At 43.5% G+C, this 72,089-nt stretch overlaps 1 long non-coding RNA gene across 1 annotated transcript; it reads left to right on the forward strand.

The window, feature by feature from the left end:
• Nucleotides 1–2,450: 2,450 nt before the first annotated feature.
• LOC123025517 lies at nucleotides 2,451–27,641 on the forward strand. Its single transcript, XR_006415130.1, has 3 exons — nucleotides 2,451–2,593; nucleotides 12,506–12,508; nucleotides 27,616–27,641. It is a non-coding gene; the product is annotated as an uncharacterized LOC123025517 (long non-coding RNA).
• Nucleotides 27,642–72,089: the final 44,448 nt, after the last annotated feature.

Below are 72,089 nucleotides of genomic sequence, written 5' to 3' on the forward strand. Positions count from 1 at the left end.
CATACTCGCATTGTTTCAGGGAGCAATGGCAGCTGCTACAAGTATTTGAGGAAAGCTCTGCAAAGTGACCTTCTTTATCTGAAGTTGGGGAAAAGGCAAACATCCAGACTTCTTCTGAGAAAGTATATTCTAAGAAATCTTCTCATCAGGGCATTTGCATCCCTGCTGTGATCCTGTTCCCTGTTAGTTATGCTCCTAAGGCTCGGGCTGTTCTCAGTTAGGGGAGCATCATGAATTGTTCAGGTTTATTTGTTAAGGACCTCCCCAGTAGTTTATGGATGAGAAGCAACAAGATCTTGGGTTTCAAAATACATTTGTGGTGCGATCTTTTCCATAGCTGGTAGAATAAAGTTGCATATAACGCGCAACATGTCCTAGGATGGAGAGTGCTTGCAGCTGAAGGATATTTTCTGTGTAAACATGCATAGGATTGTACCCTTAATTTTACTTGAGAACACGTAGATCATTGGTGTTATCATGGCTTAATTTCTCAGAAAGAAATTTAAAAGGCATTATCTTTGAAAGATGCTTTCTTTTAAGTACTTTTGACAGAAATAATGTTTTGTTTCATGCATAAATCTTTTATAAATGTGCTATTCTGTTTAGACTTATGAACAAATTTATTTTTTTGAAGAACATGCTTTTTTCTGTCCTATAAAATTTCATATCTCTTTTGTTATTCTGCCTGCCAGTCCTTCTGTCTCTGATTGGCATCTTCAATAACATGTTCCTGTTAAGATTTCTCAAGTGGAAGCTTCTAAGGATCATTTGCATTGTTCAAGCAATATGGCAGTTTTGCATTGTTCAAGTAATATGGCAGCTTGAATTTTATTATTATTTTTATTTCAAATTATCTTTCCTTCAGCTTATCAAGTAAACACACACACACACACACATATGGAGAGAGTCTTCCTGTGATGTTTAACATTTTTTCTTCTATTTTCCTTCTCTGTTTTACAAAACACTTTAGTTAAAGACAACGGATTGAAATAATTTCAAATCATTTTCTTTGCACCCTATTTTGAAAAAATGGATAAGTTTGCTACTTCAGTGAAGTAAAACAATATTTCAAGTAACAAGTACTCCATAAATGTTCAATAGAAGAAAATCAAGGAAATTGCTAACTCGTAGAATTGATGCAAGCATGATAACATTCAAAGTGCTTGATGCACATTACTGATTACAATTGTTATAACAGTTCTCCAGGTAGGTTAGTATTCTTAGCCTCCTGCTGCAGAGGGTGTGACTGAGGCTGTGACTGAGTAGTTTGCTTGAACTTAGTAAGTTCATGACAGAGGGAGGTTTTCAATGAGGAATTCCTGACTTGTAGGTTTTCCTGTTAACTACATCAATTAACAATGTCCAGTGGCAACAAAGTTATACTCCAAGTCTGCCATATAAAGATCGGCAATTTCTGGGATTCATGGCCTTTTTCCTTTAAAGCTGCCTGGGATGAAATGGTCCAATTTTTATTTGAACAGTAGGAATTGGGGGAACAGGGGTTAATATTTGTACCTATGTCTTCATTCCTGTGAAAGCCACACTTTTGAACTTCTAGTAGTTCCTCTCTAGAAAAGGGCAGGCATAGTCTCTTGCCTCCACCCCCCATTTCCCCCATAGAAAACCCAATAACTCTATACAGGCATTTGTCTGCACACATGAGTCTTTAACGTCAGCCCCACATAGAATGTATTGTAGTAATCTAGTTTAGAGTTTACCAGAGCATAGATCCCTAATTTTATTTATTTGTTTGTTTATTTATTTATTTAAAGTTTTTATATGCTGTCCCCTTGCTACATAGCCTCAGAATGGGTCACAGCAATAACTAAATAAAACAAATACAATTACAATTACAATTAAAACTTGGAAACACACTGGCTGCACAATTAAAAACTATAAATATTAAAGATTATTAAAATACTGTTTGAATAAAAAGGTCTTAGCCTGGCGCTGAAAAGCAAATAACAACTGTACCAGGCGGGCCTCTCTGGGGAGCACATTCCAGAGATGGTGTGCCACTGTAGAGAAAGCCCTCCTCCGGGTACTTTGCTTCCTGATATCTCTTACAGAAGGCTCCCGGAGGAGAGCCTCTGCTGCCGATCTCAAGGGGCAGCAGGACAAATATGGCTGCAGGTGTTCCTTCAGGTATCTGGGTCCCAAGCCATTAAGGGCTTTATAAGTAATTACCAACACCTTGAATTGAGCCCGGACTTTGATGGGAAGCCAGTGAAGCTGGTAGAGGACTGGGGTTATATGAGAACAATGCCCAGTCCTCATCAGCAACCTGGCTGCTTTATTTTGTACCATCTGAAGTATCCGAACTGTCTTCAAGGGCAGCCCCATGTAGAGCACATTACAGAAGTTCAATCGGGAAGTAACCAATGCATGCATCACTGTTGCTAGGCAGTCGTCCTCCAGGTAGGGACGCAGCTGATGGATCAGCTGAAGCTGATGGAAAGCGCTCCTCGCCACTGCCAACACTTGAGCTTCCAAAGTCAGCTCCGGGTCGAGGAGCACTCCCAAGCTGTGGACCTGGTCCTTTAGAAGGAGTGCAACCCCATTCAGGACAAGATCCACGTCACCTACCCAGGAGGTGATCTAATTTGTCTAGATAGGAGCATAGCTGAGCAACCAACCAAAGCTGAAGCTGGTAGAAGGCTCTCCAAGTCACTGAAGCCACCTGGACCTCAAAGTCCCACAAGCTATGAACCTGCAATGTCAAGGGGAATGCAACAGGTTGAATTCTCTCCATCTGACCAGAAGAAGAACCTTCCAATAGCATCTCAATTTTGTCTGAATTGAGCTTCAGTTTGCTCACAGCATGAAATGGACTGGAAGCCTGTGCAGCTGTTTTAATAAGAAAGTTGCATGTTCTTTGTATGCATCCTGTAGTAACTATTTGGCCGCTTCATGCTTGGTCACCCATAGCTTCTAAGAATTCTTCAAAGCTGATCACCTTGCACTAGATATGAGGTTACTTTGAATCAACACAGCCAGATATATATTTCCAAAAGTGGTATGCACCAGTCACCCCTGGCAACAGCCGACACTTGGTCATTCAGGGTCAAGGCCAGGCTGAGCAGCCTAGGAAGAGAGCCCTCCAAGTACATGGTAAAGCAGTTGCCTTCCAGAGTGGCTATTTCTAGTGGAGAAGGGATTTACTTAATGTCATGGCATTGGGTTGCAAACAAAGAGGCAATCATACAGATGCCATCTATTTGGGAACTCCTTTGGGAAGCTCTGAGTCTCTCTAGTCATGTTCACATACACATGGATGAATGGCTGGCATGTATGTTGCCAAATCTTTAAGATGCAAGAATCACATCCTTTCTACTTGGAATTAAAAACCTATCAACTGCATGCCATTGTTTTCTTTCCCCATCCTTCCCGGTAATCATCTTCATTCTGTCTTTTAACCAAGGTGACCTTCCATGACAGTTGTTGGGGGAAATGCCAGTTTCATATTTTTCTCCTCATCTCTATTCCTCTTGAGCAGCTTTCTTTGGAGGCGTTCCAATGGAGAAAAACATTATGAAAAATAATGTTTTGTGAATTCAGAGGAAGCTATTTTCTAAGCTCCAAATCCCACTGGAGAAGCTGAGAAAGTGAAGTCAGAGTCACTGACAGTTGGAAAATTAAAATGTTTTGTAATTATTTACATTTCACATAAACTTGAACATAAGAGAAGACACCTACTTGAAAGGCAGAAGATAGAAACCAAATCCCTTTCAGATGAATGGGTCACCTACTGTGAGATTTCACTTCTGTTCCCTTTGCTGGTTCTTATGCTAATCTAGAGATCTTGAAACATTGTACTAAGCTCATACACTCACTTACTTGTTCAAAAGGCACTAGCTTCAAAAATTGCAATGGAATATAATAAAGCTGAGGCCAAAATCATACCACTTATTATGCAGATAATTATCTAGGCTCTTCAGAATTTTTCTTGAACTATATATATATATATATATATATATATATATATATATCCTGTAGATGCAAGCCAAATTATGATTACTCTGTGTGTGTGTGTGTTGTTGTTGTTTTTAGCATCTGGGCACACCAAACCTACATATATTTACTCAGAAAAAAAAAATCCACCTGAGAACTAAGTGAGAAAAACAATGCTTCATGACTGACATCTAGGAGATCCTGACCTTTTTCTGAAGGGGACAATGGCTCAATCTGGATTGGGACCATCATGTGAGAGTGTACAGGGTGTACAGGTCTCTGGAGAGTTTACAGCAATGTATAAAACAATACAATACAGTACAAATACCATAAAAGCAGCAGTGTTAAAATAATCTTTAAATTATTTTAAATGGCAGGAAAAGACCCAGCAAAGAAGAAGAATCATCTGGATGATCCCTTCAGGCCCCTGGATAACCAAGGAGGTCTTTAAAGGCCTGGTGCTGAAAAGAGGGAAAATTTGGTGCTAGGAAGACCACAGGAGGAGGCTTATTCCAAAGATGGGCCACCACTGAAAAGTGGCCCCTTCCCCCATGGTTGTCCTCTGAGCCTCCGGTGGGGTTGGCACTCAGAGGAAGGCCCCAGAAGCTGAGCACAGTGTCCAAGAAGATTACGGTTGGGAAAGGTGCTTTGAGAGGTACTGGGGTCCTAAGCCATGTTAGCCATGTTGGATTCATATGTTAAAACCATCACCTTGATTTTGCTGCAGAAGCATAGAGGCAGCTAGTGCAGGCAAGACAGAACTGGTCTTAAATGTCCAGACCTATGGGCCCCAGTTACTATTCTGGCTGCCATGTTCTGCACCAGCTGCAGCTTCAGGGACAGCCCCCTTAAAGTGAGTTGCAATAGTCTAGTTGAGAGATTACCAAAACATAGATTACTGAATCCAGGTCCTCTCTGCCTGGAGAGGGGCCAAGCTGGGCCAAGCTGGTAGAAGGCCTTTGGAGCCGCATGTCGAACCTGCTCCTCCAGGCTGAGTAAAACCCCCTCTAGATCAAAATGGACACTCACCATCCGATCTTATCTGGACTGAGCTTCCATTTGTCTGCCTTCATCCAGTCCACTGCTACAGCCAGCACTGGTTTAGCATATCCACAGCTTTACGTTGAAGATGAAAAGGAGACAAAGATAGTTTCCATTTCTCCCTCTGTTCCCCAACAAAGCCTCCAGCACGATCCTAAGTCTATTTTTCCCCTTGAAAAATTTGGTGACATAATCCCCCTTTTCTGCTTAGAAGTAAGATGAGGAAAGTAATTTGAAAAGTCAGGAGCTCAGCTGTAGAAAGTCTTACCTAACCTTCTTCCTGGTATGTTACTTTTCTGTATGTGGAAGTCTTCTCATTGTTGGCAAGGTTTTCACAGGTGAGTCTTCCAATGCTACCTGAAGTGATAGAGCCAAAATACAAATTGAAAACTTCTCCAAGGAATAGGCCATAGTGAGACTAGAAATATATCTATATTTTAAAGGACATCTGTGTCTTGTTGCTGCCCAGCACCCTATTCCAATGCACAGATACCACCTGTTATGATAGAATCAGAGCTAAGAGAGATTTCCTTTGTTGTTAGCAATATATTCTGAATGCTGCAACAAAACCTTGGATTTGTTTCTACCTGCTTGAAAACCTCTCTCCAGTTTGTTTTGTCTTACATCTTAGTACCACAGAATTGTGATATTACAGCATTTCAGACTGATCATCTGAGGTGGCCTCTAGATTTTGGAGTTTCTAATTCCCCAGCTCTTTTGCCAAAATAAAGCTGATCACACAGACCTACTTAATCTGTTGCTGTGGATATTTGCATTTTGTATTGGGCAGGAATGAGCAGTTCTGGAAGGTCTGGAGATCTTTCCCACCACCACCACTGCTGGCATGGGCTACAGTTTGTGGATGACCTGAAAGAATGAAATAAAAAGTCCCTGGAGCATTATAGCACACCAAAAACATCAAATTCAGCTTACAAAAATATATTTTTGGCTTGTTTGGAACTCTGTAGTGCTCTGCATGCTGTTTTAAACCAGTTAAAAATGTTTTGTGGTATGTTGTGGGCAATGAAAGCAAGATGCCCACCCCTCGAACTGATCATGTTCTCCACGTGGTTTTTAGGGCATGACAGTTTTCTGTTCTACGATGGCCGTGCGTGCATTGATGCAACATGGCAAAAGGTTGATGTGACTGCTCGAGAGTCTTCCTGTGTGGTATTTTGACCTGTCCATAGGTGCTGCTTCACCTTGGTAAAACACAGAAAGAACCCTGAGGCAATCATGCATACAATTGTACCATTATAGCCACTGGACCTTTCCCCTTTTTGATAAATCCAAACATCTACATGAGTAATATTGGGAAGTGTGGCTGAGGAGATGAGAAAAAAAGCTGAAGGAAATTAAAGTGATGACAAACCACATGCCTTACTTCAGAAATTCTCCAAGTTAAATTTGAAGGAAGAATACAAGACCTGGGTCCAACAAAGGCATGCATTCAAGACAACCTATTTTTCAGTATAAAATTCTGTACTTTCTAGAGGAGGAGTATAAAACTTAACTTATACTTTCTATGCTTGCAGTAACTAAAGACTTATTAGTAGGCTTATTGATACTTTTTTCAATAGCACCTTCAGTATGTAGGTCAGTGGTGGCGAACCTATGACACACTTGCCGCAGTGGGCACGCAGAGCCCTCTCTGTTGGCACGTGAGCCAAGTCACCCCAGCATCGCCCCAGCAGCCGAGCATCGGATAACAGCACACACAGGGGCCATGTGCATGCTCGGAAAGGAGTAGCAGCACCAGGCGATGAAATCATGAGCTGCAACTCATTAGCTGCGACCCGTCCGAGCTTTCGCATGGCCAGCCAGTGCACTGCCAAGGATATATGTGTTTGTGTTTGTGTGTGTGTGTGTGTGTGTGTGTGTGCGCGCGCGCGCGCTTGGACTGGCTGATTTCTAAACAAAAACCTCAGTTTTCAGCTTTTATTGCAGTGTTGGCACTTTGCGATAAATAAGTGGGTTTTGGGTTGTAGTTTGGGCACTCAGTCTCTAAAAGGTTCACCATCACTGGTCTAGGTAGTCTAGGGACTTTGGCCATGGTAAGGTGCCATGGTATATCAGAACTGCAATTTTTGCTCTGGATGTAACACCATAATTCAACTGCCCCGCTCATGACACCACCAAGTCAATGAAATGGTGTCACACAGATGAACATGGAATTATTATGGATATCTCTGCAGCAAATATGGCTGGTTTTCAATGATATGCTAAAAGATTTGCGAGAGGCTGAACAAGGTATTTATGTTACTTGATCCATTTGCAGTAGTTGTACAGATCATGATTTGGCCATAGGCTTATTTCATAATTTGAGAAGCTGCCCTGGCCACCACCACAAAATGGCTGTCATAAGGAACATGGAAAAAGACAAGTAGCTTTCCCGAAAGATCTCAGTCCAACACATTCAACAAACTCCTTTGAACCCATAGTTATAAACACTAACAGCGACCTATTTCAGTAAGAAATGCACTCATTTTTAAGCATGGGAATGATGAGACACTCCACTGTTGGTGGGGGCCAAGGGTGCACAGAGATCCCCTCCTTGACATTACAGTTAGCTTATGGGAATCCCAGGATGCATTGCGAACCACTAGTTTATCCCAGAACAAAGTGATTATTTTGCTGACAACATGGGGCAATTATTTTGCCGACACAGTGCTGCTGGAGAGTCATGCACTCGAAGTACAAGTTCCCCAAAAATGTGCAGAATGTTTTATAGGTTATGGGTCACACAGGCAGTAGAGGAGATGAGGATGAGGGAAGAATGGGTGCCTTGCACAAAACAAGGCAGGCAAACAGAGAGCACTGTGATTCAACAGCGAGAGGATAGTGCACAAGGTTGCAGTGAGAAGAGTGATCAGCGAGTATTGACAGGGCAAATAGCAGGGTGACATGAATCATAGCAGACCCCACGTGTGGGTTTTCACGTGCAGAAGGAGGTGGTTTCATCAGGACAGGAGAATCTAGTCAGGGCTGGTCTCAGCAGCCCAGGAGCTGGCTGGATACACACACAGCTGTAGCTGATAGAAAGAGGCTCAGGCACCCCTTCCAGAGAGGATTAGCTCGGCAGTAATGCAGCAGCCACCTTAGACAGGTGCAGAGCCTCAACTGCTGAAAGAAATAGGAGTAACGGGGCCTCTGGTGCTGCCACTTTTCCCAGAACTGGGAGATTGGTCTAAAAGTTCTAGTTCTTTCCAGGCAAGAGGAGCAGGGACACTGCTGTATGAACAATAAAGGTAAAGGTAAAGGTCATTAAAGTCCAGTCATGTCTGACTCTAGGGAGCAGTGCTCATCTCCGTTTCCTAGCCGAGGGAGCCAGCGTTTGTCTGCAGACAGTCTCCGTGGTCATGTGGCTGGCATGACAAAACACCGAAGTGCACAGAACGCTGCTACCTTCCCACCAAAGTGGTACCTATTTACCTACTTGCATTTATAGGCTTTCGAACTGCAAGGTTGCCAGGAGCTGGGACGGAGGAACGGGGTCTCACCCCTTTGTGCAGATTCGAACTGGCGACCTTTCAATCAACTGGCCCAGCAGGTCAGCAGTTTAAACCACTGCACCATCTGCATCCTTTGTATGAACTATAAGTACCCATAAATAATTTTTCCCTGTAAAGATTTATTCGCATTGTCCCAGGTACAATTTCTGTATTCCATTGTTTGCAAATTGTCCAGAAAGCTATTGAGCAGAATAAAAATGCAGTACATCAGTACACAGAATAATGAAGACTTGTCTTTTTGCAACACCATCATCACCACCATCTCTGTTTATTTTACAAACTGGAAGGGGGCAAGCAGGCATGCACCAACACAGGCAGCGAGAGCCTAGAAATGCTCGGTCCCACAAAGCACAACAGTACTCTGGGCCACTGCAACCTCAGGTTTCTTCCCCTTGCTCTTAGTTTGATTCATATCATCAAATCAATCTCTTCAACCTCTCCTCATCAGAGGGAGGCCTTGAGACGAATTTAAGCATCTCGGAGAAACTGCCAGCCCTCAAGGAATACAAAGATACACACCTGGAAAGTAAGTAACATCGGTGTGGAACCAAACAGAAGTCAACTCTACACTGTGCATGATAGAATAATGAGTCCAGTAGCATTATGTGCCATATGTTCCTTTTGTTAGTCCTCTGTGTGTGATGGCAGGTAAGAGAAACAGTGGAGAGCAGAAGGTGATGCTGCATTGCATCTCATGGGCCCATTTACCAAATCAAGGGCACTCACCTCTTACCATCACAAGATTCTGGGAGCTGTATATATTTTAGAAATGATTAAAAATTACTGATGAATACAGGACTTCAGCCTGGCCACTTTGACAGCGAATCCTCCACCGGAATGGCATGGCCTGTTTAGTATCATTTCAGCATTCTATAAATCTTTTTATCAGTTTTATTTAATATTTCACTAAATTGGATCTTAGCAACAGTCCCTTAAGATCTGGGAGGAATCAAATGAAATACTGTGCCTGAGAGTTATTTGATACTGCAGTGGTGGCATTTTCCTTTTGCTGTTTTAAGTTAGTCCTGACTTTCAGGATTTTCAGACTAGGAAGTTGGGAAGGAGTTCCAGGGAGGGATGGTGTGGGGGAGTAATTGTTCTATGTCCCTATTTCTTTTCTGAGATAGCCCCTAGGAATGTCTGACTGATATGGTACTCGTCATTGTATGCTTGCCTGTTTCTTGGTCCATATTAGCACTCCAAAACAGGAAATGCCTGCCTTCATTGCATGTATAATCAACACACATTAGAGAAGCAGGGTCTGCCCCACAGTTATGATAAAGAGCAACTGAAAATGTTGTAAGAAACACAACTCTGTGTGTGCATGCATGTACATGTGCATACATACATATACATACATACATCCTTCTCTTTTCTCCTCCTATATTATTTACTTATTTTATACTGATAATTTTAATTTTATATTATTATGTTTGTAACTCAGTGTATTTTTTTGTATTTTTGTATTTAATGGTAATTTATTATGTTCTATTGTATTTCAATGTATTTTATTGTGTTGTAAGCCGCCCCGAGGTTTCGGCAAGGGGCGGCATAGAAATGTTTAATAATAATAATAATAATAATAATAATAATAATAATAATATGTGTGTGTGTGTGTGTGTGTGTGTGTATATATATATATATATATGTGTGTGTGTATATATATATATATATATATATATATATATATATTGTGTGTGAAAATTCCTAAGGAGCAAAAATCCTCTTGGTCTCCATTTATCATCACAGCTACTGATGAAGGCAGAAGCTGAAATGTTTAGCTCTAAATATAGCTTGAAATTACCCTATTGTTATTCTGTCTTCCTTGTATATTTTAGCTTAAAACCGACTGCTTCTATAGTGGATCCAGAGCTGCCTTGTTGCTTTGCTATTGTGCCATGTAACACCTCCTTCCCTCCCTCTCCTTCTCTAGATATACATTTCATTATAGAAAGAATGAATGACTGACTGAATGATGTACCTTGCATATTTGCAAGTGAAAGGGAGGAGGAATAAAGAGACAGACACACTGTATTTGGTCTGCACTTGGGCCGCATTTATTTAAAAGAGATCTTCAGAGCTTGAAGGCTGCCACTTTATGGGCAACTCTCTTGTGGTATTAGCAGGGAGACACTCAGTCCATTTCAGCTGGATGGGGCCTCTCACCACCACCGGATCTGTACCGACATGCTCTATGGAGGCCTTTCCATGCTACCTCCTCCCACAGCCATAAAACTCCAAGTGGTTGAGGAGAGTTGGCCTCAGAGGCAACCCATGTTTCCATGCTAGGCCACAAAAACCTCCAAACTTGCCAGTTGCCATAAAGATGTTCTCCAAAACTAACCCCAGCTGAATTATGCTCTCCTATTCCCACCACAGGGAAGGGAGAGACTCTTCCTAAGCCCCCACTCCCCACCTGACCGATAATACTTCTGAAAGCTCCCTCTGCAGATCTACCAACAACAATGGTTCCCGAAGTCTGAAAGTGCCTTATGATGATCACAGGTGTCCATGCAAACCAGGTGAGATTGAACCAGTAACTTGCATCCTTTACTTTTGTTCTTTGCATTGGGATATCCAAAAAGGTTTTAGTGAAACTATTTGGTTAATTTGCCAGGATGTCCACATGCATTTTATGTTCCTTTCCCTCTTTCTGATGTAAAAGCACAGGTCACTCTGAAAGCCGCTAAATTTTCTGCAGCAACAATTAAAATATGTGAGGCTCTACCCTTAGGCTGCACTTGCATTCATTCAATCTATTATTTTTAATGTTTTTGTCTTAATTGTTTTGAATTCTGTTTCATGTGCCTGTTTATATGCAGGTCGATTGACAGTAATAAAGTACTTGCCTATCTGCTGATGGAAAACCTGAGCAAGTGCAACATCGGACTGCACATATAATGACTACAGGGGTGGGTAGCTGAACTGCTGAAAATTATGTTTTATTTGCATATGCCTCTTCCATGGTGGCTAGATCCGCAGGGTGCCTGATGTTGAATTAAATGGGTGGCACAGAGATGGAGGCATGGAAGGAGTCAATAGAGGGGGAAAGACAGGAGCAGCAGGACCATGAGCCCCTGAACCAGCTTGAGCATCAGCTGCAACTAGGCATGCTGCCTATGATTCCATCATGGTGGGTTCATGGTCTCCTCGCTGAAGGAGAGTTCCAGCCATAGCATTTTCCTTTGCAAATGTAATAGAGAGGCCCTTCGTAGAACAAGACCGTTCTTCTTATGCTGGCAAGCGAGGTCGGTTGTTTCCTCACTGCAGCAAAATTCTCCTCTGATGGCCTGGGAGTGAAATTCAAGCTGTTCTTTCCATTTGGAGCATTTTTTTGTGTGTGACCTGCCCTAACAGGTGCACTCACCTCTCATCAACACCCTTGGAATTGCACACACACACCAAGGAGAGGCAAGGAGGCTGGTATCAGCTCAGGTCTGCTATTTCGTAAAAGTAATGATGCTCTCAGGGCAGTTTTGCTTTTAGAACAGAGCCCATTTAATTTACTCAGACTTTGAAATCCTCTGTTCAAGAATAATTGCCTGGCATGTGGTTGCTAGCAAGAGAATTTTAATGAAAGACATTTTCCAAGCTACAATGCAAAATTATTAAATGCCTGATTAGGAGATCTGTGTCACTGTCACTGCTTTATTATGAGAAGAAGCCTCTTTCATATTTCAAATCAGCTCCTCATCCCCACACCCAGGGCTGCTGCTTATTAAGGCCTGGAATAGGTGCAGTATCACACATACTGGCTATAAGCAGGAAGAAACAGCAGCAACATAATGAACCCTTGAATCTCAGTAATGCTTGCACACTCTGAGATTCCTGGAGCTCCAGCAGTAAGACTGGGCCACCTTGCTCCCATTTCCCACTTTCTGCTTTCCTTTTTGCTTGAATGTGGCTTCACATAGTTTGGACCTGCATACCCAAAACCACACTTTCCCCCACAGGCTAAATTAAGGGAAGGCCTAAAGTGACCCATGTGTTGCCTAGGACAGCTCGTGGAGGAATGGGTACCCCCCATGCTCTGCTCCTACCACTCACCAGCCCTCTGCTGGCCTGAACAGAGGGATCGCTCATCAGAGGTAACAAGGGGGCCGTCCACATTTGTCCGTAGAGTGCAGCACTTGGGAACCACTCCTGCACCTGTCCCATTTCCCTCTTCCCCTGGAAGAAGATTCAGGGCAGATGTATCTCCCAGCTTCCCCATCTCTTTGTTCTCCAGTGAGAGACGGAGTGGCATGCAGAGAAATTCTCTTGTTATCACCAGTCACAGATCAGAGATAACTAGGAGATCCCCCCTGCCCTTGCAGAGTCTCTAGTAGCTGTTGGGCTGTGACCGTAGCTTGGAAATGAGACTTGGATGCCAGGGTGGATTCCCAGCCACCGCAGGCTCAATGGACGACCTCTGTGAACCAGATTAGACCCACGAGTTATCCTGCTCCCTCTATTTTAACTAAAAATATAACCTCCTTTTATTAAGCTGGTGACTGAAAGTGACTTGTGCATACAGAGAGACAAAACCTCATAATAACTTACCACCAAACTAAAGAACAAATTGGAAGACGGTCCAGATCCTCCTATCAAGAAAGAGGAGGGATCTCCTTTTCTCCACTACTCCTACTCAGTGTCCAGTGTCAGTTTCTCATCATGAAAATGTATAAGGAAACTGTTGCACCCGGTACCCATGTCATGTTTGGTCCCTAGAAAACCATCACAACCTCCAGGAATAAAAGGAAAATCTAGTATCAGGGAGGGGACTAATTTTGCATATGTAGTAGCTTTTGCATGTGAAGAAACATTTTAATATGAAGCCCAACTGCAGTCTGAAGTGGCAAATCCAGCAGAAGTTGAACCATGTTACTCTGCTGGCCAAGCAGTCCAGTGCATTATTCCCAACTTTTAAGAATTCCACTTTTTCCACTTTCATGTGTAAAGATTTCCATAAAGAAACTGCCATGTGTCTTTGATTAAAGACTCAACTACACCCAATTGCTTAGTTTTGTATTCAATGGCAATTGATAGACATGGATCACCAATTTAAACGGGACCTAAGTGACCCGGGTGTGGGGAGTGGTTAACCCTTTTCTGATCTGAATTGCTTTCCTTAAAGCTGTTTTTTTGCTTGACAAAGGTAAGCATGCCTAATATACTTGCTTTGTGTCCCATATTCCTAGTGGGGCAAGACATTCAGGCTGGGAAAGTAGCTCAGGAAGCAGAAGAGTTTGCACGGTTTGTGTAACATATTTCTTTGTTCAGTTTGTGTCCTGCCTTTCCAACAACATGGGATGCTCAGGGCAGTAAAGAATGGAATACTATTGTAAGTCTTTCTTAGATCTAGTATAATAGGATGGCATACAAAAGCTTTTAAATAAATAAATAAATAAATGCTAACTAAAATATTAATTTAATATGAAATAAAATATGAATTAAAAGTAAAACAGTATTAAAACCTATAAAAATAACCTGTTAAAGCTGGTTTCAACTGGGGATGTATGGATTTTGTTAAATGTGTTCCAACTGGGTTTGGGGGCATCTTTCATTCCATTGTCTGCTCATTGATGCTCTTAGAATTTTTTTTAGAGAGGTATGAGAATTTTGCGGTTCGAATGCACACTAGAACTAATGTGCAAGTGTGCATTAACCCAGAATCCCACAAAAACCTGGTCCACAAAGCCAAACTTCCTGGAAGAAGTTGGCCTGTTGCAGAAGCTGCAGGTGAGATCCATAGAAACCTGGGTCTGCTCAAATTTGTTATAGAAACATAGAAACAGAGCGAGTCAGAAGGGGTCCCCTGGGCCATCTAGTCTGACTTCCGGCACCAGCCGGCTCCACTCACGACATGCCCACCATGTGGACATCCAGTCTATCCTTGAACACCTGAACCGATGGGGCCTCAATGACCTCTCGTGGAAGCCCATTCCACACCTTTGGGGTCCTGACTGTCAGGAAGTGCTTCCTGGCATCCAAATGGAACCTTGGCTCCCTGAGCTTTGCTCTGTGGGAGCACATCCTGCCTTCCTCTGCAGGGGAGAACAGGTCTTTACCCATCTCCATGTGACATCCCCTCGCATACCTGTATGTCACCAACATATCCCCTCTGAGTCTCCTCTTCTCTAGGCTAAAGAGACCAAGTTCCCTCAGTCTCGCCTCATACAGCATTCCCTGCAAACCGGCCACCAACCTTGTGGCCCTACGCTGCACTGACTCCAACCTGGCTATATCCTTTCTGTAATGAGGGGCCCAAAACTGAACACAATACTCCAGTTGCGGGTGCACCAGAGTCGTGTAGAGTGGTAGTAATACCTCTCTTGATCTAGAAGCCACACTTCTGGCTATGCAACCAAGGGTGGTGTTCGCCCTCTTGACCACCGCATCACACTGCTGACTCATGTTTAGCCTGCAGTCAACCAGTACCCCGAGGTCCCTTTCACAAGTGCTGCTCTCCAGCCACTTGTCACCTAACCTGTGTTTATGACAGCTATTCCTATGCCCCAAGTGCAAGACCTTGCACTTATCCACATTGAACGCCATCCTGTTGTCTCCTGCCCACTTCCATAGTCTGTCCAGATCCTTTTGGATCTGGAGTACCTGCTCCTCAGTTGTGGCCACTGCTCCAGTTTTAGTGTCGTCTGCGAATTTGATCAGCAGACTGTTCGCCCCTTCTTCCATGTCGTTAATGAAAAGATTAAACAGGATCGGCCCCAGGACAGAGCCCTGGGGGACCCCACTTGTCACTGGCCACCATCCCCATGATTTCCTGCTAATGGTTACCTTCTGCTTTCGGTCAGTCAACCATGCCCTAATCTACTGGACAGTGCTTTGGTGTATCCCAAAACTCCTCCATTTCTCCACCAGGATATCATGGGGCACTTTGTCAAAGGCCTTGCTGAAGTCCAGGTATACCACATCCACTGCATCCCCTCCATCTAGCCACCTTGAAATCTTGTCACAGAATTCCACAACGTTTGTCTGGCAGAACCTGTTTTTGCGGAAGCCGTGTTGTGTGGCTGTCAGCCTCCCTTCCCTATCTAGCATCACTAGATCTCTCTCTATTATGAGCCTTTCCATTGTTTTTCCTGCAATGGAAGTAAGGCTAACCGGTCTATAATTCCCCATGTCCCTTCTACTACCCTTTTTGAAAATTGGGACCACTGATGCCACCCTCCAGTCCTCTGGGACCTCACCCGTTCTCCACAAGGTCTCAAAAATGGAGGCCAGAGGGAGTGAGAGAACCCCTGCCAACTCTCTAAGTACTCTCGGGTGTAACCCGTCAGGGTCTGGTGCCTTTGTAATGTCCAATGCCCTGAGGAGCCCCTTGACTTCAAGGGGGGTAACTCTAACCTGTGCCCCTAAGTTCCCAGCCTCATCTAATCTCCTATGCAGATATCCCCTGTCCTGCTCTGGGGAGAACACAGAGGCAAAATAGTCATTTAGCATCTGTGCCTGTTCCCTCATATCAGTCACTGGATCGCCTTCCTCCTTATTTAGTGGTCCCACTACTTGTCTCCCCTTCCTCTTCCTATTTATATGCTGAAAGAAGCCCTTTTTGTTGCTCTTGATATTCTTGGCAAGTCTCAGCTTGTAATCAACCTTAGCCTTGCGAAGAATCCTTCTGCAACGGGCCTCCTCTTCCCAGTATACCTTTTTGTCTATTTGCCCCAGTACCCATTTCCTATGGAGGTTCGTGTTTCGTCTAATCCCTCTAACCACCTCCTTTTGCATCCATGGCGCACTCTCCTCCACCTCCCCACCTTACTGACTAGAGGTATTGTCAAGGCTTGCGCCTCCAAAACCTCCCTTTTGAGTGCCATCCACCCCTCCTCAACTCGCTTACCTTCCAGTAACCCATCCCAGGAGACTTTCCCCAGTCTGGCCTTCAGTTGGCCAAAGTTGGTCCTCTTGAAGTCCCAGCTTCTAGTGCTCGGCCTGCTGCACGTCCCCAGGCCCCTGATCTCAAAGCAAGGGATGGAGTGAGCACTCGCATCCAGAGCTCCCCTAATCTGTACTTCAGTTCCTCCCTATTGGTCAAGACCAAGTCAAGGATGTCCCCCCCCCATCGCCTCTCGAACCCTCTGTATGAAAATCTCTCCCTCTATAGCTGCTAGGAAGCAATGTGACCTGGCTGTCACTGCCGAGTGAGTCTCCTAAGTAATATCCGGGAGATTGAAATCTCCCATAATTACTGTGTCTCTACCCCGAGATACCCTTAGAATCTGGTCTGTCAGGACATCATCCAGGGTCTCAAGTTCCCATCTGTGCTGCATTCTATCTCACTGCATCCTATCCCTTCCCTGATGTACAAAGGCCTTGGCAAGGGCGGCATAGAAATATTTTAATAAATAAATAAATAAAATAAAAAGCCACGCCCCCACCTCTCTTTCCCTTCCTTTCCTTTCTAAAAAGGTGATACCCTTCTATGTTCACGTTCCAGACTTGCCTTTCATCCCACCAAGTTTCTGTGATTCCCACCAGGTCATACCCTCCTATTCCCAGGAGAGCTTCAAGCTCTTCCTGCTTATTACCCATGCTCCTAGCATTGGTGCACATGCACCTCAACTCCTTCCCACCTCTTCCTTTCCTTGGAGTTCCCAGCCTCCTCCTTCCTCCCCTCCTCCCTGATACCTGGCCCCTCTCTGTGGGAGTCCTGTCAGTCCCTGCAGTATCTCTAAAACCCTGCTCCCAGAGCCCTGATCCTCGCCCCACACTTGTCCAGTGCAGACACGTCACAGGGGGCCTGAACCCCCCCCCCCCCGCCCAAGTTTAAATCTTTCGGGCGAAGTTCACTAAAGCATCTCCAAAGGACCTTTTCCCCATCCTCATGAGGTGTAACCCATCCCTTGCCAGAAGTCCATTGGCAAGAAAACGAGTGCCATGGTCGAGGAACCCAAAGCTTTCCTTCTGGCACCACATCCTAAGCCAGTCATTCACCTCGGAGGCACTCCTGTCCCTTCCTGGCCCAAATCCTTGGACAGGTAAGATTGACAAGAAGGCCACTTGGGCCTTCAGCTCCCTGAGTTTCTTCCCCAAGCTCCCTGAGTTTCTTCCCCAAGAATTCTCCAACATCCCTTGTTCAACATATTTAAAAATCAGCATATGGGATCCTACCGAAATAAAAGTATATTTGCTTTAATGGTGCAATATTGATCTCTTTTGGGTCTCTGCTTCCATGGGTGCTTTTACCTTGGGAAAAAACCTCCAAGAACAACAGATGACCTGATTAGTTGAAGCACAGTCAACTGGACACAAACTTGGTCCAATGGCTTTGAATGGACTGTGCCAGTGCAACAGATGGATCTGCCGCAACAGTTCTGATCATAGATCTACTTTTGAATTTTCAGCCTTTCTTCTGACTCTTTCCAACCCCCTTTGAGGCTCATCTAGGGGATTCAGATTGTATGCTTTTGAACCTTAGCTTCATATCTGAATGGATTTCTCCTTTGACAAACCTATTTCCCTGCCCTGTGAGTTTCCTATCAGAAATCCATCATAATTTCTCTGGTTGACGCTAGTTCAGTTCAGTCAAGATTTCTTATCTACCAAATATATTTCCATCTCTAAAGTAAATTCACAGTCAGCCTGACTCTGTACGTGGGGACGTGAGCAGTCAGGAGAATTAATGAATCTCACATACTCATGCAGTTAATTTTTTTTAAAGGATTATCCTGGAAATTACACTCCCAGTGTTAATCATAACACTTAAAAGTTTGACAGGGAAGTGTAACTTATTTGAGCTTGGATTCAGAATAATTGGCAGAGTACAAATATCAAAGCAATGACAGAGAAGCACAAAATCACATGTTAAGCCTCTGGATAATGATGGGCTGGCTTTGTGCATGAATAGGCTTTGATGGCATGACATGATGATACAGCGGCTTGTAACAATTTTTGTCTCCCCCTAAGCATGTTATAATAAGAGCAAGGGTATAGCTGCTATATGACAGTGTGGGGGGGATCTTATTTTATTCCAAATCTCCAAGAAGGTCTTTGCTGAAAGTTAACTGACAATTATAAGATTTCTATAGTTTTTGAATGTATTTGTTATGTGCCATTAGTCACCAGGTGAAGCCCTGCACTTATAGCAATCCCCTTCAGTAACACCTCGGGAGAATCTAACACTGATTGATGGCAAGTCACCTGGAATTGGTTGGCAGAATTTCCAATTTTCTGTGGGGAAATTGCTTATTTCACTGAGTCTATTCCCATTTTTACAAGCGGACAGCAAGCTGAGATTATACATTATTATGTGTCTGACTAAAATGGTGATGGATGGTGTCACACACATAAAGAGAATTAAACATTTCATTTAGGACTGGCATTGCAGAAAGGGGAGGGGGAATAAAAATAACTTTATGAAGCAGGGTGGCTTTATCTCCTTTATTTTTTGTTTTATTTTGGCTTTACTCAGAGCTACATCCTCAGTATTTAGATGAAGAATGAGTTCTAAATGTACTGTTAAATTTTTCAGAACATTATAGCACTTTTCTATATATTTCTCTCACTTTTGAAAAGTGTGTTTACAGAGAGGTGGTGAACCTGCAGCCCACCAGCTAAAGGTAACCTACCAGCTCCATCTAATTTTCCTACCAGCCTCAGGTGAGTTCCCATCCACAAGCCTTACCCACTTCTCGATAGGGAAGAAGAGGGATCATCACAGTAAGCTACTGTCAGTGATTATACATAGTGATGGGTGTATAATAATTTCAGTTTTGCTCAAAGCATGCCCCATTAGAAGAACGCTGAAAATTCTGCAAACTGTAAGATGCATTTCTTTTCAGCTTGTTCCTAATTTCCAGTTTGATTTCTGCAAATAGCCTCAGTAAACTGGATCAGACTAACTTTTGTCTCCTAAGGAAATTCATTCAAAAGTGGGGAGATATGCACAATTCTTCCATTTAATCACTATTCAGTTTGTCTGAATTTTCCATTCATGAGGAGTGAGCAGCAGCTGTGAATGGTAATCGAGCATGAAATAAATTGTGAGACAATGTTAGCAGAATCCTGGTGATCCTGAACATGGCTTAGTTGCCCATTCTTCGATGCAATAGTAGGAATTTTGCTGGGCTCCACTCCCCTCTCAACTGGTTTTTGTAAGACAGCCAATTGGTTTGCCATGATAGCCCATCTGGACTAATTAACCCTGGAGTTGCTACAGGACATGCCATCCACCGTTACTACAGAAGCCCCAGCCATGGGTTGCCATGGCTTGTCATGGCATCGGAGCCTGAGTAGCTGGGATTACTTGTGGGCCAAACCATCTTCACACAACCAGTGGTATGTTCTACGGCTACGAAGGGTCGCTGTGAGTCTCAGGAATGCCTGCCTCCTGGGTTTGCCAGCACAACACATCACAGCAGCCTCTGGCTAAAACCTTCATATGCATAATGGCGGATAGCATGTGGCATGGTAAAGGTAAACCAGCACATGATGTTCTGCTGTCTGGACCACTGGGAGCTGACTGCTAATGACTCGCCCTTCAAACAGCCCGATGAAAGTTGGGACTTGCTGGATGGAAGTTAAAAGGAATGCATTTCAGTCAGCTTCCCTCAGGCTATGGAAGAGAGAAACTTCTTCACCTTGGCCAGTATGTAATGCAAACTCTTGCTAGTGAGGAATGTTCAACGTGAAAACATTTAACAATGTTCTAGACATGCCTTGTTCTCACGATTTGTGTGTGTGTAAAATATAGGCTATCATGTTGTCTGGGGATGATGGGCGTGGTAGTGTAGCATACCTGGACAGAAGATGGTGGGGAAAGGCTGATACACACAGATGCACATAGCCATATGGTTTCATAACTGTTAAAGGATTTAAAAGCAGCAGATGAAAAGAGCAATTATTGACTGTAAAACATAATCAGCACATTTATATTTGTTAAATCCTAGAGTGATTTAAATGGAATCTGAGGCAGGTTTAGAAATGCAGGGATTGGCAGTCGCTCTTCTTATGGGAAATAAATGGATGCACAAAAGCCAGCTGCTTTGGCTACGCTCCTCAAAATTTTGGCCAAGGGAGTCCCCTGCCCTCAGCCCCCAGTGTGAGGGACGGAGCTGCACCACGTCTGTAAAGAGCCACCACCAGGCTCCTAAGACTCCATCCCTCCGTCCTTCCCTTGATCTACCACATTTCTATACCACCCAACAGGCAAAACCCTCTGAGTTATCACAGGCAGGAGTAATTTACTACTCTGAGTCTTCTCAGGGATGTGTACTACTTGCCCCTTCAGCACACATGCATGGTTCACTCCTCCACCAAGCTTAGCTGCCGAGCAAATATTCAAACTCTGAACATATTCTACTTCTAGAGGAACACAACAGAGCCACCTTTCTCTTCACTCACAGGGCAGTCTTGCAGGCGTGCAATGCCACCCATGTTTTGTTTGGTTTTAAAAATGAATTCTTGTGTGTTTGCTGAAACATATTCCATTAACCCAGTTCCACAGAATGGAGAAGGGTGTGCAATAGTTCAATATCCTGAGCAATGGCCTTGTAGTGATCTCCTCAGTTTTTCAACAGAGAACAACAATAAACAATCACAGGCTAATAAGTTATTAGATGCAACACAGATGATGAGTAAATGAGCCAATACAAAAGGCCATTTCAAGCCACTCAACATGGTACAATGTATATTCGGATGCAAACTCATCCAGTTGAAAATCCTTCCTTTGTGATAATGACATAGCTGGTTTCGTTGATAAATGCCCCAGAAACATTTCTGCAAAACAGAAACAACTGCAGAAACAAGAGGAAGATTTGACACATCTCTCATTGAAACATTCTGCCAAACAGCATTTGCAGACAAAGGGCACCCTCTACAGAAAGCTGTGTTGCTCTTCATCAAAACAGGAGATAGCTGCAACCTACCTGTGATTCACTTTTCTTGTGTGCCTTGAGCTGAAGCAATATGTTCTCTTTTCATCAATTATCATTTAATAGATTATAATACCAATGCCATACATGTTTCTGCCAGATTTCTAGTACTTTTGGGATCGGAAGAACTCTAGCCAAGCCCCCTCCTGACTTTCTATCACCTTTTACTTACTTTGAAAGCCAGTGGGTGTAGTGGTTAAGATCATGGAACTGGGACTCAGTTGGACTGTGTTTGAGTCTCTGCTCAGCCATGGAGCCAAGTGGGTGTCTTTGTGCCAGTTGCAGACTCTCAGCCCAGCCTACCTCACAGAGCTGTTGTTGTGGGAATAAGCTTGAGAGTGGGAGGAGGAGAATTCTGTAAGCTGCTTTGAGTTCTGTGTAAGGTAAAAAACAGGCTAGAAATACAATAAATAAATACTTATGTAAGTTATAAATAGTTATACTTGAAGGACCTTTGCCTGACAGTTGAAGGACTCTTGCTAATTCCAATAGGCACCTTTGGTTAAATGGACCCATCATTTTCCTGAAACGCTTTTGCATCTGTTTCCTTCATCAGACATAGGGCATGAGCAAAAAGGCAGGGTGCTCAAGCTAGATGTGGGAGCTACCCAACAATTCTCTATCCTATATGACACACACAGATGGGACCATGGTGGCTGTCAAACAGAAGATCTAGCATCATTGTCCCCCGATAGACATCAGACAGCCTGACTTCAGAGGGATCAGCACAGAAGCCCGAAGAAGCCACCATACTCTCTCCCTCTGTACTGGCAGCTTAGGGGGCACATAATGCCATCAGTGTAAATGTGCATGTGATTATTGGCTAAGAAGAGTTAGCCAGGCTGATGGGATAGAGGGGGCCCAGGCAAAGGCATCTTTGTTTGCCTTCCGCCATTAAAAAGGGCATGCTGTAGACACTCCTGCGAAAATCCACTCTAAATCCAATGGTGTTAGATAACTACCATCCAGTAGTGAATACCCCTTTTGGGAAAAAGCTACTAAAAAGGTCACAGTAGGACAATTTCAGACTATCCTAAAGAATATCTGTTATCTAGATCCATTTCATTCTGGTTCTGGCTTGATTATGGAACAGTGTTCACCTTGGTCACCCTGATGAATGGGATGGAAATTACCTGAGATTGGAAAAGAAAGAGAGCTGTGGGGAGAATGTGAGAGCAGAGGATTCTCGGTGCTACGCACCAAGACTGATTGTGGCAAAAAGCCACTGGCTTCAAATCTCTGGTACTTGGGGAGAAATAATCAGATACATATCGGATGCTTTTCATCAGAAGCATTGGTTAAAGTCAATGAAAATGCTATCGTGCTTTTTTATTAGACTGCCTTCCAAGGCTGACAATAACATTACTTGTTTCTTCCTGTCATTCTTTTATCCAGAAAACGCTTTGTCTTTCTGAACAGTTTCAAAACAATATAGCCAATCAAAGGAAAAAAGAAAATGCTTAGGACCCAGTTCCATCGCCCACTTCAATACTGCAGCAGTCTTATTCAAATCTCAGTTTAAATACTACTTTCAGAACTTCCTTTTCTTTCATTATGATGATAGTATTTCTAAAAGTTCAGGCATTATGAAACTGTAGCTCTGTACAGAATGAGAGACAGGCAAACGTCACTGACATCTACAGGCTTATCTATTTTTATCCCTTTCACTGAAAAACAAATGTGCCTTGAGTTGAAAAACAAAGTGCTGGGACAGCTACTTGTTAAACAATTATTTGGTATTCTGTAACATCTCTATAAGATGTTTCATATAGTGCAGGTTTCTTTTCTTGCTGCCTATTTTATTCTTGAGAATAAAAACAGATCCTGATTTTTAAACTAAAATATAAACCTTTAATGAAAAAGATGTAACAGTTAAGGGCAAATTATTCCATTTTTTAATCCACGGATTTTGAGGCCTTTGCTTATCCTCAGCCTTCCCCCATCACGCCACCACTCCAAGTATGTCCTACCATTTCCAAAAGCAATGCACATTCACCACGGTTGCCTTTCATCCGCCCTCCCTTCTACAAAGCTTAAGGGTGGCCAAATCCGTCAGGTTCATCTAGTCTGTCTTCCAAATTCTTGAAAGAATAAAAACCCAAGATCCTTTTCAGAATATGATGAAATGTGAGAATCTCGGTAATTTCATATCAAAACCAAATGGAAAAGTCACTTATTGAATGTGTACTGGCCATGTTCAATAAATCCAGCCTGGAGAGAACCATGTTATATTTGCCTGCCATAGATGATCAAAGAAGAAAATGAAGAACCCATTGGAATAAAGAGATGGCAACTCAGCACTAACATGGTTGCACACACATGGATTTATGCACTAAGAACTCAAAGTGTGGATGAATGGATCTGTCCCCACCAGTTTTTCCCACACTCTTTTTAAAAATTTCATTCTCTTTCCATATCCAGTATGGAGGAATGTATGTGTGCTTGGTACATTTTCATCAAAAATGAGGAAACAAAACCTTATTCAGCCTTAGCAATAGTCCCTGTATATAATTGGTACCAAGAAACCAGAAATAAAGAAACAATGAATTACAAATAAAGTGGATGAGTTGGACCAGAACTGCATTTATTTAAATTTACAGACAGACCACCATAGGTGTGGGGTTGTATAGGACAGTCCTTAGCTGATCTGGGAGACTACTGTCAAAGGAAAAGGAAAATAATTTGTGGCACCATCACCCCTAAACTGTGCCCTTCCAGGTGAGGGAGGCCTTCCTGCGCCACCCGAGTTGGAGCTCCACAGCTTTCAGGGGGTGATGCCAGTCAGTACTCCAAAGGGCACTGTGGCATTCTAAGCACAGGGGCCAAAGGGTCATAAAGTGCCAGGAAAGTCATGGCGAAGAGATTGGAGGCTTGGCTAAGCACGCCCATGCGGGCCATAGAAGCCCCCTGAGATGTTGTGACCGTATCTTCCAAGTACTCACAAAACAAGGGATATTCTTCTCTACTTTACCATTGATAAAACATTGCCCCACCCACCACAGTGCTCAAGTTTGCATTAAGGTTCTTTTTCTATGTACTCCTGTGTGTGAATAAAGCCACTTCTTTATCATATAAACACACGTATTTTATCTATGTATCTATTTATTTATTTCAGGGGGCTTTGTGGAAGTGTGCAAGCACTCCAATAATGCCGAGTCAGCAAAAGGCTACAAATGAACTAAAGGAAATATAAAGCTTCACACCCTCCAGTCCTATCTCTTAGTTAAACCAAACAGTCCATGAAGCAGCAATGAGTGGAGGTTATCATCAAATCAAAACATCTTAGGGCTGGGAAGGACCTTGAAGATCACCTTTTAATTGCTTTGTCTTTTTTGTCAAGGGTTAGGGTTAGGATTAGGGTTAGGGTTCACTCATGGGTAATTTGTCAGGGTGTATATGCTCAGCATATGAGCAGGGCCAGAGTCAAAGGTCAGTGGATCACCCTACTTTCAGATACATCATGGGCCAAATTCTCAAGGATTGATTCTCGGTAGAACAGCAAGTGATCTTCTGCTGGGATGCCCCGATATGAGCCCCATTTCATCATAGCATCCATTTGGTAATATCTTAGACCGTGATGTCTAAATCTCTTAGACTCTTTCTGATACTCCATTTCCATAGAGATTGGCAAAGTTTTCTCATATTGGGGCTGTTGTTTTGTGCTAGCTAACCACCTGGATATTGTAATGATAACAAGCGCAGTTATATCAATTTGCACTCCTACATCTTTTTTGTTTGTTTGTTTGTTTAAAAATATAGCTGCTAGCTATACCCCCAAAATTTGTGAAAAGCTCAAATAGTTTTTGCAACCAATATTTCTCAGCAAAGAGAATCTCTTTTCTTCCAAACAAGTTTTAGGAAGCCTTTCTTCTGATAAACCACTTATTCTGCATCAATCAGAAATTCAATTCAGCTCTGATTAAATATGCTGGGGTAGATTTAGAACCCCTCCCCAAATCAGCTGCAGAAAGTGACTTTGAACATTTGCAATTTTCTGAAGATCTGTTTTCTACCTCTCAAATTAGCATAGGTATTACATTTGCTTTTAAGATTTTTAGAATAGGACTTAATGTACCAGCATACTAGCATACCTGTCATTTAACTGCTTAAAAATGTATACCAGCAATTATTTTCAATCCATTTTCTTTGAGGTGCCAATGATCGTGGTGCTAAGAAATTAAAGCCCAGACAGCATGTGGCCCCAGGGCTGCAGTTTGCCCATGCCAGATCCTGACCAACCCCGTGCTCAGTGTGAGAATCTTGCAACTTTAGCATACAGCCTACTGTGACTTAAATGCCCATGCAGATTCTGCCTCATTGCACCTTGCAAAAGAGGATCCACCATCTTCCATGCAGATGATGAAGAGCTGTTACATCAGCTAATGCTAAGTCAAAATCTGCAACTTTCACCCCAGATCTTTATATCTGTCCTCTGGAACAAAAGAGAAAGCCATCGCCTCCATCTTCTATGTGATAGCACTTCAGAGGGCTATCATGTTTTCACTGTGTGCATTTTTTTTCCTTCAGATTCCGCATAGCCAATTATTTCCATGTTCTTCATCAGACTCTCTTCCAGACTCCTCACTGTCCTGGTTGTTCTCCTACAGGAGAGAGAGTGTACTTTTAAAATTGTGGTTCCCAGAACTGGACATATTACTCCAGATGTGGTCTGGCCAGCATAGAACAGAGCAGAATAATTACTCCGTACAGTCTGGGGACTCTGCTTCTGTTAAGGCTACCTGTTCTGTTCTGTTCCATATGAACCTCCGGAGTCCCTCTGAGGTATTTCCCCTCCCTCTTCTCATGAGAAGTAGGGAGAGGGATCCCTGTGAACTCCTGGAAGTTCACTATCAGACAAATTTGAGAAGTCTGGACTGAGACGTGGCCTATTTCCAGAGGGTTCCTTATATTTATGCTTGAATAATCAGGTGTCGCAGAATGAAACGGAACAGAAGACATTCTCCATGGGGGCAGGCCTCCTTTAACCAACGCTCTAGTCATATTCAACTGCACTCTGCTTCTCTTTGCTCTCCTGCTTTACGTTTGCTCTGCCCTTCACTTTGTTTCTCTGCATTTCATGGAGCCCTGTTGCATTCAGCTCGGGTAATATATTCTCTCCCTTCCACTTCACTCTCCGCACAGCACATTGGGCTTCTTCGTATGATAGATGTTCTATGAAAATAAATTGCATTGGTTGGGGAGTTCTGAAATCTGCAGGGCACAATTCTTTTTCAATGACTCAGAAATGCAGCCTTGAAATTATGAATCATCATAGATACATTTCTTCCCAAGGCAATACATACCCCTTTAATTACTTCCATAACACTTTATCTGAGCTGTTCAAAAATATAAAGCTAAGATATGTCCTCCTCCACCCGCCTCTCTTTGGTCTGTTGCAAATCTAGACTGGCTGGGCAAGGATGATTCCAAATTCCATTAGTGGCTTTGATTCCAGGGAAATCATATTTTAAAGACACAGATCTTTGCATCTCAGACTACTGTAGAACATGTAACGTTCTTTACAGACTTCATTCTGTGTAGCATATTTCCTCCTTTAATCTGATTGTGCATTAACATCTTATTCCTACCCCGTTTATTGCATAAATCTAAGTGAGTGAATAAACTATGTCTGTCTTTTGTGTAAATTAGTCCAAGAACAGTAGAAGATTAAATGCATTTGAAGGGGATGTTTCTCTGATATATGGGTAAAAGATGATGTGGTGGATATTGTTGTGTGATGTCTTTTAACCCAGAACACGTCTAACCAAGCTGGCCCACAAAATACAGAATGAGGCCACCAGTCTTTTTTTGGTTCTTTCACCCCCCACCCCTTCCCTTGCACTACAGTAACCCCCTTTGGGACCACAGGGTGGGGGAATTCAGGCCCAAACTGCCAGAACTGGAATGGATGGGATCTCATCTTTTTTCACTGGTGCATGCAAGCGCAGGTGTGCCTTTTCCAGCCTGCAGGCTAGCAGTCCTGACCATACAAAGCCAGCACACATGGGAGGCATCCCTTGTTTTAAGAGAAGCTGGTGAAGCCTGCCAGCTCTGAGCTCTGCCGCAAACACTGGGGGCTTGTGAAGTGCCCATCACAGAACAGACAAGCTTTAAAAGCCCCGTCCCTCAACATATGCTCAAATTAAACTCTGTTCCAAAGAATTCTGTGCAAATGTATAGGGGAGAAAGGCATATCTGAATATAGGAATGTAAGAAAAGCCATGCTGGCTCAGAGCAAGGATCCACCCAGTCCAGCACTCCATCTGCATAGCGGCAAACTAGCTGCCCTCGGGATCCGTCCAAGAGGATGGGCACAAGACCTCCACCTGCCCAGGCTCCACAGCAACTGGTATGTGCAGGCATGCTGCTTCTGATAGCATAGGTGGCACATGGCCAGCAAGGCTAGTAGTTAGTAGCCACGAATTCATCTAGTCCCCTTTTAAAGCCATCCAAATGTGTGGCTATCACTGCTTCATGTGGCAGGGAATTCCACTGTTTAACTATGCACTGTGTGATGACAGAAGGCCACTTACTTGTGAGTAGATTCAGATAAGGTGGGGAGTTTGGCTGTGTGTGTGTGTGTGTGTGTGTGTGTGTGTCACTCTGTATTTCACAATCCTCAGTTCAAGAACCCTCCTAACGACTTGTAACAAAAACCCATTTGAAACATGAATAAAATTACCCATTGCACAAATGCAATCCATATAAATATTACTTATACAAGTGTCACTCATTGTAATCCACTTAGAGGGTCCTCGGGTCAATATAACAGAATGTAAGTGCAATAAATAAATAAATAAATAAATAAATAAGCAAGCAAGCAAGCAGGTTTAAAGGCAATAAGTAATGATGGGGAGACAATAGATTTGTGATGGAGGCACAGAGACAATCTTCAGCTTCCCACACTTAAATACTATTAGCTCTCCGTTGAAGAAGAAGGCAGCACATGGTGTGCAGGTGCGCATGTGTTCACAAGCACAAATGCATGCTATACCGTAAATGAGAGGAGGCAAGAAGCTTTGGAGATGAAAATGTGAAATGAGAATCATTTCACAAAAGAGAAATCCTTTCATGAGAATAAAAGGCCTTTCAGTAAAACTCCAAACTACTAGTGCTCCAACTCTTTGCAAAGGCAAATCAAAGCAGGCCCTGGAAAATAGTGAGGGTGGAGGAAACCATCCTATAGTCGCTTACCTGAGCAAAGCCCCACTGAACGCTGTAGGGATTCCTTTGCTAGCCATGGGTAGCATCTGCTCAGAATGCCTTGCTGACCCATTTGCTTCAGTGGCATTCCAGGCAGATGATGGCAATGCTTTAGTAGAGACTTCAGAGTTGAGAGCCTTTGTCTCCCATTATGTTCGATACAGTATGTGTTATGAAGCTTTGAACAGCTGCATGTCATGTGAGTCTGTTATCACTGAACATGCTCATTAAATGTCACTGTTTGAACAATTAATATTTAAATTGCTCTGGGCTAGCTTGATAAATGTTAATTAAATATCTACAAATTCCTTGCAAAGTTCATGTACTCATATGAACAAAATAAAGCATTTCTTGAATCTTGTCATTTTGAACTAATTACATGGCTTTTAGATTTATCTTTCAAATGCCCAATAAATTCTTCATGAACAGTCACATATATATTACACACACACACACACACACAATGGATCTAACTTGATAAATGAAAAAAGGAAATTAGTCATCAGCTGAACCATCATAAACAAGAGAAGTCCAATACAAGTTCTGCCAGTGTTTGAATATACAACAGTGTGAGCAGTCTGGTTTTACTGCTCATCCATGACCCATGCATAGCAAGGGTAATGAGAAGTGGAATCTGCTGGAACCAAACATAGAAATGTGACCCTGGTGCTCAGGCAAGGCTGGCATGTTTACCAGGAAATCCATCAGCTGCCCTGAGCAATGATGGCTGAAACAGGTTGCATTTCAGGTCCTTGGTCAGAAATTCTGGAGCAAGACAGCTAACAAGGTACTCTTGCAGACCCATGTTGTTTGTTTCACCAATGTCCAGAGTATAGGAAACAGGCTGAGTTCAAATCTCCAGGTCCCAATGAATTCAATTCTAGAACTGGTGGAAGAACTATCAGAAATATTGTCTATTATCTTTGAGAAATCATGGAAGACAGGAAAAGTGCCAGGTGACTGGAGAAGGGCTAATGTTTTCCCTGCCTTCAAGAAAAGAAAAGATGAAACCCATGGGAAATATAAACCAGTCAGTCTGACATCAATCCCTGGGAAAATTCTTCAGCAGTTTATGAAGCAGTCAGCTTGCAAACTGTTTAAGAACAATGCAGTGACTACTAGAAGCCAACATGGATATCTCAAGAACAAATGCTGCCAGATTAATCTGACTTCATTTTTTGATTGGGTAACCTCCTTGATAGTCTCTGGGCATGCTGTGGACATCATCTATCTGGACTTCAGCAAAGCTTTTGACACAGTGGCCCATGATCTCCTGATGAACAAACTAGCAAAAAGTGGGCTGGATGGAACAATGATCATCCACCGTTTGCTACAGAATTGGACTCAAAGAGTGCTCATCAATGGCACCTTCTCAAACTGTGGAGAAATAAAAAGGGGGATACCACAAGGTTCAGTTCTGGGCTCAGTGGTCTTCAACATTTTTATTAAAGATTTGGATGAGAAAGTGAATATGAGCCAACAATGTGATGTGGCTGACAAAAGGGCTAATGCTATTTTAGGCAGCATTAATAGAAGTGAACTTAATCCTTTGAAGTAGTAGTTCCCCTTCCCTCAGCATTGGTTAGGCCTCATCGGGAGTCCTGTGTCCATTTCCATGCACTACAGTATAAGAAAGATACAGACAAATTGAGAAAAGCTCAGAGTAGGCCAACGAGTATGATCCAAGGTCCAGACACAGCCCTGTGAGGGCAGATGGAAAGAACGAGGCATGTTCAGCCTCAAGAAGAGAAGACTGAATGATGATATGATAGCACTCTGCAAAAACTTGAAAGTCTATCACAAAGAGGAAGGACAGGATCGCTTCTTGATCATCCCAGTGTCCAAGACATGGAATAACAAGCTTAAGTTACAGGAAGCCTGATTCTGGCTAGATATCAGGAAAAAATTCCTTTACTGTTAGAGCAGTAGGACAATGGAACCAATTACCAAGTGAGGGTGTAGGTTCTCCAACACTAGAAGCATTCAAGACGCAACTGGACAGTCACTTGAGAGGGATGGTTTAAATTGGTATCCTGCACTAGCCAGGAGTAGGACCCAATGGATTTCTTGGCCCCTTCCAACTCTACTATTCTATGATTCTATGATCCCTGTTATGCCTGGGTAGCACCATTCTGGCTACATGAATAAGGACATCCCTGGCCTGTACACTGGAGATAGAAAGATTTCACATGTTCTTTTATAAATAGCACTGGGGAGAACTTCCACCAGGAATTTTGCAATTATCAACTTCCAATCAGTTATTCAAGACTGATCAAGTGACTTTATGCACATTCTGTAAATCGGAGCTAAAATGGAGACAATCAAGACTGTTTTGTGTCTGCCTCATTTCTCTAACTCTGAGAAACCTTCTTTGGAAATGAAGCTCTCCAGATTCTCTTTCCTCTGAGCCAGGTAACTATAGTCATATCATGCTTTACTTCCTTCCCCTTCTTCTTCAAATTACTCATTTCTGCTCCCACCATCCCTCAGTTCACCACCGACTATGCTTCCCTGGAGTGCAGGACATTAACCATGCCCCCACGATTTTCTTGGTGGTGTACATGAGTAATGTTAATTTCCTCTCTCTTTGTCCACTTTGTCCACTAGTTCAGGCTGCTAAGAATATGTATCTTGTCTTATCTGCTGCTGATGGATGGTAGTATATTAATCAAACTGTTTTTCTCAGCTACAGTGTTTAGAGATGTATATTTCAGAACAGTATGTACAACAATAAACCCTGTTTTGTTTTGTTTTGAATTTGAACATTAGGCCAAATCAAACATGCCTGAATTAGGGTCATCCAAATTAGAAGCAGTTGTTCCCTATTCAAATAACAGGTTCATGCAAAAATCTGCAATGCATGCAGCAAAGGCACATTTTGGTTTTATGTTCAGAGTACCTGTGAAACTACCCTTTTAAGGTATGTGTGAGAGTGAGGATAAGCAGTACTAAATTTTGTGGTACAGTGCTACATTTTGAATTAGAGGTGCGAATCATTACCTTTTTCATTGCCATGCCCCCAGTGGAGCCCAAAAATACAGGTAGCATATCAACACTCCACTACAAGCAGTTTTACCTTCACCAGGATCAGGGCTTTCATCAAGCAAAGAGCTTTTAATTGCCCATTCAACAAGACCAAGCTACTGTAAAAATACTTTGCGTTCCAACAGGAAATCTATTTTTGCTGGGGAAATACATAGACCCCAGCTCCTGCAAGAATGTCACTGGAGAAGACAATCATGCTAGGGAAAGTTGAAGGCAGAAGAAGAGGAAGACTAAGCATGGGTTCATTCCACAAAGGAAAGTGCAGCCTTGAGTTTATAAGGGCTGAGCAGTGCAATCAAGGGTGGGACATTTGGAGGGCACTCAGTCATGTGGTTGCCATAAGCCAGCCATGAGTGGATGGCACATTCACAAGAACAGCAGCAGCAAACTGTGGGAACTGCAGCTAAGCTTGGAGGGAACCAGAGGTTTGGGAGTAAAAATGTTGGCACAGTGAGGCCTTGCTCCACTATAGCACCACCGGCAGCACCAGAAATAGCCGTCTTCTCCATCCATTTGTACTCCCGTTTTAGGCTGCTCAAGTGCAGGGCCAACAGTGCAGCTTATGCTAGCAAATGCCATAGTAACTCTGTGTTGTGCAAAGAGGTACTTCTGCTCATCTGTCCTGGATCTCCCACTAGTCAGCTTCATTGGATGACCCTGGACACTCCTATTATAGAGAGGGAGAAACGTCTCTTCCTCTCAACTTTCTCCACACCATGCATGATTTTATACACCTTAAATGTTGCTTTTGATGAACAGAAGGTTTGACAGGCAAATACAGCCCTCATAAAAAGGCAGCCCTGTGGCATACAATATGGGAACAGCCACAGCTTCTAAGGGTTTCCAAAATTTCAAATCATTATATCTGCAAGGAGATGGAGCATAATAGAGAGAGCATAAGATAAAATAATTAAAAGGCAGGGCTGACATGTGAAAAGTAAAGATAAATCTACCCAAACCATATGAGATAGCTGTTATCTGCAACAGTGAACTCAAAGAGTACATTCTAATAACTAGAGATAACATTGACTACAAAGACATAAATCAAATGATGAGGACGTAGTTAGACGGATGGGAATACTTATCCACCAAGGGAGAGGCAAAGGGAAACACGACGAGTTCTTCAGTATCTCCACTATATGATTCAGATGTAGGTCCTCACTACGTGTTATTTTATTGGATTAATGGCATTAACATGCTTTAAAAAAGATGTACCTAGAAGCTATGGGGAAGCAGAAGTGAGCACAGTGTGGGTGTTCTCCACCACCACAATGAGGACTCAAGTTTCAGTGCCTGCTGCTGGTGGTGAAACAAGAAGCCTCCTGCAGACCAGCCACAGCTTCCCAAGGTCATTCTAAAAGGGAGTGACACAGTTTACCACCAATAAAACACAGATCCCTTCCTCCCAGGAAACAGCTTAAAACAGCTACCTGCTCTCAGTTTTCCTAGTCCTCTCATCTCAAGCTCTGGGCAAGCTATCCTAAGGCTCTTTCAGTCACATGGCTTTCCTTGCCACATGATGCGGCAACAGAAGCAGAGAGCAAAGGTAAGGAAGTGTGGGACAATGTGTCGGGGTGTGTTTTCTTCCACTGCACAAGCAGAAGGGCTTGTTCCAGAGCTGACCAAAGAGTTAACTTTGGCGTGGCGCACAGGGGTAGCCAGGAATGCACAGCTGTAAGTGTTTAGAAAAGCCAGAGGAAGAAATATGGCAGTGGAGGTAAAGAAGAAGAGGGCTGGTTGGTTGGAAGGAAGTCTTGGAGAATCAAACTGTGGAGAAGGAAGAAGCTAAGCCATGGACAGTACAACCTGGGAAGACCAAATGAAAGTGTGTCCAGGAATGCATTTACAGTGAGGAGACAGGCAAAAGGGGACAAGACAAAAGACAACTTGCAAAACAGAGAGGGTTACATCCAACTGAAAGCCCTCTCAGTCATGGAGAGGGTTTTGGAAACAAGAAGGGACTGTAGCCCTTAGCCTGCAGGGGAAAGAAATGGTGAATGATACGGATTAGCCCAGCTCCACTTTCTTGGACCAAAACAGGGTAGAGGATGCTCTCACAGCCAGAACTGCTATCCAGGTGTCCTTCTTTACCCAGAATATACTCCTTCTGCATTGAGGACTTAAACCCTGCATAATTTTGTACATTCAGAACAAAAAGCTGAAGTAAAACCCATGCTTAATCTCTGAAGCATATATATTTTATCTCTCCATAGAGATGGGTGAGTTTGGGGTGCCACTCCTACCCCTGCCACCTAAGTCAGGTATGTAAGAAGAATTTAGCCCTTTCTCTCATGACATGGAGATTTTCTATGCCAAGAGCTGCTATTTGCATCATAGCCTCCAACGGAGATACAGCAAAAATAGAGCAAAAATCTTCCAGCCTACCCCCTCTTCAATGTACTTGTCGCCAAAGCTGCTTGCTCCAATTCTCATCTTGTCTTATTTGGAATTAATTTTACCTTTGGCAATATTGTGACAGAAAGCCAGCAGGGATTCCCTGTTCCCCTCCACCAACTGGGCCAAATGCTGCCCAGAGATTCCCTGGCCCTCAATTCCCAGATCAGACACTGGATTTAGCACACTATCACCTAAGTATGGGGAATAAAACTAGTTTATTGAAAGGATAAAACACAGATGTAGAGGGGAATAAAAAAATAGGGTTAAAATGGAGAAAGCAGGGTAAAAAATGGGCAAGGAAGGGAGAAGTTGGAAAGTGCGGTTTGACAGATCAAGCCAACCAAGCACCCCCTATTGTTGGGGTCATGTTTTATCACTTGGTCCCAAAAACAATAAAACTAACCCTCCTCTAATGTTATACATGGAATATCTACCTTCTACAGGGTTGTCATACCCAGGGAATCACATGATTCTTCAGCATGGAGAGCAGGCCATGAGTTGGAACCCTGAATAGGAACAAAGAGCTTCTCAGCTCTCTGGTCTTTATCCCCTCCACAACAGACCAGCTGACCCGCTCCCAATCCCTTGATGCCGGTAGTTAGCAATTCATTTCTAGCATTCCCAACATCCTTGAATCCAAGGCTCGGATCACCAAAAGAAATGCATCACAAGGAGAGCGTTAACAGGTTTGCTTCTGATATACTGTCCTGTCATTGTTGAAATCATTCCTCAAGGGGCCACAACAATCTGGGTCCATTACATTTTGGAATTTTGAAAAAAAAGTGTTCTGTGTAAGCATGTGGCCAACACAAAAGGTTGTGAGCATCCTTTGGTTTCATTGTGAGCACATAAAAAATGTGGGAGTGTGTGTGCTTCACCCCTCCACACACACACTTTTCCGTCCTTGCCACCCCCTTCTTAAATGCTCACGTGCATTACTTCCTTGCATTCAAAATTAAGATAACCAGCCATGGTGCATTTACTGGCACTCCTATTTATTGCCCTGGGTAAGTTTTTTGGATTCTGCCTTGACATCCTACCGGAGGGGCATTTTCAATGGAACTTGGTGAATTATAGTGCAGTTGTCAGTTAGACGATACATTAAAAAATGTATCCCCAAATTGTCCCAATGGAAAGAATGGAGATGATGCTAGTAAGGACAGCTACCACAAAACAGGGATGCCCTGATAAACAAGAACAGTTGGTGTGTTTGTACGAAGCCTTTCGATTCATGCTGCCTTAATCAGCCCCACTTTTTCAAAATGGTATTTGTTCATCACCTTCATGTCTGCAGCTTCAGTGAACATATATATTTCAGTTATTAGGCTCTTGCTGCTCATTCATCATACACAAGGCTGGATTGCTACATCCTGACACCTCCATTTGAAGAACGATGTAGAGGTGCAGCATACTGTGATTTAGTTTAGTTTAGTTTAGTTTGGCTTTTGCAGTAATGAGAGGGCAAGGAGTGGGGAGAATGTTTCTCTTTCTCTTAATTTCTTGAAAGGCAAACTGTAAAACAGCCGGCACACACTTTAAACCTCACAATCTCCAGATACTACTTACCTATACAGTTTGTAACACTGAGGAATAATAGTCAAGCAGGAACAACAATGGAGTATAAAGCACATAGTCTTCGATGTCCATATATTAATGCCCAGAGTATGGGAAACCAACAACATGAACTTGAGCTCTTAATACAGGAGGATGAATATGTTCTGATAGGCTTAACTGAAACTTGGTGGGATGACTCCAAGGACTGACCTTAACGGTGGAAGGATATTACCTGTTCAAGAACAACAGAACAGAAAAGGAGGCAGAGTCTTGCTGTATGTTAAAGATACATAACTCTGCACAGAAATGCAGTAGCCGCCCCTTCAAGAGTACCTGGATTAATAAAAATGGTGCACCTCTCTGTTTGATTGGGTAACCTTCCTGGTGGACTATGGGAATGCTGTGGACATAATATATTTTGACTTCAGCAAAGCCCCATGGTCTTCTGATTAGGAAACTAGCTAAAAGCTAATAGGATCAGCAAACTAGCTAAAACTAGCTAATAGGAGCAACTATTAGGTAGATTCACAGTTGGCTGCAGCATTGCACTCAAAGACATCATTGTTCATTGGACAATAATAACACCTTCTAAAACTGGAAAGAAGTTACATCTGGGGTAAAGCAAGTTCAATTGTGGGCCTATTGCTCTTCAACACTTTTATTAATGACTTGTGTGAAGATGTGCAGGGAATGCCTATTAAATTTGCAGATTATGAAAAACTGGGTAGAATGGCTAACAGTAGTGCACGTGAGAAGGATCTTGGGATTGTGGTTCACAAGCTGAATCTGGCACTGTTGTGAGCTGCAGTTTCTCCTTCAAACAATCACTGGCCACAATCCCTTTTCCTTACAATGTTTCTTTCTTGCCCCACAGGCACATTTTACCCAGAAGAGATCTCTGAGCATGCAGAGAGGGGTTAGATGAACCCAATCTAGTGCTTACCTCCAGAAACTCTCCTTATGAACATGCTGAGTCCCCATCCCATCAGAAGGCACTCTCTAAAGGCAAGCGAACCTCCTCTCCATGCACTGCTCATTCCACTGGGCCTCCTATCTCTGCTGATGCCTCCCATGAGGTCAAGAGCAGGGGAGGCTGGTTTGCATCTGAGAATTCCTCATCCTCAGAGACTCCTTCTACTGGCTGTGCATCTTGGTCATTCCCAGTAACTCTCTGGTTCAGCGAAGCCTTGATCATCTCTAGCCTTGAGATAATCAACTCAGCCTGCTGCATCTCAGAATCTTGTCCGAGCTCATGTTCCCCAATCTCACTGAAATTCATTTTGACTTCTGATTCCAAATAATCTGAAATGCAGCCAGTAGTCTGTGGAAATCATTGTTCATGACTACCATCCGTCTTACCCTCAACAGGCACCTTCTCAATTTGGAGAGAGGTATCGAGTGGGGTACCCAGTCCTGGGCTCAGTGCTCTTCAACATTTTTATTAATGGTTTGAATGAGAAGGTGCAGCAAATGATTATCAACTGTACAGATGACACAAAACTGGGTGGGATAGCTAATTCCCTGGAAGACAGAAAGAAGATGCAAGGTAATCTTGATAAATTGGAGTGCTGGGCTGAAAACAACAGATTGAAATTCAAAAGGAACCAATGCCAAGTTCTGCACCTAGGAAAAAGAGACCAAATGCATTGTTACAAAATGGGGAATACTTGGCTCAGCAATACTGGAAGACAGAAGGATCTTGGAATTGTTGTAGGTCACAAACTGAATATGACTTAACAGTTATGTGGTTATAAAAAGGGCAAATGCTATTTTAAGCTACATTATGAGGAATATCACTTCCAAATCACATGAAGTATTAATTCCTTTTTACTCAGCACTGGTCATACCTCACCTGGAGTCCTGTCTCCAGTTCTGGGCACCACAATTTATGAAAAATGTGGAAAAGCTGGAAAGGGTTCAGATAAGAGCAACAAAGATGACTCATGGACTGGAGTCAAAGCCCAAGGAGGAGAGATTGAAAGAGCTGTGGTGAGATATGATAGAACTCTTCAAGTACTTGAAAGGCTGTCACAGAGAGAAAGGCAAGTGTCTCCTCTCAGTCATCCCAGAGTGCAGGACACAGAATAATGGACTCAAGATACAGGGAGCCAGGAGGAACTTCCTGGCTGTTAGAGTAGTACAACAATGGAACCAATTACCTAGGGAGTTTGTGGCCCATCCCACACTGGAGGGATTCAAGGTGCAACTGGTCAGCCATCTGGGAGGGATGTTTAACTTGGAGTTTTGCACTTAGCAGGGGCTTGGACCTTTTGGCCTCTTCTATTTCTACTATTCTATGATTCTGATTCTGATTGACTTATTTGTCCTGTGATGCCTTATCAGGTTTTCTAAAAGCATGATCCTATGCATGTTTAGATAGAAAAAAATCCTTTAATTCTCAGTATTTCCAAGCAGCCATACAGTTTTTAAATGTGCAGTTTCATGCATGCATTTAAAAAACATACTTTTGTGCTTTAGTTAATGGGCAGAGTCTTTACTTTGAACTATGAACAGTAATGCACGTTGGTTCCATTCAAATGAGCTGAAAAACAGACTGAAAAGAAAACAACAACATGGGAACAAACTGAAATGAGCTTTAATGCTTAGGCAAGGTCAGAAATCACTGGTTCTCTCAATCTTAGTAACATTTAGCAGCTGGCTTTGTTTCTAAACTAAACATCCCCACTCCTTGTAACCTTTTCTCCTATGGCAGATTCGCCATTCCACCCTGATCATGTTAACTGCTTTTTCTGCAGCTTTCCCAACTCTACAATCGCCTTTCTTTAGGTTTTGTGATCAGAAATGTACACATTCTCCAAGCATGGCAACACTATTGATTTGTATGAGAGTCTAATATAGCCAGTTGTATCCCAGTCCCTTTCCTAATCACACCTATTTTTCACAGCAGCCTTACTAGGTTAAGTGTTTCATCAAGCTGCCCATGATCTCTTGCTCAGCCACTGCCAGCTCAGATGTCATCAGCTTATACTTTAAGGTGGGGGGGAGGGGTGCCCCAAATATTTGTGTTTTGATGTCCATTCTCTCAGATTGGTAAAATCTTTCTGAAGTTTCTCACAATCACCCCTAATATGCTTTGGAACCATCCTGACTAATTTGGCTTCATTAGCAGTCTTGGCCACTTTGCTACTCCTAATTCCTTATCATTTCCATATAATTTTGATTTTGTATTATTTTTGGTGACTTTTAACAAAACAAAATATGTCAGAATAAATTATGAACAAGTTGAAAAGCTGTGTTCTCAGGACCAATTCCTTCAATACCTGACTGTATACATGAGCCTGTTGGGAGCATTTAACCATTTATTCCTTCTCTCTGCTTTCTGGTCTTCAACCAGTTGCTGGCTTCTCCTTTTATTCCATGACCATTGAGGGAGCTACAGCTCTGCACATTGCTTAGCCAGCTACCATAGAAGCTTGTGGTTCTGGGAGTTCGAACAGCTGGGCTTGCCTAGCTGAGCCTTCTATGCTTGGTGGTGGACATCAAGAGCCTGGCCAAGAAACAGCACAATGCCATGCTTCACATTCCCCCTGCTGCCTCCCATGCATGACTGACACTGTCCTGAGAAAGGCTTGGGGGAACAAATCATAATGAGACTTTTTGTGAATTGACTGGGAAAGATACAGTTCTATTTTCACAGTTCTACTTCCAGATTATCCATATTTATGCACTGGCAGAGATACAGTTCGCTATATAGCAGTGCGAGAACATGTGTTTCTCAGAGCATATGTTTTATGGATATTTGTTTCTGCTTAAGCCAGAAACATTTCTTCTTCAGGGTAAAACTGTGTATATTATCCTGCCATGAGGCCCTTGTTATATATCACTGCATGCACAAAGCCACATTAATGTACACTTTTCACGTCTTCCTTGTGACACAGCATCTACTGCAAAGTTATGAGCATAATTAGAGCCTTACTGTGTCAGATCGTTTTCTTAATGATGAAGATGAAGAAGAAATTTCTAGTATAAGATTAAAGCTATGTCATATTGGCTCAAATTTCACAAAGGGTGAAAATGAGATGTTCGTTAGGCTGATGCCTAAACTAACATGTCCTGTGTTCATTGATACTGTACATCACCAATTCTGCTTCTTCCTTACCTGCCATACTTCCACACTTTTCCTGGGCTTAGAAACATAGAGACAGAACAAGTTAGAAGGGGTCTCCCAGGCCATCTAGTCTGACCCCCAGTTCCAATCGGCTCTGCTCATGACATGCCTACCATGAGCGTGTCCAGGCAGAAATTCAGATGAGGAGCATGGAGCATGCCCATGTTATCTTGTATTGCTCTGTGAAGCATCTATGAGCGGGAGGACCAGGGACATACCATCTTACTCAAATTCTCCAAACTTTATTTCTAAGCTTAGCTCAGCAGGCTTGTAATCTGTGTACTCACTACATTTAATTTCTCAGAAGTATGTACTCTCCATACATTGACTAAAGAGTAAAAATGTGTAACTTTAAAAATGTGGGTTTTAATGTGGAGCCCCGACTATGGAATACGCACCCCAGAGAGGTTTGCCTGGCGCTGCCATTATACTCTTTTCAGTGTCAGGCAAAACTCTTTTCATTTTCCCATTATTTTAATGTTTAATTGATTTTAATTGGGGTTTTGGTATATTAATGGCCGGATGCTGTGGGGTTTGTTTTATTCTTCTTATTTATTGTAAGCTGTCCCAAGGTGCTCTGTAGGGGATGTAAAATCTTTTAATAAATAAAATAAATAAATAAGGTGTGCCCTTCTTAATGTAAGCATTTCTAAAAAATGAGCACTCTTGCCTCCCCTTTAACAGATGAAAACACACAACTTTAAGTTGTGCATTTTTAAAGTGCCCATTTCTCATACAGGGACTCAAGTTCAGACATTTGGAAACATTTTCAGAAAGCATGGTTGTTGTTGTTATTGGTATAATTATTATGCATTTTTATCCACCTATAAGCCTAATGCAGCTTACACAGCCATCCTTTACTTCATTTGATCTTCACAACCCTGTGGGGGAAGGTTGGCTGGAGTGAGTAACCAAGCCCAAAGCCACTCTAGGGGGACTAGGACCTGGATCTCCAAGTCCTCAATCCAACACCCCACCACTACACCTCACTGGCTGTCAGGTGAAGTCCCATCCACATGTACAGTTGTAAACATGGTGTTTCTGAGTGAAACAGATTCCCCACAGAAGCATCTGATATTTACCGGAAGGCAATCAAGACAACTGGAAGGAACCAGTTAGGTTTGAGAATGATGGATTAAGTAACTCAGCCTGCCACCAAAAGATATATCCCACTAACATGCATCGTTCAACTTAGCGATGTAGACTAAATGATGTACTCTACTGGACATTATCCACATATTTATGACCTTACTCCAAACAAAAACCTGTGGAACCTGCTGGGTCACCTGCTTCTTGCTCTAGCCTAGGCAGTGGCAGTGGTGGAGAGGAGGAGGAGCAGTAAATGCCTCTCTATGTCTGCATGCAAGCAAGCAGTAATAGAAATAGCAGCAAAGAAGCAGAGCAGCAGGAGGTGGAAATGCTGGGGAACAGAGAGACTCACTGAAGGAAAAGGGTCTTGCCAAAGCATCCTCCAAAACCTGGAGCTGGCACTGCCCAAATGACTGCAAAACAGCACCTCCAAGCCCCAGTTCCACCAGGCAGCCCATGTAAATGCAGACAGAATTGCATTCCCAGTAATTTCCCAATGCTTCCATACAATGGCGGCCAACAAATAGTCCACAATTATCAATTTGAGCAGGCTAGTGCTTAAAAATCTCTGCTTTATAGATCACTGTTCTATTATTCCTTGAGAAAATTCATTGGAGGGTTCCAGAGAGAAAGGAAAGATGCTATTAGCTGTTTTAAATGGTGCGTATAATATGTTTGGTGCAATATTATATGCTGATTTAATAAGCCACTGTTTCGTCATTTGGCTTCTAGCGTGCAAAACGCTAGATTATGTTTTCCATTTGTTTGTGATCAACAGCACTGTTCCTAACCTAATCACAAGAATCTAGCCGGCTACAATTACTGTTTAATTTGCCACAAACCCCAGAGTTGTTCTATTTGCATAAGTAAAACAGTTCTCTCAAGCATAATAAATTTTTCAGATAGATGAAAGAGTCGACAGAAAGAGAAATGAAGGCAAATGCTGTGTGAGCACCGCTAGATGAAGAGCTCAGTGGAACCAGCCAAGTGTTAAATGATGGCACAAATATTCGCATCCATTATCATTTGGGATAAAATTTAACAACGCATCATGAGGAATGAAGGAGACTAAAATTGTCAGGGACATGATGGCTAAAATGGCTTGTTGGCAAATTGATATACTGAGCAATGAATAATTCCATGCCCTACTTTTGTTCATGTCAGTTTTTAAGGCTAGGTCTATGTGAGGAATCCAATAGGTGGGTGAAAATCTAGTGGAATCTCACAATTTGAATCCCAGATTCCCGTTTGTTGGTCATGACACTGACTTGCTGTGGTACGAGTCAAGCAAGTCTGTGGATTTCCATCCCTAAGATGAATCATGATTCAGGATTATTTTTAACAACTAATACAATTTGCATAAATAAGCACCCAAAGACCACATGATTCTTATGTGATTATTGCAGAATAAGCCAGTTTGCACAAATCACAATTTATGCAAATTGTGAGTAGCCTAAATTAGCCAATTCTACACAAATCACTCTGTAACCACACAGTTTTTGTGTGTTTATTTACCTGGATTTTATTAGGAGAGTTTTAAAAATCTGAAAATCATAGTATTGTAGACACAGAAGTCTCTGAAAAATACCCAATTTAGCCCAATCATTAGATCAAAAGCAGGCAGGAAAACCATTGAGCTCAAATGAAATGGTTTTTCCTACTTTGATACATCCCTGTTCCAAGCTCTTCACAAACCTTGGTGAGTCAGGGTTTTGGTGAATGCTCACATGTGATCATAGTAACAGAACAAGTCAGAAGGGGCTTCCTGGACCATCTAGTCTGACCTCTGCCTCCAGCCAGCTCTGCTCATGACATGCCTACCATGTGCATGTCCAGCCCATCCTTGAGCACCCTCACTGTTGGGGCTTCAACCACCTCCTGTGGAGGCTCGTTCCATATCCTTGGGGTCCTAACTGTCAGGAAGTACTTCCTGGCATCCGAATGGAACCTTGGTTCCCTGAGTTTTGCAATATGCTTTGTGATCAATAGTCTTTGTGGTGACATCATAGAGTAGTAGAATTGGAAGGGACCAATAAGTGCCCAACTCCCTGTTTAATGTAGGACTCAAGCATCCCTGACAGAAATCTGTCCAGCTGCATCTTGAATGCCTCCAGTGTGGCAAAGCTCACAACCTCGCTAGGTAATTGGTTCTATTGCCATGCTGCTCTAGCACTCAAGATTTATTTCCTAATGTCTAGCCAGAATTTGGCTACCTGCAACAAGCCCATCATTCCTTGTCCTGGAAAATGAAGCAACAACTGCATCAAAATCACATTTTCAAATATTGCCAAGCTTCTAAGCCCATTACTATTTTTTAAAAAAAAATCAGAGCAAATAGCCCATGCCCATTGGGCTGCTTCATGTCAAAATCAGAATGGATAAAAGGCAGAATTCATAGATGCCTTCTTCACACGCAGTATGATTTTTGATGCCACTGTCTATTTAAATCTAACTCCGCAGTTACGTAGGATTTCAATCCAGATCACTCTCTCAGCGAAATTCTCTGGAACATAAACAGGTGAATGGTCCTTTATGTTGAGGCCGTGGCAAGGGCTTCCGTATACTAGTTCTGCATTCACTGATCTCCCCAGGAATGGAAAATTCTGATGCTTCTGGGTGATAACAGCATGCACATCCATTTCATATTCTTTTGCAAAAGGAACAGCCCTTCCAAATCTCCAGAGCTTCTCAGCTGTAGACAAAGCCTGCCTGTTTGCTCCCCCCACACAATTTTTCCTTTTCTGTGCAATGTTAAGAAGCTCATCAGGACCCCAGCACGCCTTAGAAATTGTGGCAGCTATACCTAGCAGATGTTTGTTTCTTCTCTGAATCCCCAGGTCGGCCAAGATTATTGTTGTTCTGGAAAAGCAAGGTCAAAGCGAGGCAGCTTTACATTTCATTCTGAAAGCAATGAGATTTGTGGTCATTCTAATCCCTTCTGGGAGTGAAACACTGCAGTGTTCCTTTTCAATGTGCTAAAGAGTTGGCAAGAAGAAAAGTAATACGTTTGGATGAATAAAAAGCATCACGGAAAGAAAGCAGGGAAACCCCTTTAGTAGCTACTGATATAGTCTCTTCTCCTGCAGGACCGAGATCATACAGTCTGCTGCCCTGACCCGACACTTCTTTAACACACACCTTAGGGGGAAGTGGTGATTTTCAGGCCCATTAAACACCACACAGTAAATATTCTCAGTGCATTACAAGTACGAAATTAAACACCTGAGTTAAATGGACTTTTTGTTTTTGTTTTGCTGCTCTTCTGGGAAAAGTCCTAGTTTGGTAACCCCAGAATATCTCATGCCTAGTTGCTGTATGCTGAGAAGGATTCATTTAAACACAAATATGCAAAACAATTGCTTGTGCTTGCTTGTTTGTTGAAGGACTTATTTCTATTTCATTTTGGGATGTGAGTCATATGTGGGTCCTCCCACACCCATATGCTATCCAGAGGTAACGTTATTATCTTTAAATTCTAATAAAATCAGAGGTATTCTCTGTGTAAATTAATGTTCGGGCTACCTTTCAGAAGAAAAAAATTGCAGCATGACTGACATTTGACCCTTCAGGGATCCAGATCCAGGCAATATGCTTTGGGGACTTTGCACAGTCAACTTCCAAAGGACAGGAAAGACAGGAGGAGGAGGAGGCCTTTATGAAGAAGCTTCACACCCTGAGGTGGCCATGAGTCCATCTAGCTCTGTGTTGTCCACTGTGATGGACAGGAGCTGCTCCAAAGATCAGGCAGTGGTCCATCCCAGCCTCACCAAGAAAAACCTGGGGCTCAATTGGTGCGTTCTCATTGCAAATTATGTGCATTGCCACTGAGTTAGCTGAGTGTGGTGCTCAGTTTTGGGCAGATAAGCAAGTTCTGTGGCCAGATTCTTGGTGCGACAACAGCTCCATGACTTTCATTTTGGGAGTCAAAACTGGACATACTCATAGAAATGCCAAGAGTAACATTAGAGAGATGGAAGGAGTATTGAACAAATGTGGTGCTTCAAGTGATTTTCAGAATGTAAGAATGAAACCTATTAACACATTTCAGTAGAAAAAGAGCTTGAAACTGAGAAGCTGAAATGCCACAAATGACTTTGGGCCAGGCATGGACTACCTGCCAGGGTTGTGGTTGTGAGGAGGGGACAGAGGAGGAGATTATAGAAGATGCATGAGTTCCTTGGAAGGAAAAAAGACAGGGTATAAATGAATCAGTAAGGAAGGAAAGGTTTCCAACCTCAGGTATAATAGGTCTATGCCCTGCAGATTCACTGCATGCCACCCCTCCAGGCAATGGGTGGCAGTAGCAGGCTGCGCGACGTGCCACTCCTAGCCAGCCAGTACCAACATCCAAGTCTCCGTCGCTCCCTGCCTACCCGCAGAGCTGCAGCGCTGGTGCCTCTGCTCACTGTGAGCACCATAAGGGGCATTTTCATGAGATAGCAAGAGCCCCAGAGAAAGCAGCCATTTGGGGGAACTCTGGGGCCTGTGCCAGTTGGGGGCCCTCCAGGAGCTGAAAAGCAAAGCAGACTCATCCCATCAACCTCACTGGAAAGCTACTTTGCTGCTTCTTTCTCCTTCCTCATCACCTTACCTTCCCCACATCTTTTTAAATTGTAAAGTTGTTGGAGAAACAGATTGTAAGCTGCCGTAGGAGCATGCTTTGGCAGAGGATAAAATAAGAGGATAAAAATACTTTGAATGAATCATGGGGTCCACAATTCTGTTTACATGGAGTGAGTGAGTGTGTGTGTGTGTGAGTGGGGGATGATGAATTTGCCTTGGTGAGTGCTGCATCCAATGAAAGTATAACTAGTCATACAGCAACTCTAAGGGAAAGGAATAGTTGCAAATGAAAGATTGTTGTTCTGGAGGGACCATTTCCTCCATCTGTGGGCATGGACAGGAACCCCTTTGGAGTCAACCTCATTCACTCTCCCAGCTTTGTGGAGCTGGGAAAGTGTTCCATGAGCCAGGATGGTCCCTGAAACTCCCACGAACCATAAAAGAAGCAGTCAGCATACTAGCTGCAACTCTGGAACAGGTTAGTCAATATTATAATAGGTGCACAGATAGATGTTGCACCTAAGCTCTCTGTTCTGCTTAAACTCATAAAAATGTATCCAAAGTACTTGGGCGCAAATGATTTTCAGCGCAGCCTTTTACCGGCTGCATTTCAAACCACCGTGACGTCTTGTAGATCGTTGCTGATAACAGCACACTGATTGTGCTCCTTGTGGGGACTGGGGCCACTGAATAGGCTCATCCAAGACTCAACAACAGCTCCTAGGGAAGTTCCTTAAGGGGAACCATCAAGATTTCACCATCAAAAATGCCATCCTGAGACTTCAGACACAAAATCCATTTGAAACTGGGTCCTTAACTCAACAGCTATGGCACACAAAAAGACCTTAACGTTAGGAATGAACCAAAAAAATAATATCACTTGATTTAAGCATCCTAAACTCAGGAAGCCAACTGCCTATTTACTGGGTGAAGAGATAAGGAAGAAGACATACAGACATGTATGTTACAGACATGTAACATCTGACAGCAAAAGTCAGAGTAAGAAGCTGTCTGTTAATGGCAAAGATATTTCCACCCTTTGAAAAGGATCTCACAATATGTGGTGTGAACTGAACCCCTAGCACATATCTACATGTAAATCTCTTGTATTTTTGCAGGATTTTCTTCCAAGTAAGCATGCCTAAGATTGTAGCCTTAAATTTTAAGGGAAAACAATTCATGAAATTAATTTATACATGTGGGAGCCCAAATTACAATCACTTGTATTTTTTTCTTTTAAAAATGAATATAAATTAGGGCTTTCCAGCTGATTAAAGAAATTGTACTTGATTAATTGTATGAGTTTTACTTATTTGCTTAATTGATTGAGAAAATCTGCATCCATTTGGGTAGCAGGAAGACAACAGACTGAAGGAAAAGCTGCTGTCTTTCCATTATGCAGCACTGGTAATGAATGGAGGCTTCATAGGAAGCCAGCTTCTCCTGGGCCAGGAATCAGCCATGGGCTTCTTCTGTGCTTCAGCTCTGCTGCTGCTCAGGAGGTCTGTCCCAGTCACAGCCAGAAGCACCCTGAGATGATCTCAACTCAGGATGCTGAGTGGCAGAGAGAAGGTGGTGCAGTTCTCAGATTTCAGCAAGAGTTCTCCCTGGCCAGGAGCAGTTCTTTCCCCCAGCTTCTTCCAAGCAGAAGGAGAACAGGTTTCTAGTGAGAGCCTTTATTGTGTGATAGCTGGCCAGCTAGGCTGGTTCTGTGAAACAAACAAGTCTTGCAGCAGCCATTAAGAAAAGATACCAGCAAAGTCAGAATACCAGCCAGTACAGAAATGCAGCATAAAGATATGAAGCTGGGTCCAAACTTCTCCTTCCTTCCCAATGAAAAGAAGTTGGCCCTACCATCAGGGTGATTCATGATGCCTGTGAATCAGTTGGTGGGAATGTCCAATGGCACTCTATTGTTTTTATCTTTTGATCTGGCACCATACAAATGTACCAATGTTATTAAGCCTGACCCCATGCAACTCCACCTGTTTCCCATAGAACTAGGCATGGACTAGTTCTCACCAGCTTCTTAGCTTATCTCAGGGCATGCTGGGCTTGACAGGTCAGCTAAAGATTCCAATCCCACCTCTTCTTCTAGTTCTTATTCAGAATTTGAGGGAGCAACCTTGCAAGGGTGTATTTTAAAAGTGGTCCTAGTCCTTACATTCCCCAGTCACCCTGACCAGATCGCCGCTTTACTGTTGCAGTTAGCAATGGTCAGAGGTAACTCCAGAGTCTTGGGGGCTTTGAGCAAGACACTCTCTTTGTAGGCCTACCTTTATTTATTAACTTACTTACTTAAAACATCTGTATGCTGCCTCGTGTGTCACAGCACCTCTAGATGGCTCACAGTCAAATTAAAACCATTATAAAAGCTAAAAGCATCACAATCCCTAAAAATCCATAAAAGAAAGGCAATTAAAATACAGATAAAAAGAAGCAAGGCAAAGGTTCATGGCACGAGATATTAAAATGTTTTGTTTTTTTAAAGGAAGGCCTTTGCCTGGCACTGAAAGGAGTACTGCATGGCACCTGTGGCCAGCTGGTGCTCCTTCTTCTCAAGATCTTCACCATCATCTGCTTTCATGCCAGGCAGACAGCCAGGAGGCAGGTAGGCAGGGGCCATCGCTTGTCCTTCCTTCTCTTCACCACTCTTTCGAGACCAGCGTGAGAGGCAGGTAAGGCAGCAGTTTGCGATGGAGCAGAGGAGTGGGTCTTGTTAGAGGCCATCTTACTGCAGTGTGGGCCTAAGAGCTCAACTACGCTGGCCTTAGCCCTGGCGATGATGTTTACATTGCATTTATATCCCATCTTATTCCTGCTTTTGTGAGGAACTCCCATCGCTCCATTTTTTATCCTCACAAGGACAACCCTGTGAGGTAGGCTGGACTGAGAGTGAGTGACTGGCCCAATATCATACAGTGAGCTCCATGTTTGGGGACTAGAACCTGGATCTTCTGGAAGTCTGGTCTAACGCTATCATCACCAGCCTTCCTGGCACAATTGCTATTCATCTCCAGTCAGGGATGAGCAAAGAGACTGTTTGGAGTGGGATTCCACTGGATTACTTAGGCTTGGCTCCCTGGACAAATGAGTTTGCAGGTCATTCCCCAAGAATCAAGCTTCATATGCTGCCCAAGCAGTGAAGGCTCAGAACAAGCACCAGAGGGAGTCTGTGGATGGTGGAGGGACAGATTCGAAAAGGGCTTCCCCCGATCCTGTCCCCAACTACAGACCGGAAGTAAGCAAAGTGGCGCTGCCAGGACAGATGTCTGGTTTGGTAGTCTGCCAGAAACAGTAAGACTCTGGCCTGGCCCATCAGTAAAGGCTACACAGGTAGAGGTGGAGCATGTGCTAAGAGGTGCCAGAGCCCAGCGTGGTGCCACAGAGGATCAGGGAAAGAACATGCTTTCTGGAGGATCCATTCAACAGGCAGTTTGCAATCTCCAAACAGAAAGCAGATAGAAACCAACAACATTTATATGATTCTCACAAAGAAACTAATTGCTTCTTTTCTTTACAAGCAAACTGTGAACATTAAAGCATTAACTACCCGTGATTTAAAAATTGCTCAGGCCCCCAATCCACAAAATAATATCGCTGAAGAGAATTAAATCAGGACAACAAACCACCATTAGTCACCCATCCTCTATCCAAAGAAACCTCATGATAAATTGGCTGCCCCTCATTGGGCTGTCCCTGTTTGGGTCTCAGAGAATGGACTGGAGCATGTCCAGTGCAGTGGTGGGGAACTATTCTCATGGTCACGTTTCCTAGAAAACAAATTAAGGCAGAAAGTCATTTAAATTACTTGGATATTTCTTTTCCCATCAGCATCTGAATTTATATACCTCACAAACTAATATAACTCTTTGATGGGAATTGCTTATTTTCTGTTGACAGCTTTTTAGTGAAAAAGATAGAAATCAGATTGAATTTCTACAGTGAGAAATGGAGAGCAGCTTCTACCAGCAGGAAGTTCAAGGCTTCTAATTTTGCTTCAGTGAGTAAAAGATAGAACAGCCTGAGCTGCTTCATATTTTTCTCCATATAAGGGAAGAAACCCCTAATTGGTTATGGGAAAAAAGATAAACCCAGCATACAAACCCTCTATATTTTATAGGATCCCCCCCCCCCTCTAATCCAGGATCTGCCTTCTGAAATCAGTTCTCTATGAGTGGAAGGGACTTATGCCCATTTGGGGTGTGGGAGTGATCTCTCTTCACCCCCCCCCCACCAAACCATAGTTCACAACTTTCAACATTTGCAGGACAAAGTCCTTAAAACAAAGCAATGGGAAATAGATATGAACCTAGTTCTATTTGTGACTGTAAATGTTTTCTTAATTATATTTGGCTTACTGGAAATCCATATACATGCTTTTCCAGCAGGAAGTCCTATGGTAACTTTTGAGTTTTTTCTAGAAGGAATCTAGAAGATTTTTGTTAAATAATTTTGCAAAGCAAATGACTGCTTTCCAGAACACAAAGGGGATTGGAGGAAAAAGAGGAGAAATAAGATCAGGATATCAAGGCCAGCACAAAGTGGCGAGCGGTGAGAGCTCTTGCATGCTCTTTGGGCCTTTGCTGGAGCTCATGTCTGAGGGAGGTCTTTTAACTTAGAAAACTTAACAAAGAAACATAGAAACAGAGTGAGTCAGAAGGGGTCTCCTGGGCCATCTAGTCTGACCCTGGCTCCAGCCAGCTCCACTCTTGACATGCTACCATGTGCATGTCCAGCCTATCCTTGCACACACTTACCAATGGGGCCTTGACCACCTCCCATGGGAGCCCACGAGAGGGCAAGAGCACTCTTCTCAGTCCCAGGGTGACTGTCAGCCAGAGATGAAGGAAGAAGTGAGCCCCATCCAACGCTGCTTTCTCCAGCTGCTTGATGGGGTGGCTGCGTCTTCCCTTTGTCTTGCTCTGGGAAGCAGTGAATGCAGCTTCCAGGCGCCTGAATTGTTCAGGCTCCACTAGAAGTTTGGCAAGGACATTACTGAGCACCAACAGCTACTGCAGCATCTACAAGCCAACACAGTTTCTTGAAAGCACGGTAAGGACGAATGGCTTGTTAGGAAGAGCACGAGAAGTAGGGGAGTTGACATTGCCTGCCCCAGTCATGCTCTAGATCAGGCAATGGGAAGGAAGCTGTTTGCCTTACCTGAATAACTTCATTCCCAGGAAGGGGGAGGGAGCCTGAGTGCATCCATGGTCCTGCAAAAGCGGAAGAAAAGAACTGTGTAAAATCCTTGGCAAGAGGCAGTGTCCTTTGTTCTCAGACTGGGGGGGGGGATCGATGTGCCACTTGCCCAGGTACATTTGGCAGCCCACAGAGCACCTGGACTATTCCAGGAATCAATACACCACAGGGAAGAGGAGTAAAAGCTTTCTTTTGCTTCTCTCTCTCTCTCTCTCTCTCTCTCTCTCTCTCTCTCTCTCTCTCTCTATCATCTAGTACAGCCGTATTTCATCACAGCATCCAAGAAACTGTATACTGCCTTTGACATACGTGGTGTTGCATCTTCCTATGTTCAGAAAAGGGCCTTTGGTCCCTTGACTGACCTTGGAAGTAAAAGCGCACTTCTGTAGTCCTAGAGCAACTTTGGCATTGAAACATAGCCAGCAAAATTTGTATTTTGTTGCATTTTGCTGCTGCTGCTGAAGATGATGATAATGATGATTTCTAGACCACGGGGGAAAACTTATGTACAAAGTGGTTGCAGACATGCAGAATTGGAAGCGACTGTCATGACTGGAGGCCTGAGGCAGACATGATGGCCCATCCCCTCCCCATCGCATGCCCCACTCCGTTCACACATGCGCACACTTGCAAAGTCTAAAGGAGGCCACTTTGAGGTTCACGCAAGAAATAAAATATTCCAACGGAACTTCCTTTTAATTGACTGCACATAAAGTTTCAATATAGGTGTCATTACACTATTAGAACTTACAACTTAAACTAATGAAAGTTGTTTTTCATTGGCAGAAGGAAAGGTCAGTTTTGACTTTCATCATTTGTTTTCACATTTCCTATTTGTGTTCCACCAGAATCAATGTGGAGGACAGAGAAACATTAATGTGCTCTTGAACTATGTCCTCAATTATGTGCCCAATGATAAAAATCAACTTAGGATGCAATTCTGTGCATGTTTTTTACAAGAAAACCCCTAGTATGCTCCAGCTAAGCATAAGTTTACTTGCCTGGAAACATAAATAATTGGGAAAGAATGAACTTCTTCCTGCATAAACATGGTTCAGATTGCATCGCATAGTTTTGCCAATTTATGATGAAAACATCTAGCCATGCGGTTACAAAGCACCCCCAGAGGAACCTATCCCTGGGAGGGGACTGGGGTGTTTTGATCTTGCAGGACAGTAGAAAAGAAGGTCCCCAGAATATCCCAAGGAGAGTTGGGTTCTCCTGCATACAACTCTCTTCTCAGTGAAATGTTGCTCATCAACTTCTTTCATTGCACCACATCAGGAAGGAAGGAACAGCTTCCTTTCTTCCCTTGATATCCTGACACCTAAAAATCCAATTTCTATCATCCATGAGCAATCTTGGAGGAACTTATTTTGTTCAGATTGCTAAGACTTGAGAAAAGAGAATAAAGAACAGTCCAAATTTACAAAACATGGAGAAGTTCCCTTCTGTTTGGGAATGCCCGTTCAGACTTCCTACCCAGAAAGCCAGCACTGTGCCCCCTTTTCCTTCTCTCTGCCTGGGTACACAGGTCACCACAAGAATACTGCGCAGTTCCACTGTCTGTGGTCCTTTGCATGGATGCACCTGAAAGACAAACTTAGCACAGTAGCTCTCCTTCCATCTGCCATTCTCTTTCCTTTCAGTCCTCCAGGCAGGCACCGTAAGGAGGAATAGGCTCCGTGCTTTGACAGCCATGACTGAGAGCTGAGTTTAGTTTCCTGGGGCTGTCAAACGGTCCTTGCCCTGCACGTAGGGCTCATGGCTGAAGGACACATAGCTAGTTAGGCACCTCCCGTCCTGCTCCAGAGGAGACACACGGATGCAAACAGGCCCATGGAGTGGGGAAGAAGCCGCTGCATGTTGCAGGGGTTTCCTGTGTTTCCCTCTGGCCCATGCTTGCCAGAGAAGTCTCTCCAACCGGATACCCACTTCTTGGGCCTGGCTTGGGAATGTCTCCCTGGCAGGCCACACCCCCTTCATCGTGAGCATCCAGCCGCTTCTCGCCCCTGCTGCCAGCTCATTCTCAGGCAGTAGGTGCTCCACTCCGGGGCATGCAAAGGGGCAGAGGGGGATCAATGGAGCTGCGTCATTCTGCAGACTGCCCAGCAGATTCTTGCTCACACAAAGACTCTGGCCAGTAAGGAGCGGTGCGAGGAGCTGTGTTCTGGGGCATGCCGAGGGGCAACATAGGGGAAGCTACCATGATGTGCAGCCCTGAATGAGGCACTGCCCCTGCCACCACGGCAGGGCATGACCGCATGGCTTGCCTAGCAGCTCTGTGGTTCTGGCCTCGCTGCTGTGCACACTTCCTGGTTTGGTCGCGCCAAGAAACCATGGCAGAGACTGCTGTTCTCGCCTGCAGTTTCTCAGAAGCAAAAGCACCAGACTGAAATATCATGACAGGGTTCAGACAGCATAACAGACCAAAAATGTAAAACCCTGCCATTACTTGTTGTGTGTGTTCACCCTCTGACCCTGTCCTTTTCCTGAGCTAACAGAGCTTTCCATTATTGTACAACTCAGCCTTTGGGGTTTTCAGGTTTTCCTAAACACACACAGTTCAGCCTCAAAAGATCCCGCATATGCTTAGTTTACAAGCCTGTAAATTACATATCCGTGTGAATTAAAATATACTTTCCTAATAAGTTGTAGTAAGTATAGCAATAAATTCTGCCTAGCTCCTCACCAGTCCTGTTTCATTCCTCCATCCCACAGCAGTCACAGCCCAAGTGATGAAATTCGCGGAAACGCGAACAAAACCTTTTTCATGCAGTTGTTTTATGAAATTTTCTGTACTATCCAAATAATGCATGATGCTCCAAGTCCAGGAATCTTTTCGGTACCTTTCCCTCTCCATTGTATTATCCTAATTCTTTCTCCCATACAGCATAATCACAAACCATATTGCACTAATTCCTCACCGACCATCACAAATCCCTGCGGTGGTTACTCTTATTGCTTCCCTGACTTTTCTCTCATAGCCTTTAGACTTTATCATCTTCCATCTTTATCATATCTTTTCATTGCATTGTTCTTCCTGTTGAATCATTCTATCACCTTGGCCTCCACATCCTAGATGGCCATGGTTGCTGCGCAACACCTTCTCCAATGAAAGAAGTATCTCTCTAATCTAATCAAGCCTTCACTTTATAATCATATATCTTTTTCTCTCTTGATACATTGTTAATATTGTCTTGGTCATGAAAATACAGTTTCAGTTCTCATAAAATCTCTGTTAGCTGGAAAAATAGAAATAATATAAAATAAAATATCAGAAGTAAAATATAGCAGCAGAGTACATCATAGGCCAGAATGTGCCTTCTGTATTCGGTTGCGCTGCTGTCTCGGTGCAGCAGGAGCCTGAGCTGGCCTTCTCCAGGCATGGCTGCCCGCACTTGTTCCTTTGTTGTGCGTGATGTCTGTGATGTGCCAAAACACGGGCAGGTAGCGAAATGCAAACATGAAAACAGTCCAGGCAGCCATTCATGGGAGGGCACTCCATGGACCACAAGGCATTTCAGGGTTCCCTCCTCGGAGGCCTTAGACCCTTCTATGCCTCCCGGTGGAATCCAAATCGGGACCATGGAAAGCACCATGGCAGCTCCCTCACCTGAGGGGCGCAGGCAATGCGGCAGTGAGAGAAGCACCCACAACCTTCAGTGCCTCAAAGCCTCCAAGCGGCCACCCCTCAAAAGTGCACTGAGTGAGGAAAACCTTATAACAGAGCACAGGAAGGCAAAGATCACCCTGCTGAGCATAGCCCAGCGATCAAAAGTTTGGAGTGCTCCTTTGGAAAGCAGAGGGTTTCCTTTCGAAGCTACAAAACAAAGCATAAATCCTTGAAATCAAAGGCAATCAAAATGACGATAAAAAGCAGGACAAGCCTTTGTTCAAGTTTACGATTTCCCTAAGAATAGTAGCTTATTTTGCTATATGTAACATATGTACATAGGACATACACATGCATGATAACAGATTCACTCAAATTCCATGTAAGAAAACTAACACTTTATTTTATTTTATTATTTTCCTTCTGTTTTTTAACTTTTCTTGATTGTATTTTTGAAACCAACAATACATTTGATTTTAAAAGAAAAGAATATGAGAAATTGGGAAAGCCAAGAAGCATACTATGCCAGTAACGGTGCTGGCAGCCATTCCATACCCCCCTAATGCTCTAACCGTAGCAACATTTTTAAACCTTGAATGGGGGAAAGTAGCATCTATCAAAGATGCAGAAAGAGTAGATTGGGGGCAGGGGGCATTCTTCCTTCAAAATGAGACACAAAAACTTATTACCTTTTTTTCCCCCAGAACATTATCTTCTGAGAAATTTTAGCTCAGTTTTAAAATGACAGGAGTTTCACATGCACAAAAAGAGAGAGACCACAACAGATACTGTGAGGATTTTGCGTCTTCCCCCACCTTGTTTTCCTTGAAAGGAAAGAACAGCAGCAAATGTTGCTTCTACCTCTCCACTCACCACTCACCATGGACAGAAACTGCAAAGCCTTCAGTGGAGCTTCTCTTTCCCCCTTTTACTTCAAGGGCTTGTTGGTGAAAACTGCGCTTGTTAAGGCCGTGCTCAGCCACTGCCAGCCCTTTTGGCTCTGGCCTCTTGGCAGAGCAGCAGAGCAGCAGAGGCAGAGGCTGGGAGAGAGCGCCTCCTCCTCCTCCTGGCACCAATCTGGAGCTGGGAAACAGGTTCTCTCCACTTGGGGAGGCTGGGGCTGATGAGGCCTCAGGGGACCAGCAGGACCCCCAGCCTGGGACGTCAGGCGGCAAGGGGGCCACTTCGGGAGAGGCGAGGGCCAGGGCACGGCTGCCCACCAGCACTGGGAAGGTACAGCGGTGGGTGATTTTTGTTGGGGACTCCCTGCTGAGGGCCACTGAGCCGGCGGTGTGCCACCCCAACCTGGAGACAAGGGAGGCTTGCTGCCTGCCAGGCGCACGCATCCAGCATGTGAAGGACAGAGCGGAGCGTCTTGTTCGCTCCGGGGGTCACCAGCCACTCCTGGTGATCCATGTGGGCACAAACAATGTGGCCAGGCAGGGTGTGGTTGGGATCACCAGGGACTTTGAGGCCTTGGGGAAGAAACTCAGGGAGCTGAGGCCCAAGTGGCCTTCTCGTCAATCTTACCTGTCCGGGGATTTGGGCCAGGAAGGGACAGGAGGGCCTCCGAGATGAACGACTAGCTTAGGGTGTGGTGCCAGAAGGAACACTTTGGGTTCCTCGATGACGGCACTCATTTGCTTGCCAATGGACTTCTGGCAAGGGACAGGTTACACCTCACAAGGATGGGGAAAAGGTCCTTTGGAGGTGATCTAGCGAGCTTCGTCCGGAAGACTTTAAACTGAGCCAGTGGGGTGGGGGGGTTCAGGTCCCCCAGGAACGTGTCTGCACTGGACAAGTGTGGGGGGAGGATCAGGGCTCTGGGAGCAGGGTTTTAGAGATACTGCAGGGACTGACAGGACTCCCACAGAGAGGGGCCAGGTATCAGGGAGGAGGGGAGGAAGGAGGAGGCTGGGAACTCCAAGGAAAGGAAGCGGTGGGAAGGAGTTGAGGTGCATGTACACCAATGCTAGGAGCATGGGTAATAAGCAGGAAGAGCTTGAAGCTCTCCTGGGAACAGGAGGGTATGATCTGGTAGGAATCACAGAAACTTAGTGGGATGAAAGGCAAGTCTGGAATGTGAACACAGAAGGGTATCACCTTTTTAGAAAGGACAGGAAGGGAAAGAGAGGTGGGGGCATGGCTTTATATGTCAGGGAAGGGATAGGATGCAGTGAGATAGAATGCAGCACAGATGGGGATTCGGTAGAGGCAGTCTGGGTAAAACTTAGGGGTTTTGACAGGGAAAGAGACCTGACAGTGGGGGTATGTTATCGCCTTCCAGGTCAACTTGAGACCCTGGATGATGTCCTGACAGGCCAGATTCTAAGGATATCTCGGGGGAGAGACACAGTAATTATGGGAGATTTCAATCTCCCGGATATTACTTGGGAGACTCACTCGGCGGTGACAGCCAGGTCACGTCGCTTCCTAGAAGCTATTGAGGGAGCGTTTTTCACACAGAGGGTCCGAAAGGTGACAGGGGGGGAAACATCCTTGACTTGGTCTTGACCAATAGGGAGGAGCTGATAGATGAAATACAGATTAGGGGAGTTCTGGATGCGAGTGATCACTCCATCCTTTGCTTTGAGATCAGGGGACTGCAGACGGGCAGCAGGTCGAGCACTAGAAGCTGGGACTTCACGAGGGCCAACTTTGGCCAACTGAAGGCCAGACTGGGGAAAGTCTCCTGGGATAGGTTACTGGAAGGTAAGCGAGTTGAGGAGGGGTGGATAGCACTCAAAAGGGAGGTTTTGGAGGTGCAAGCCTTGACAATACCTCTAGTCAGAGGAGAGTGCCGCCATGGATGCGAAAGGAGGTGGTTAGAGGGATCATACAAAAGAGGAACCTCCGTAGGAAATGGGTACTGGGAGAAATAGATAAAAGGGTATACTGGGAGGAGGAGGCCCGTTGCAGAAGGATTCTTCGCAAGGCTAAGGTTGATTATGAGCTGAGACTTGCCAAGAATATCAAGAGGAATAAATAGGGCTTCTTTCAGCATGGAAATAGGAAGAGGAAGGGGAGACAAGTAGTGGGACCACTAAATAAGGAGGAAGGAGATCCAGTGACTGATATGAGGGAACAGGCACAGATGCTAAATGACTATTTTGCCTCTGTGTTCTCCCCAAAGCAGGACGGGGGATATCTGCATAGGAGATTAGATGAGGCTGGGGACTTAGGGGCACAGGTTAGAGTTACCCCCCTTGAAGTCAAGGGGATCCTCAGGGCATTGGACATTACAAAGGCACCAGACCCTGGCGGGTTACACCCGAGAGTAATTAGAGAGTTGGCAGGGGTTCTCTCACTCCCTCTGGCCTCCATTTTTGAGACCTCGTGGAGAACGGGTGAAGTTCCAGAGGACTGGAGGGTGGCATCAGTGGTCCCAATTTTCAAAAAGGGTAGTAGAAAGGACATGGGGAAAAGACCGGTTAGCCTTACATCCATTGTAGGAAAAACAATGGAAAGGCTCATAATAGAGAGAGATCTAGTGATGCTAGATAGGGAAGGGAGGCTGACAGCCACACAACACAGCTTCCACAAAAACAGGTCCTGCCAGACAAACCTTGTGGAATTCTATGACAAGGTTTTGCGATGGCTAGACGGAGGGGATGCAGTGGATGTGGTATACCTGGATTTTAGCAAGGCCTTTGAGAAAGTGCCCCATGATATCCTGGTGGAGAAACTGAGAAGTTTTGGGATACACCAAAGCACTAGTGGATTAGGGCATGGTTGACTGACCAAGAGCAGAAGGTAACCATTAGCGGGGAATCATTGGGATGGCGGCCAGTGACAAGCGGGGTCCCCCAGGACTCTGTCCTGGGGCCGATCCTGTTTAATCTTTTCATTAACGACATGGAAGAAGGGGCGAACAGTCTGCTGATCAAATTCGCAGACGACACTAAAACTGGAGCAGTGGCCACAACTGAGGGGCAGGTACTCCAGATCCAAAAGGATCTGGACAGACTATGGAAGTGGGCAGGAGACAACAGGATGGCGTTCAATGTGGATAAGTGCAAGGTCTTGCATTTGGGGCATAGGAATGGGTGTCATAAGTACAGGTTAGGTGACAAGTGGCTGGAGAGCAGCACTTGTGAAAGGGACCTCGGGGTACTGGTTGACTGCAGGCTAAACACGAGTCAGCAGTGTGATGCGGTGGTCAAGAGGGCGAATGCCACCCTTGGTTGCATAGCCAGAAGTGTGGCTTCTTGATCAAGAGAGGTATTACTACCACTCTATATGACTCTGGTACGCCCACAACTGGAGTATTGTGTTCAGTTTTGGGCCCCTCATTACAGAAAGGATATAGCCAGGTTTGAGTCAGTGCAGCGTAGGGCCACAAGGTTGGTGGCCGGTTTGCAGGGGATGACGTATGAAGCGAGACTGAGGGAACTGGGTCTTTCCAGCCTGGAAAAGAGGAGACTCAGAGGGGATATGTTGGTGACATACAGGTATGTGAGGGGATGTCACATGGAGATGGGTAGAGACCTGTTCTCCCCTGCAGAGGAAGGCAGGACACGCTCCAATGGAGCAAAGCTCAGGGAGCCAAGGTTCCATTTGGATGCCAGGAAGCACTTCCTGACAGTCAGGACCCCAAGGGTGTGGAATGGGCTTCCACGGGAGGTGGCTGAGGCCCCATCGGTGCGAGTGTTCAAGGACAGGCTGGACGTCCACATGGTGGGCATGTCGTGAGCGGAGCCGGCTGGTGCCGGAGGTCAAACTAGATGGCCTGGGAGACCCCTTCTGACTCGCTCTGTTTTCTATATTTCTATGTTTGTTGAACTGCTGCCTAATAGGTGGCCTAGCATCTATTTGTTACTAAGCACACTATCTTTGCACGGCAGCCACCCTACAAATCATACAGGTTTGTAGAGCAGCCAGTAATGATGGAGACTGGCTCCCTCATATGTCTTACTTCGGGTATATTCAATAGCTCATATTTTGAGTGCCTTGAATTAATATCGCATTGACTGCAGTGGAAGAGAAAAAGCAGAAGATAGGCCAAAAAGTAAAACAAAAATGGCAGATTCGGGTGGTACATTTTTCAAACTTACCAAGACTGGCTTCAAACAGAAGTCAAGCTTTCTCCTTTTAGTTCAGCTTTTCCTCGCCCACCCCCCACCCTCATACACACACACACAATGAACAACTGCTTTTCCCCAGGTTGTCCTGCATCTCCTTTTAATTAAAATGCTGACAATCAGGGGCAAGGCGAACAAAATACAAAGGTAATTATGTACTGAAAAACATATTTCACCAGAGCCTAAGCTATTACCACTTTCTCAGCTATCTGATCATCTGACAGCCTTATGTGGGAAAGTGATGTGAATTTCAAATCCTTTGCCATTCCCCGAGGAAGAGCCGTCTCTTGCAGTTTGTAACCTAGCGAGGCACTGGAATGCAAAAGCAATGGAAAAGAGATTGAGAGAGAGCTCAGGAAATAAAATTCAAGCCAGCCAGAAGAGCACAGGTATGCTGGGCTCGCTTTGCTTCTGGTCAGTTAGGGCTGGTGGCGAGCAGGCGGAGGGGTGTCTGAGAGTGCAGTTCATGCCTGAGGAAGCTCAGTCACACTCAGCCACTTTATGAACCTAGTGGGACCCTCTTGGTCTCTGGTGCCTCCAGAATTAAGTGCTCCATACCTAACTTTTTTGCAAAGCCAGACCTGCAAAAAAAAGGTTTCAGCAATTGATTGCTCTTGTTCATGGTTTCACCCAACTGCAATCATGTGATTTTCCCAGTTATTCCATTGCATCTTCCTCTTATCCCCCAGTTTTCCCATCTCCTGCCCATCAGTTCTATATGAGTGCAAAAGGATTCTAGCTGCAAATGTCCATTGTGAGAACAAAGGCGGTGATGAGAAGGGGGGGCCAGAAGATAGGAGAGGGGGCTCACCCGTGCTCTCCCATCGCACAGGCCTTGTGAAACAGTGACCGGCTTCAAGTTCTTTGCACTTGGCTTGGTGTTATTGTTGTTTGATAATGCTCAGGAAGACATTTTCATATATTCACCCATGATCAGATACATAAGTTCCTAGTTATTTACAAATCCTTGTAAACAGTATTTTACTTTCTTGTATTTAAAAATGTATCTGATAGACCCTGTAGATTGGACAGATAATAGTTCTAACTGTCTAAAAGTCTTTTCCTTAGAACTCCTCTCAGAACTCTTGACAAAGTCGACACCATGCTTTTTTATGTGCTGCCCTTATTGTCCGTTGCCTACTAAATACCTGGTCCTATTATTTGTCATCTCATACACAGATCGCCATCTTATCCTTAGTCTTCCTGCTGCACATGAAAGTGTATTAGTTCCTCCCAACAGGGCTTTGATGTTCCTGCTTCACTATATAGTTGTTTTCTCCCTCCTAGCAGAGCTCTCTTAAGCCTTGATCCACAAAGGATGCATGCAACGGAAATAGTGACAAAGGACATTTTCATACAGTTATCCTTTTTTATGATGGGGTACAGAGTCACATAAGCCAACCATCATCAGCATGTCTCCGAACATCAAAGTATCCCCCTCCCCTCACATATATCATTCCTCAAGCATCTAGATTTATGTCAAGACTATATCTTCACTGTTTAAAGGGCAAAGAATGAACCGTACATCAAGTTATTTATCACCAGCCTTTTCAGAGATGGAAACTTTATAGTTGTTTTCTGCTTATATTTAAACAGTTCCATCCACTATTGTTATTACTATTTTGAAAGCAGAACTAAATTTTTGATCCTCTGTACTTATACATTCACAAATAGTCATGAATCTTAGATTCATTTTGTAATCCCTGAAGCTGTAATGTATCAGATGGAGGGGGAAAGCAACTTGATTTTGTCATATTCTTATCAAATATCAAGCTATATTAAAGGAAGCATTTTTCCTCAATCACAGGTATGCATTAGAAGAGTGACTGACAATTTGATGTCTCTTCTTTGATAAGGCTGTTCCCTTGCCATTTTGGAGTTGCACTTTCATAAATGAGCTGCAGTTTCTCAGCAAGCTGAGTAAAGATGAGAAAAGCTCTGTTTGAAAGCTGGATTACTGCTCTCAAATTCATGAAGGACAGCACAAGGTAAAAACAACTATTCTTCATGTACTTTCAGGAACCCAGGTGGGAGATACACATATTAACACCTGAGAGCCAATGCTCTGTAGAAAGAAGGTAATCATGAAGTCCGCATTGTTTTTCCATATATTTGCTAGCTTGGTACTGTGTTGTTTTCACATGCCACCACTTGGGAGTTGATCTTCCAATTCCATCATGCTTGACTGTCGTGCAGTGTTTGCAGGGACATGCCAAAACAACAACTTTCTATATCTTCCATCCCAATAAAACAGTCAGATCCAATTAAGCTACATAAACATTAAACTTTTGTTCGGTTTGCAACCATGTTACCTCATACAAAATCAGCATTTGTATGTGGTTTAGACCTGCTTTCTCTTCCAGTGGGAATTGTGGTTCAATGTGCAATAATGCCCATTCTGCCAAAAACTGCCAACTTCACAAGCACACTGTTGGGCTCTGTGCTAACAGCACTGACCAGAAAAGAACTAATCTTAGGATTAGCTTGTTGAAAATGCTGCCCATATGTGCAGTTACAGTGGAAGAGAAAAATCATAATTAGGAAAGAAATTGAACATTAAACTGCCAGTGTGATATTGCCCCTGTCCAAATCTATCATGCGAGTACATCTGAAATACCGTGTTACTTAAACTTAAAAGGTTACTGCAAAATGCATAGGAGGGAAACTTGTGAGTTTTCCCTCTGAGGTTGATGTGATGCTATCCCCATATCACCCCAATTCCATGATCTTGTTCCATCTTTTCTCCCCTCTTTCTATGCTTGGGCAGTGTGCCCAAAAGCCATTTATAGCCTTGCATTGGCCGTGTCAGACACAATCTGATTGCCCACACGGAAAGCTCTCTGCATGACTTGTATCCACCTCGTCAAGCACCAAAGATGCACACACACTCATGGATGCCCAGGCTCCACAGTACCAGTGCTACACACTTCTGCGTATGCTCTGCACTGACTACTTTTCATGTAATTGTCCCAACCTGATGTAGCACACACTTCTTTCGTCAAACGTGGGGGATGTTACTAATGGCTTGATACACTTTTCCATCCCTTCCTGGCTGTTATCAGAAAGCACCATTATTTCAGTCTCCAGTGTGTTTCAGATGCCATGTTATATTACTGCACATATTGTGGTTCCTTCTTGTTCTTGGACAGCACCCTTTCCCTGTCTTACTAACTGCTATTGCCTCCATGAGATTTATGGACTGGGCAAGGGAAATTATGAGAAGGATGAAAGATGGTGGCTCCCAAAGGTTGATGGTGTTACATGAATTCAGATTAGACTGACAATTCAGCACAGGGGTGGGTAACATGAGCTTGCAAATGCCAATGTACCCACAGAAGCTTTCACTTTCTGGCAACTGCCAAAGTAATCTTCCCTTTCTATATTATGTTTCTCTGTTGTTTTGTTCTGCTTGTAAATGTGGCTTGGGTCACTTCAAAATAGAGGCCTCCAGGTGCCCCCACCATCTTTTTTGATGAGTACTTCTGGGCTGCATGGGAGTCCCAGAGACATTCTTCAGAAATAAAGATTGCAGGTACCTACAATGTGGATGCTGGCTTCTGTGGTGCACCCATGTTGTGGAGGTGCCAAAATAGTTCCTCAGATTGTTACCTGTGCCCACAGGGCCAAGAGGTTTATGTGAGTTAGGACATTTTATGTATATACTACATAGATATCTTATTTCCTCCCTTCAAGGAAATCAGAGAAGACACAAATAATTTTATCCTCACATCCATCCTGGGAGATACTTTAGGGAGATACGATCAACCTGTGTACTTCATGGCTTAGCAAAGATGTGAACTTGGTTCTTTACCTAGGGTGGAGTTTCTTCATCAAGAGGTACCAAAAACTAGGAATCTCTCTGGCTGCACATAACTGTGCAAACTCAAAAGGTTATGGGCATCTAATGGAGAGAAGGAGGATTATGGGAACTAGGATTGCCTCCACACCCCTATCACCTTCAAACCACTTATGGTAGATGCCTAGTTTTGGCTGTCTAAACACATTCCACTCTTCACAAGCTGGACAGGCTGAGGCAAACTCTCGGCAGAACGGTGGTGCTTCTCTCCTCCCTTTGCCGTCCCCTGGAACATTCCCCAGGGCCTGTTCTGAAGATGGTCCTCCAGCTTCAGGGACACAGCCTTCATGAAAAAGGTGCACTGGCAAAGGTAGAGTGCTCATTGCAACTTTGGTGGGCTTTTCTGAAGCCACAGTGGGGATTCTGCCTTTTTGTTTTGCCTCTACTAGCTCTAGGATCGCATCCTTTTTGTCTTAATACATTTGTTGCAAATGAAGTTTATGACAGACCAATTTTCTGAAAGTCCCTTCACCATGATTACTCCCTACCTACTCAGCATCTTGCACAGGAGTTCTGTTTTTTATGTGTTTTTTCAAGCAACGTATTGGCTATTGTTTTGATAATATTTATATGATGAGTAATAGTTTTGTTATTTTTATATTTCCATTTTGTTAGGGCACTCGGTAACTCTTGTGATAGAAAGAGAGGATCAAGATATTTGAAAAATTAAATAGCAAGTGTTTTCTGCTTTCATTTTTCTGAAACAAAACAAAAAGCCTATATTGAAGAATAAGCTGAATTTTTAATAACAATGATGCGGTTTGGTGCATCTTCTTTAATAAGTAAGTTTGCATTTCAAATTCTCTGTGTATCATTCTGGATGTGCAGTTTGCTCACATCCTTAGTATTACCAATCAGTCTATTTCAAAACTGTGCCTCATTGATCTCTGTTCCTTAATCTACAATACTTTAGATTTTACACACCAGTGAATACATGCACGCACACACATATTCCCCCATATTTGCATGGAAAGTCATTTAAATACCTATTTCAAACAGATACGTATTTCTCAAAATAGATATTTCTGGAAGCATTTTCTTTAAAGCAAACATTTTTTTCTTAGAAGTGAACAGCATTTAAGAAAAATGAAGTCAACTGGTCAACTAAATTCTCATCCACATCTTTGTCCAAGAAGTACAGATTGGGTTTGTTCATAGCAGAATTTACAGAGATTTGATTCTTCAGGCATTTTTACTTAGTAGTGTAAAGGCTAAAATGAGTGAAATGTTCCCTCCCAAATCATAAATGAATGCAGCATCAAATAAATGCTAACAAATAGATCTTAATTGTTGTTACATTTTTAACAGTCTTAGACTTCTCAACAATGTAGGGGCATACACTTCAATTAACAGCAAACCAAGTGATTAAATAAAAGGGAAGAAAAAAGAAACTTCATTCAAACATTAAAATGAATAATGAGTTTAGACTTAATCCAAAAGCAATTTAATGTTAAACATTCATATGAAATTAAATGAGCCATTGAATTTGCTATATAAGCAAGCATTAATCTTATCAAGCTATGAAGAATGGAATGCTATACAGTGACCCATTAATTTCAAAGTTTAATACAAGGTCTGTTTAATGCCTGCAGTCCATTAAAAAGTCTGATCCCACAGTATAACAGCTTTTTCATAAAAGCTTAAACCCATATTCATTTGTTTTAATTGTTCTAATCACTTGATAATCTGCTCTGACAAATGTAGAGCTCCAAATCTAAACCTAATATGTATTTTCTTCATGGGAAATGAACTTTGCATATGAATTTCTTTGTTTCAATGCTAGAAAGTTTTAGCTAAACAAATAGTACTATAAAGTCTTGTAGGCAAATCTCTCCAGCACTAGGCAAAATGAAATAAGAAACCAAGAATGGACAATCACTTAAATAATTGCAATGAATTGTATTCTTGGGTACATATTTTTTGCATTTCATTTGAATAAACATCCTGATTGCCAAGCCACAAGGGCAAGGAAAACATTGCATTTAAGTTGGCGATGGGTTTTTTGGAGGAACTGCTAACTTCAAATCTGCAACAGATTGAACCAATCCAAAAAACAAGTTTGTTCATTCAAATCACATCAAAGTCTCAGTGGCATGGACCATGGGATACAATTCAAGCAGTTTTGGTGGCTCTGTTCCATGTTGTTGTGAGCTCAGTTTAAAAAATGCAGCAGTTCATTTACACCTCTAGACACAAAGTAGAAGCAATACCACATACAAATGATGCTGCCAACTTATCCCAGCCAGGCTGCAAGTCTTCGGAAGTCCTGTATAGGAACCTTCTCATGACATTGTCCTTTGTATCCATCAGCCATAATACCTGTCAGCTGCAGAGGCTTTACCAGGTGGAATAATGTCATCATTCCATCCTGCTATCATGGTAATGATTTCAGTGAAAATGGTTAGAAATTGGGGTGGTGCTGGTAGATATTATGTACACAAACAACTAGCAACCTTTAAAAATGAACAAGAGTCTTAAGATTATGAAAATACTTTGGGGAATACTTCTGCGTTGCAGAAGCATTCACCCTGGAATAGACTGGGGCAGAAGAAAACTTTGTATAACAAGGTAACTTTGCAGCACCAAGAGGTGTGGTGGAAGAACAGTATGTCAGTAGTAGCTGACCTGCTCAGCATTAAGAGGATACCAGGTTTGATCTGTGGTGCATCCAATTAGAAGGACCTTATCGCAGATGCGGGAAAGGCCTTTGCCCAAAGACCTGAAGAGTCCTGCCAGTCCGAGTAGGACCTTCTGGGACAGAGCAGTTAGTGGTCTGATTCACTACATTCAGATGACTCCATTGAAAAACACTGGTTTAAGGGTAATATCTAAGCTGTGAGTATGGCAGCCATTCTCAACATGCATTCCACCAGAGGCTTTGGCTTCTAATTCCCATCAGCTACAGCCAAAATAGCCAAAGGTTGTAGTCAAATATTTCCAGAAGGATCCACACTGGGGCGGGAAGGTCCACAGCATTTGGTCTGTGGTAGCTCATTAATCACTTGAAATCCACCAGGAAGACCATGCTCATTTATGGACTGGCGTTTAGCTGACAGTTAAAGAATCTATACAGATAAAATAACCTCCCAAAAGTCAGTGTGGTATAGTGGTTAAAAGTGCAGGAATAGAATTCAGGCAATCTGGGTTCGAGTCCTCGCTTAGCCATGCCGCCAACTGGATGACTTTGCGCCAGTCATGGACCCTCAGTCCAACTTACCTTACAGGGTTGTTGTGGGGATAAAAAAAGGAAAAAGTAGAATATAAATCAAAGAAATAGATAAATTCATCAGCAGAAGCTGTGATTTGAGTAAAGCATGTCTGAGGTTCATTTCCTGGGATATTCCAGTAAAAGGACAAAACAGATGATAATGGGAGATCATACCCCTGAGACCCTGGAATGCGACTGTCAGTCAAAGTAGGCAATGGTAGACAGGCCCATGGTCTGACCTCATATAGGAACAGTTTCACAAGACCAGCTTCATGTGACCCAAACTAGAAGATAGTTCAAATTGCACTTCTAAGAAAATGCATTGGGAAGCAACAACAAATGGAATGACACTATAGCTGCCATTTTGGAAGGTCACCAAACTGAACATTGGTTTCTAATCAGTAGTTTTCTGCCAAAAAAAAAAACACCCCCAAAAACAAAAACAAAAAACAGGAGGGAAAGGTTGATATTTAAATATGTTTATCTGCCAAACAGGTGTTCTCATTTGACATACTAATCCTGATTCTAACTCATTTTCACAAATCTAAAGGCAACAGAAAATTGTTAAAAAAATAAGACAAGGAAAACAGTTGTGCTGCCTGGTTATTAAATGGGAAGACTGATTAGCATATTAATGCTTTATTTAACTTTAGGCCTTGATTAGCACTTTAGAAGGAAATCAAGAAGATTATCATGTTATGATACTCTCTGTCAAGAAATACTTAGATTTCGAAAAATGAGTGTATGTCACTACTGCTAAACTAAATGTACATTTTTGCCTTGAAATGTACATTTTCTATCAGAATGGGAAATTGTTCAAAATGTCAATGTCCAAGGCATGAGCAGGTGACTGACCAACACAGGCACCAGGGCTCAGGTAACTAGGATGAAGTCCAACCACCAGTCCTAACCAAATCCCAGTCAACAGCCCCAAGTCAGTGCCAGGAACAGAGAGAAGAGCAAGGCAAGTCCAGTCAAATGGACAAAAGCATAGTGTGGCAAGCCAGGGGTCAGGAACCACTGAGGCAACACAAACAGAACGGGTACCTTAGGGCCAGAGCCGTGTCCCAGAAGCACCAAAGCAGGTCAGAAAACCTCCATTGCTGAGGCAGCTTCTGGAGGGAAGAGCCAGTTCTCTTACTTTTCCCCCAGGGCTCCCAGGTGGTGCTCATGAGGGCCCTGGGAGCTGCAGTGGACTGAGAGAGCAATCCTGCAACTCCCAGGGCTGTTCTTCCAGTGCTCAGGCAGCAGATGGAGCCCTGAAGCTGCCTCAGATCCCGACAAAATACATACGGAAGCCAATATTTAGTTTAATAAGACAGAGGTTCTCAAGATTTCTATCCCGGGGCTAGTTTGAGGGAGCTGAAAATGCAGCTGTCTCCTGCTGCTATGTGGTACCTAGTTTGCAGATTATTTACCAGTATGTTTTGATATACATGAACAAGTAGCCTTCGAGATGGGAGAATGGTTAAAATAATCTTTATTGTATTAGGCAGTAGATATTAATCGTGTGTACTTTTATGTATAAAAGGAACAAAAAGATGACAAAAAGAACTTAAATGAATTGATCCTTCACCTGCAATATCTCTTGAAAGCTGCCATGCAGTGTAGTGTTCAGATCGCACCATGCAATGCTCTTCTGTGTGTCATGGGCATCCCTCCATTGCTTCGTTACACTCAAAGCGCTGCCCTTTCCTGCGCAGCACAACGAGCACAAGTGCCTCCACCAGCATGAGAGAACGAGAGTGAGATGACCAAGAGGCAGAGGTACTTGAGAGCTTGAGAACACCGTGGATAGAGCAGCACGGCATCCTTCCGAAAGGCGTGCTGGTCACTGCAGCTTGGCACTGGGCCTGTGGAGCTGCCTGCCCCCTGCCTCTCACAGCACCAGCAGTGGGCAGGCACACTGGAGAAGACGGCAAGGACTTGGGGAGCAGGGGGAGCGGCAAAAAGAAGGCGGCAGCGGAAGAGCGACAGGAAAGTAGGGACGCAGAGCGGGAGGGGAGGAGAGTTGGATTTTGGGTGGGTGTGGTATGGGTGGATTTGGGGAGAGCATAAGAAAGGAGGAGAAAGAGAGAAGTATAAGATGGTGATGGTCTCAGCTTAAGGCAATCACAACCCCGCCCTGCTTTTTTTCATTCTCCCACTCCCTCTCTTCCCAAGAGGCAAAAAAGAGGGGGAACCAGTGTGCAGTGGTGGTATGTGGGGAGAAGCTACGTGGCCACTGACCCACCCATATAACCCCTGACAGACCAGCCCAGAAGAAATATAGAAAAGGTTTTCCCACTCGTACACCCCCATTAAAACCACTGCCACCTTGAGGGCATGTTTCTCTTCATGTCTGATTGGGTGGATAGGCACACATGACTCAAGATGGCAAATCGTGCTTTCTAATCTCTGCTTTTTTTGATGTTATGAATGTTTTAATTAAATTCATTTTAAGCTTGGCTTCATCGCTGTTAGGGCATCACCTGGGGGAGTCACAGAGTCCCATCTCCAAAGTCCTGCAATCTTGCAACTGAAAGTCTGAATAAGGACCACACCCCCAAACAGCCAACACAGAAAAGACCAACACCAGTTGCTTCTCTGATGTCAGAAATCAGTTCTGGACAGGGCCAGTGAGCATGCAGGTGGGTGACGAGGGAGCCAACAGCTTCTGCTGCATCCAGGTGGCATCCCAGCCTCCATCCCTCCCTTCCCGTGGCTGAAAATTGTGAAAATTGCCAGTCAGGTGAACTGCATGGATCAAGGTGCAACATGGCAGACATGACTGGTGGTGTGCCTTGCATCACATGCAAGCAGTTCTCAAGTTCAGACATGTGCCTTGAGGGGAGTTGGTTCACTTGAGCACCAGTCTGGAGGAGAAAGGATCAGGAATACATCCAATATGGGTGATATCCACATTTTGCTGTAAACAGACCATTCCCTGCGACATACATAGCATTTGCAGGTATTTGCAGCTGAACTGCCCCATGGGTTCCTGCCAGCATTTTGGTGTGGGTGAAAAAGTCACACTCCCTAAGACATGGATATTTTTAAATATGCAGGAACATTTAAAAAAACTTGGTTCAGAAAGAGACAAACTTCTAAACTGCCCCCAGTTCTCTGCACATTCTTTGTCACTTTTACCTTGCCCTTTCACCTGTGATATTTGCTAGATTAAATTGTTCCATAATTATCACAGGCACAGAACATTCACCACATGAGAAGTTCTCAAGATAATGGTGCTCACCTGGCGAAGAATAACATTGTTTGCCTGCCCTGTGCCATCTCTCTATCATGTTCACATTCAACAACTTTACAAGTCTGTGACCTGTTTGTGTAACTGGTACAGCCAGACATTTGGGCTCTGTTAATTTCCTTTTGATCCAAAAGGATGAAATATAATGGAAGAGTGGATTAAACAGAGGATACATAAAAAAATGCTGTATTCCACTTTGCCACTTGAGGAAATGTTCCATGTGTCAGTTTTATTAATATCACTGAAGAAACTATTTTTACTGGCTATGAATGATAGGCATAAGTGACTTTATGGAGTTTCTGCCTTTGCAGTGGGAAATTACATTTGCACTCTGGGCTTGCTGTGCTGGTGGAATATGCTCATTTTCAATTGAGGGAGGAAAGGATAAATAATTATAAAGGAAGAACAAAAAAAATCACTCCAGTTTTCAGGATTCCACATATTTGTTTGTTCTGTGTGCAGACTATCTATCTGCGATGAGTGACACTGGCCATTTCTCGATCTTGGCACTTGCCTATTGTCTCCTGGCAACGTCATTCAATCCCACCGTTTCAAATGGGAAAAGCAGCCCTTTGTGCTGCCTCTCTTTCACAGACACACACAACACATGATGCACCCAGAGATGCTTCCCAGATTCCTCAACTGCATCCTCTGAAGAGTCTAGATAACTAGCTCTTCTTTAGAGATGTGTGAGGAACCTGAAGAAGTGAACAGTTTGTTAGCCCTGCACCAGCATTGACTATTCATTGTGCAATGGACTTCCATCTCTACGCTGGACTGTGTTTTGCCCACTGAAAAAAATCTAAAGAATTTTTTGCAAATCATGCTATTCATGAAAGCCAAAAGACTATCCTGTTCTAGTGCATTTTGCACAACTTTATGTATTTTTCATGCACATCGTGCACAAATAGTGAAAACAGCTGTATTTACTCAAATTGTCTTTGCTTTTGTTTTTTTGTTTTGTTTTTTCCAATGTGCAAACCACTTCTCATCTTAGAGACAGAAACCCACAGAAGAAAACCCAATTTGACTCACTCTGGTTGTAAGCAAGCAAGTAGTCTGCTGTGCTCAAAGAAGCCAGACTCCCAGTATTAGCACATCCCTCCTCTTGTTTGCAATGTACAAAAGGATGTTTAGGTCTCCTCCATTGTCCAGTTGTTCTGAATTCCTTGCGACAGCCATGGGGGTGGGCAGTCTTCAGGCTTATAGGATCAGGCATGGTGTTTTGTTCTGCTTTCCTAGAATCCACCAGGGATTCACCTGTTCCAAAAGATTTACATTTAGAATTAAAGAAGATTGACTGCAGGAATGGGTTTGAATACAAGAAATGAATGGAGTTCACAGCCTTTCCATACAAAGATGTGTGCTTCCCTACTCTAACCTTTCTTCTTTTCAACAGTATATATTAGGGATGGAGGGAAATCATTTTGCTTCTGCTACTTTTAAAGCAGTAATCAAGTGCAAATCTATCGGCCATCTGCCAATAGATCCAGGCTTCCCTTCTGTCCATGCCTGCTGCACAGAATAATCCACATGTATTGCTTAAGGTGGGATGCGGGTGGCACAGTGGTTTGAACTGCTGACCTGCTGGGCTGGTTGATTGAAAGGTTGCCGGTTTGAATCTGCACAACAGGGTGAGTTCCCGTTGCTCCGTCCCAGCTCCTGCCCACCTTGCAGTTCGAAAGCATGCAAGTGCAAGTTGATAAAAAGGTACCACTTCGGTGGGCAGGTAACAGCGTTCCGTGCACCTCGGTGTTTAGTCATGCCGGCCACATGACCACGGAGACTGTCTGTGGGCAAGCGCTGGCTCCCTCGGCTAGGAAACAGAGATGAGCACCGCCCCCTTGAGTCAGACATGACTGGACTTTAATGTCACGGGGAAACCTTTATCTTTTCACCTTTATTGCTTAAGGCATTGTTCTTGGTGTCCACTTCATTTATTTCATGACCTTTGCTTTGTTCTGTTCAAATTCTGTATTTGCAAATATATAAGCAAAACAAATAAAGGATCCCCCCCCCCACAGGGAGACAACAAATGCTGAAAAATGAAAGAAAAAAGGAAAATTGTAATATAAAAGAATCTATTCGCAATAATCATTTGCTATTAATGAAAGGAAGAAGATGACAAAGGGAAAGGAATTGACACTTCTGTTTCAACTATATGCATTGATATAAATGGTCCATACATTTAAATAAGCATGCATGCAAAATTGATAACTATAAGAGATACATTCGAAGGGAGCAAGAGCAATGAGACCTTCAGCCCATTGAATACAGGCCATGGGTGTTCTTGAAGTGTAAATCTTTTTGCAGCTGCTAGGGCTCTCCAAGTCCACTTCTTCTGGCCACCTTTGAATGAGCACCCACAATTCTAAGGTATTGTCAAAGGTACAATTTAAATGAGCCATGAATTGCAACCCAGACAAAGCCACCACAGCACACATCCACACCCTGTGCCACCATGAGGCACAGTCTGTATCCTGCAGTTCATTTCCTTTTCCCCTTTCCTTCCCCTTGACTTGCCAATGC

This window comes from Varanus komodoensis, unplaced genomic scaffold (assembly GCF_004798865.1).
Source record: "Varanus komodoensis strain SLA01 unplaced genomic scaffold, ASM479886v1 scaffold27, whole genome shotgun sequence".
In the NCBI taxonomy this organism is placed as follows: Eukaryota; Metazoa; Chordata; class Lepidosauria; order Squamata; family Varanidae; genus Varanus; species Varanus komodoensis.